Genomic DNA, 72,089 nt, shown 5'->3' with positions numbered 1-72,089 from the left:
ATTGATGTTACTCCTTCAATTTATTGTCTTACTTGGATAACTATCTACATGGGCATCCGCAACATCAATGGGTTCCTCCTGATAGGTTTCAAGAGCTTCAGAGGCTTCAAAGGCCTCATAAGCAGGGGACACATGACCCCATGAAGTAGATGCCTAATTGTAAGACCCCAATTTTGACCCTAAGATCCCTCATGATATCTCATCATTTGCATTGGCTTTGGGATCACACATTGGCATCCTCCTTACCCCTCATTCATTGGGTTTGTATTGGGAGAGATCACCAAGCACATTTGATTATATCATACTTAATTTTCTTTGTTTACTAACCTAAAATTACAAAAATATGTCTATAAATAGCTTTGTTTCTTTTATAGGTAGTGTGTGCATCAACCAATGTCTCGTCAAACTCACAACTAGGGTGTGAGACCCTTAGTGCAAGAGATCAATCAAGGAAATATTAACATTGGTTCTAAACATCACATATGAATCCCCATGTTCTTCATTTATCATTTTGATCAAGAATTCATCAAGAGTTTGAAGCTTATTTGCCTTGTAAGCCCTAATTCATCTGGGTATCTTGTGTGACTTCCTCAGTAAGTTTCTTCAATGATTGGTCAAATATTTCAAGAAATACTTCATTATACATCATATTATGCATATATGATCCTCCATGACTCCTAAAGATCAAGATAACTTCAAGTTTGCAAGTTGGTTCAAAGAGGTTGACTAGAGAAAGTCAACTGGTCAAAACTAGGGTTCCCTAGACCCTATCTCCTTAAATATTTGTCATAGGAAAATTATTCCAAGAGAAACGTTACTCCTTATGACATTCAAAACAACTTTCATGTTGACATCAAGAGCTAGGTTTGCTTGGAAAGTCATTTTTTATGGTGAAACATTATAGGTTATTTTGTTTGTGCCCTAGTTAGGAGTTCAACTTCCAAGGACTATAACTTGCTCAATTTTTATGATATGAAGTCCATTCAAGTTTCATGATCAAATTCAAGATGTCTTATCCAACGTTTATTCTTTTAGAAATGTCAAATTCAACTTGAAAGGGCATGTTCCAAGAGGAAAAATTATAGGTCATTTTGGGCCATTACCATTTAACAAGCAATTTTCCTCAACTTCTAAAATGCATAACTCCCTCATGCCAAATCCAAGTGAGATCCAATTTGTTACCAAATTTAATAGGGATGAAAGACCTACAACTTTGATGAAGAAACCATTTCCATTTGAAGCTCATAAAAAAAGTTATTTAGGGTGGAAGAAGTGGTCATTTGACTTGGTACTTAGAAAAAATTTCAACTATGTTTGATTTCTCCAACTTCCACCCTAAAATTCATTATGATCCAAGTTTCAAATAGAAAAGTGTTTGACATCAAAGTTGTTCCCCTTGGTATCAACTTTCTAAAAAGTCGAAGATCACTTCATTTGGACAAGATTTGAGGGACTTGCGCATGGTTCCTTTCATGGATTTGTTTTGGAAAGATTTGAATTCAAATAACCATTTACTATTTCATGCTTACATGTTAATGTTTCAGTACTCATTGTGCACGAATTGGAGCAAGATCACATCATGAATTGGGCCCAAATCAATGCCCATGCATCCATACACCAAAGTTGCTAAAATTGGTAAAATTTCAAAGTGTGTGAAAAGCAACTTGTTATGATATATATATACATGACCATTGTGATCAGAAGGGGGGTCCCTGCTTGCCCAAGCTTTGAACTGTTGCCTCCCTAGCCTCCGTTAAAGGATAAACTTGAAGATTTCATTGAAATCGAGTTTCAATTCTCCTTTTGTTTTGAGATTGAAACTCCGAGAATTCAAGCCTCTCTTTGATCCATTTCACTTCCTGCAAGCTTTTAGAGTCGAGCCAAGGCAAATTAGAAGCAAGATCAAGCCAGATTCAAGCTACCCGAATGTGATTTTTCAGAAACTTCGAGCATTCGACTCTCTCTTAATTCCTCACCATTCTCTTTGATTTTTTGTTGGCTGAAGTCCTACCAATGTAGGCAACAAGATTGAGTTGCTTTGAGGTCGAAGCAACTCAGATCATGAACCTCAAATTTCAAATCCATGTATCTTTCAATATACTTGGAATTGGATGAAATGGAGGTCAGATTCGAGCTCCTGAGCATTTTTCCTTTAAAACCATGTCCTTACTTTTCATTTTGATGGTGGTTTGTGGTGGACCAGTTCAGTGAGGTCCATTAGAGAAGATGACCGGAGCTAGGGCTCCGGTGGTGCGTTGGCACCTTCCAAACCATCTGATCTCTTTAAAATGTTTTAATATTGGCCCTTGATTCTGATTACCATTGGTGTGGCGCATTGACTCAGGTCTTTGGTGGAACGCGCGCGCTTGGCCATCAGATCTCCCACCTCAATTAATGAGGGAGATCTGATGGCCCTTGTTTTTTCTCATTTATTTTCATTTCTGATTTTATTTTTAAATAGTCTTATTTTGTTTAATTCATAATAAATTCATTTTTAATCTAAAAAGTATGGGACTTTCACCAAAATATTTAAATATTTTTCTCTTCCATATTTTGAATTAAAATTATTTTTTACATTAATTTTGGTATTTTTTATGAATTAAATTTTTTATGCATATTTTTAATTGTTTTAAAATACTTCTGACTTTCAAAAAATCATGAAGTTTTTTGTTTAAAGTCATTTGGCCTTGTTTGACCTAGGATAAATCCCTTGGCCATTTATTTGGTGTTTTGATGGGATTTGAGGTTTTGACCAAATAAAAATGCATTTTAATTCATTTTTAAATTGTTTTTTTATTGAATAATTGCTTTAAAATTATGTTAAGCCATTTTTATGGTCTTGTGATGTTTGACTTTCTATTTGGGCATTGGTCATGATTGATTTGAATTGTATTTGATCAAAACCATTGGATTTAGGGGATTGATGAAATGTACATTTCATCTCCCAAAATGAATGGATGGTATTGATCAAATGGAATTCCTCTCATGATCAATTTTTGTTTCTATTTCCCCTTCCCTCTTCATCTTCATCCCTATTCTCCCTCATTCCCTCATTTGACCAATAAAATCTCTAATGTATAAATGTTAATTGATTCATCAATGACCTTGTGTCAGATGAACCAATACAAGTCTGATTGAGATGGGTCCCTCCCATTTTCTTTTAGTGTGTGGCATGTTTTAGGAGTTTGGTTCTTTGTACCAAATCTCTAACATGCATTAACACCTATTTTTTTATTATCCGGACTCAGATAATTGTGACTTCTACATAAGTCCAATTACGATTGCTTAACATATAGCTAAATTTGACTCTCAAAGCATAACATTCTAGTAAGTGAGATTGTAAGTCTCCCATTCGTCATGGCATTGTGTGGAAACTTGACATTTTTTCCTTTCATGAGAGCTAGTGGAATACTTGTTGAATTATCCAAGTTGGAGCCCTTCTCATGGAAGATGTCTTGGTTTAAAGATTCATACTTGTGAATGAATAGTTGAGTGTTCTCCAAAGAATGACTTAATCAATTAAAACTCAACATTTTTGACTAACCATTGACTGACTCTTATTCATTATGCTTTTACTTTCAAGTCATTTACTTTATGAAATTTAAATTTCAGTCATTTATCATTCATTGCCATTTACATTTCATGCAACTTGTTTATGTTCCAAGTCATTTTCACTTTGCTCACTTGAGTCATATCTTGTGATTGTATATATTTGTTTGTGTATTTTGATTTTGTTTGTGGTCTTAGGACCCTAAAACACCTAATAACAACAACAAAAACCCTAAAAAAACATTTGGTGGACTGTTGGGACTTGATCTGAACTTTTTGACTTAGAACTAGGCAACACTCCATATGCTAAAGGACTTGGCCAATGCCAACATCTGAGACTGAACTATCTTTAATGTGCCTTCATCTGATATAAAACCTTGGATCTCTTTGATTCATCTGTTACTCTGTCTCTGTGCTTAATAGTTATTTTGTTATTATTATGTCTGATGTTTTGTTCCGAGTTGATCAAGGAATATTTCATCTTATACATTGGAAGACACTGAAGACTGCTAGCTATTGGAGTACTTGCTTGGATATGGATATCTTTATTTGATGCCTTGGTTTTCACTTGATGCTTGGATGTTGCTCATTTTTTATTGCTTATTGCTTATTGCTATCAAAGTCCAAAGAAAAATGAGGTTCTATATGACATTTTGTCTGTTGGATTGCATCTCATTGGTCAGATCTTTTCAACTCTTAACTTTTAAATGTTTTGCTTAGGGTAGTCCCTTCATCTCCTCCCCCTTCTTTAATTTCAAAATCTCTCCCTCTTTTTAAAAACTTCTTTTCTTGTGATTTCAAACTTAGACATATTTTAATGATTAGAAACTCTGGCCTTATGTCATTGAATTTTCAAAAAAAAAATCTTAAATCAAACTTGTAAATAAACTTAACCATATTGACTTTAATTTCAAAAAGACAAAAAGAAATAACAACCTCATTCAAATCTTTGGTCTTTTATGCCCTTTTACTTAAACTTTTTTGTTAAAATCAATTCATCAACTTATTTGAAATTTTTACCACGAACTACGGGGTTTTGATCCCTCATTTTATGCTGGTACGTAGGCATAAGACGAAAGGTCTTGTCAAACACAAAAATATAATCAATGAATTCTTTCCTCATCCCCATAATCTATATTTTATCAAACATCTTTTATACCAAAAAACATATGCATACAAAAAGGGCTCCATAGGAGTACCTAGGACACTTTGGGTGATAACACCTTCCCTCTATGTAACCAACCCCCTTACCTATAATCTCTGGCATTTTATTAGTTTTTATTTGAAAACTTCTTATCTTTGGGTTTTGTTCGTACTTTTTCCTTTTCCTTTGGAAACAATAAAAGTGCGGTGGCGACTCTGGTTTTATTGACGTTGAGCTAACCAATAGCTCAGTGGTCATGAATTTACTGTTACACTAAGACAGACGACTTCGGGAAGTAGGAGGTTGTCAACCTCTACCTTGTGAAATACACACTTCCCAATCATTCAATGTAGCATAGACTCGTGGCCTCATGGGTATGGCCCTCTCACATCGTACAGACGTGTGTTGGGCCACATGGTCGAGTCTCAATCTATCCTGGTTGTTTTTCAGCCATTGTACATGTAATAAAAATAGAAAATCACATCAAAATGCAGTCATGGAAAAATACGGAGATGCATCTCTATAACGCAGTTCAGACAAAATATGGTGATTCATCTCCAGATAAACTCCGGAGTTGTAAAAATGGCATAAACCCCTAAACTCCAACTAAATGGAAATGCATGTCTCTACCAACTATCTCTTTCGAATGTAACTATTATCTAATTCATCTTAAACATCTTATTTTACCTAATACATTCATCAGATATCAAAAAAAGAAATGAAATTAAAAACTTAATGAATGAAAGTTATGGATGAAAAGCTTGAATGAAGTGAATGGAATGTCTTGGGAATGAATGTAGTGAAGTAGAAGTAATGTTAAACCGTAAAAAATGAACTTGGAAAAACTTGCTCCCGAGCTCAAATGGGATTTTAGTGAGTTTGCAACAAATGAAGAATTAGGGGGGGGGTGCAAAGGTCTAGCATAAGTTACATGAATTAAAACTCGTCTGGGGATGTACTTCCGTAAAACTCTCTAAGTTTAAAAATAAGAGTTAACATGGAGATGCATCTCTGAATTCATCCTAAATTTATCACATAGATGTTAAAGTTAATAGATGCATCCTTGATGTTTTTCACCATTAATTATTATTGAATTAGGAGAGACTAAGAGATATTTAGGTTAAACTATGTGTTTGAATAGCACTACAGAAGATGTATTATATAGGGGGGAAAAGTACAACTCATACTATTAATTACATAGTTATCATATTCTATTCTAGAATACACTAAGGAATATTCTAGAGAATATTCTCTTTTTATATATACATATATACATATCAACACTCCCCCCCAGCTTGAGCATATAAGTGAAATGCACCAAGCTTGTTACATATATAATTGGCTATGGGGGTTCGCACGGATTTTTTAAACACGTATGCCAGTTGATCATTAGAGTTGACAAAGCTTGTAGCGATGTCACATGACTCGATCTTCTCTCTGACAAAGTGACAGTCTATCTCAATATGTTTGGTCCTCTCATGGAAGACTGGATTTGAAGCAATGTGCGATGCAGCTTGATTATCACAAATAAGTGTCATTGGTCTTGCTTCTTCAATTTGAAGTTCGTTGAGAAATCGTTTTAATAAAATAAGTTCACATGTTGCCATTATCATGGCCCTATACTCTGCATCGGCGCTTGATCTTGCAACTACATTTTGTTTCTTGCTTTTACAGGATATAGGGTTTCCTTCAACAAGTACACAATACCCAGAGGTGGATCGTCTATCAATGGGTGACCCTACCCAATCAGCATCAGAGTATCCAACTATCTGAGTATGTCATTTATCTTCATACACGAGACCTTTTCCTGGTGCATATTTAATGTATCTCAGAATATGTATAACAACATCCATGTGTTTCTGACAATGGGGATTTAAGAACTGGCTTACCACACTAACTGTAAAAGAAATGTTCGGACGAGTGATTGTGAGATAATTCAACTTTCCAACTAATCTCCTATACCTTCCTAAGTCAGATATAGGCTCCCCCTGATTGAGTAGTAGTTTGACACTTGGATCCATAGGAGTATCAACTGGTTTAGCATTTAACAAACTTGTTTCTTCCAAAATATCCATAGCATATTTCGGATGAGAAATCACCAAACCATCTTTAGATTGGGTACTTCAATATCCAAGAAATAGCGGAGTTTACTAAGATCTTTTGTCTAAAATTGTTTCAAGAGATGTTTCAACTGGAGTATTCCTTGTTGATCACTACCAGTTATGACAATGTCATCTACATACACAATAATATAAATACACTCTTGGGAGAGTTTGCATCCATGTGTTCCTGACAAAGGGAATTTAAGAATTGGCTTACCACACTGATTGCAAAAGAAATGTTCGGACGAGTGATTGTGAGATAATTCAACTTTCCAACTAATCTCATATACCTTCCTAAGTCAGATAGAGGCTCCCCTTGATTGAGTAGTAGTTTGACACTTGGATCCATAGGAGTATCAACTGGTTTAGCATTTAACAAACTTGTTTCTTCCAAAATATCCATAGCATATTTCTGATGAGAAATCACCAAACCATCTTTAGATTGGGTACCTTAATATCCAAGAAATAGCAGAGTTTACTAAGATTTTTTGTCCGAAATTGTTTCGAGAGATGTTTCAACTGAAGTATTCCTCGTTGATCACTACCAGTTATGACAATGTCATCTACATACACAATAAGATAAATACACTCTTGGGAAAGTCTGCATATACAATAAGATCACCACCAGGAATCACGATAAAAAACAGAATGGTTAGCTTCACTACGGAACATACCAAAATGCTGTATTGCAGTGTTAAATCTGTCAAACCAAGCTCTCGGACATTGCTTAAGACTATAAAGAGACATGTGTAGCCCACAAACCATATTCGATGACTCCCCCTGAGCAACAAACCCAGGAGGTTGCTCCATATATACTTCCTTTTCAAGATCACCATGTAAAAAGGCATTTTTGATGTCAAGTTGATAAAAAGGTCAATGTCGAAAGGCAACAATGGCTAGAAGAAGTCTAACAGATGCCATCTTGGCTACAGGTGAAAAGGTATCACTATAATCTAACTCAAAATTTTGAGTGAATCCTTTGGATACCAAGCGAGCTTTAAATCGATCAATCTTACCATCTGGACCAACCTTCACTATATAAAGCCAACGACAACCTACTAAAGATTTTCTAGGGGTAGAGGAACTAGTTCCCAGGTACCACTGCTTTGAAGAGCACACATTTCATCAATCATTGCTTTCCTCCACTCAAGGTGAGATAATGCTTCACCTAGAGTTTGAGGAATAGAAATAGAAGACAAAGAAGACAAGCAAGTATACTGCAAAGGGGAAAGACGATGATAACATAAATCAATATAATGTGGAGAAGGATTTCATGTTTGACGTATACCTTTTCGAATGGAAATCCGAAGATCAGACTCAGGTTGTAGGATCGGACCCGATGATGGCGAGAACGTCGAAGGAGAGTTTGTATTATCCTTAGGGACGGGTATGACCTCGGGGACAGGTACGACAGACGTTGGGTGACGATGTTAATATGTTTGAAGTGGGCAAGAAGTGGGGGGTCAACCGTAGGGGTATCTAGTGGGTCAGGTTCCCTAGAATGATGAGGGATATTGACAAATGGGACTTCCAAAAGAGGTGTGGGAATACTTTCCTGAAGAGGTTCCGGAGATACTTGGTTGGACTCGAAATATGGAACAGACTCGAAGATAACATCGGCTGATACGAGGTATCATTTTAGAGTATGAGAATAGCAACTATAACCCTTTTGGGAACGATGGTAATCAAGAAAGACACACTTTAGTGATCGAGCTGCTAGTTTATCAAGACTAGGGGAGAGATTGTATACAAAACACGTAGACCCGAATAATCGATGAGGAATTGGATGGAGAGAAGAGTTTGGAAACATGATTAAATTAGGGCTTTTATTATTAAGGACAGATGAGGGCATGTGATTTATGAGGTAACATGCCGTGAGCACCATATCCCCTCAAAACCGGAGAGGAACATTACCATGGAGAAGTAAGGTCTGAATGGTTTCTACAAGATGCCGATTTTTGAGTCTGACTACCCTATTTTGTCGGGGTGTATGAGAGCAAGATGTTTGGTGCAGAATACCATTGGATGACATAAAAGTTTGAAATTGTTGGGATAAATATTCACGTACATTGTCACTTCTTAAGGTATTAGGCTCTTATTTCTCGATAAAATTGTTCAAAAATAGAAAACAATTCAGACTTGTTCTTCATTAAAAATAGTCACATGCAACGTGAAAAATCATCAATAAAAATTACAAAATATCTAGACTCAAAAGTTAACACGTTACGCGAGGTACCCCAAACATCATAGTGAACTAAAGCAAAAGGGAATGCAACCTGTTTATTGACTCGATTGGGAAAGTAACTACGAGTATGTTTCCTTAACTTACAAGACTCACAATGTAAAATGGATAATTTAGATAGACTAGGCACCAACTTTTGTAGCTTGGGAGGACCTGGATGACCTAACTGCGCATGTATAATGAGTGGAGAATATGTGGTGGAGCATGTGGTAGATGACATAGAGAAGAAGTATAGGCCTTGAGACTCGCACCTGATGCCAATCGTCTATCCCAAACTCTGATTTTGTATAGTAATATTACTATTAGTAAAGCTAATAGAACAATTAAGGGAACGAGTTAAACGACTGAGAGAGAGGATAGAATTTGAACAATACCAATCCCTTGGGATCGGGTTTGAGAACTATTTGCGGCAATTATACTCGGTAAGAAACCAGAGATAGAGAGGGAAGAGAAAAAACCTTTATTATCGGTAACATGATCAAACGCACCAGAATCGAGGACCCAAGGACCAAGAGGAGATGATTGAGAGAAGCAAAGAGATGAATTACCAGTGTGTGCAACCGAAGTCTTGGAACCAGAGGTCTGATTAGCCTGACACCACCTGAGAAAATCCTCGTAGCTTGGCGTAGGGTACTGAAGAGAAGGTGAAGTTTGCATAGTGTATGAGTTGTCAATTTGAGCTGGATTTACCTAGTGTGGAGGTCTGCCATGTAACTTCCAGCAACAGTCGATAGTATGTCCAAGCCGGTTACAACGGTCACACTTGGGACAAAGTTTGAAGTTGGATGACCCTCCTCGAAGGAGATTCTCATTGTTGACAAGAGATGCAAGGCCAGCAATGTCACCTGGTGTCGGAGCAACAATAGATGGAGGGGAAATCAGACCAAATACATGAGGTGTAGCCAAGCATAACAGTTGTTCACTAACTCTGTCATAGTTAGGAATAGTAGTACCTGATAAAATTTGGTTACGAACGGACTCGAGTTCTAGTGGTAGTCCTTTAAGTGACATGACCATGAAAATTTTACTCTGTTGTTCGGAATAAGTTGTTGCATCTTTTGCATAAGGCGTGAGGGTTGCGTAACTCACTTTCAAGGCATCAAGCTTACTCAAATAGGCTTGCATATCCATATTTTGCGGCTTCAGGGTGTCGAGTTTGAGGATGACACTGCATAGAAAATGAACGTCGTTGGAGAAGACTTTTTTAGCCTTTTCCCAAACCTCATTGCAAGTGGAGAAGGCTTGATATTGCGTTTGGAGGTTAAGTGCGATGGAAAACCATAACATAGTACACAAAGAGGCATCAATTTTCTTCCATTTAACGAGTTTGGCGGCAACAACATTAGCCAATTTTATGGTTAGGTGATCTTCATATCCCTGACCATGAACCACATATCGACAGCACGAGCCCATATGTTGTAGTTGGCTGATCCGGTTAGTTTTTCACATGGGATAAGCGGAACTTTAGTAAACGAGACGGAATCAGCATCTCTCATGGCTTAAAGAAACAAAATCGGGGTTGTTTGAATTGGAGCACAAATTTTTGAGAGTCGGACTGAAAAACGGAGAGCGGATCTGTGACCGATGGAGGGAGCCGAGTGGGGTGGCTGGGAAAAACGTTTAGATCGGGCGGCAAGGTGGTTTTACTTGAAAATTTTGAAAAGTGAGAGACAAATCGGAGTGATGACACGGTTTGTAAAAAAAAATCTCACTGAAAGACAGTGGGTCAACCAGGTAAAGCACGGTGAAGAGTTGTCTTTTACCATATTTAATTAGGAGAGACTAAGAGATATTTAGGTTAAACCGTATGTTTGAATAGCACTACGGAAGATGAATTATATAGGAAAAAATACAGATCATACTATTAATTACATAGTTGTCTTATTCAATACACTAAGGAATATTCTTGAAAATACTCTCTCTCTCTCTCTCTCTCTCTCTCTCTCTCTCTCTCTTCTCTCTCTCTCTCTCTCTCTCTCTCTCTCTCTCTCTCTCTCTCCTCTCTCTCTCTCTCTCTCTCTCTCTCTCTCTCTCTCTCTCTCTCTCTCTCTCTCTCTCTCTCTCTCTCTCTTCTCTCTCTCTCTCTCTCTCTCTCTCTCTCTCTCTCTCTCTCTCTCTCTCTCTCTCTCTCTCTCTCTCTCTCTCTCTCTCTCTCTCTCTCTCTCTCTCTCTCTATAATATATATATATATATATATATATAAAAGGTCAGGCTCAATCAAATTTTTTTTAAAATAGAATTATAATAATTAAAAAAAAATATATCAAAAATACAGTATTAATTAAAAATAAATTTAATTATAATTATTTTGAGTTTTGGTCAATCTTAATTTTTGTATGTATTAAGTTTTTATGATAACATTTCTTTTAATTATTGAGTTTTTTTAATAACATTTATTTATTTTTATTAATATTTATAAAAAAATTTAAAATTTAGGGCTTTCTAAAATATGAGGTCCTGTGCTGCAACACATGCTGCACTTGCATAGGGCCGGGTCATATATATATATATATATATATATATATATATTATATATATATATAGATATATATATATATATATATATATATAATATATAGATATATATATATATATATATATATAGAGATATATATATAATATATATATATATTATATATATATATATATATATATATATATTATATATATTATATATATATATATATATATATATATATATATATATATATATATAATATATATATATATATATATATATAATATATATATATATATATATAACAATTATTTTGTAAGTTTGCTTAAACGAAAATTGATCAGTAAAGTAAATCTAAGTTATTTGTTGGGTTTAATTAAGAGGAAGCCACAATGCATATTAGTGGATGATAGCCTTCCTTCGATGTACATTATACAAAATGACCTCGATAGTAATGAAAATTCAAATATAAGATTAATTATTCACATGTAACATTGTTTAACATTTAATAGGTAAATTTCCCGTTACTAATATGTAGAACATAAAATCTCAAAATGACATACTACAGCAAGTCCTATTTTTGCTTTAGATTTTTAAAATGGAAATTTGTTTCAAAAGGCTATATCAAACAGATCTTAAAGGTACGCTTGGTTTGGAGTTTTTAGAGGGGGAGAAAAGAAAAACATTTTAAATTATATATGTTTGATTAAAAAAATTTATGAGAGAAGAAGGACAGGATTGAGAATTTTTGACTCGAATAATCCATATTTTCAAAAATAATTCTAAAATAATTCACTTTTCATATTATTTTCCAAACTATCCAACTTTGAAGAGGTGATGTCAGATAAATTAGTGTTTGCTCTCTAACTTTAAGAGGTGACGCCTATTAGATTGACTTATGTACCTAGTGTTGTCAATCCAATTGGCGCATGTCTGTTAGGTTTTAAAGGAGGAGTCAATTAGTCTGACACCTATGTGTGTTTCGTAATTTTTTTAAAAAACAATGTACACTTTAGATAAAATTCAAAATCGGACCAATTGATATTAATATTAATATGCGCTTACATACGATAACCAAAAAGACTAATGTCGTTGATCGGGATGACCTAATCGACCTCCGGTCCCACATCCTCTAGCTACCCGAATGCGTGGCTCTAACCCATGTTGATGATTCACCCCAGGTGTTTGAGTATTTGAGGGTCCAGGAACATCACCACCACCTGCAGAAGATTGCCTAAGATATTCAGACAAATCCGCGTAATCTTGTGTATGCAATGAAGCGTTACCGCCATAGTGGAGTTTGTGACTCATACCAGAGTAGTTGGGTTGTGTTTGAGTTATTGGATGGCGACCAGGATGATTGAAGGGCGGCATTGGTGTGAATGATGCGTCGAGGAAAGGTTGAAATGATTGTTGTGTTGTTTGGTAGCCATATGGTTATGCATGTTTTGGTTTTTTGATGTTTGGGCTTCTTGGATATAGTATGAAGAGGGACGGTTGGTGTTAAATGATCGCTGAGTGTTTTGGCTAAGGCGGTTATGGTAGGATGATGTGTTTGGTGCATAGCGATGTTGGGTGTCTTTATGATGATTTACTTATTGGTGGTGGTACGGGGTATGCTCTTGGTATTATGGTTGGGTGTTTGGCATGTTAGGGTCGTAGGTTTATGTGTTTGTGGACCGGAAATTTTGATGGATAGGGGGTTGTGAGTAACCGTCTGACAATGTTGTTGGGGGTTAGATTTGAACCTTCTTGTGTGTAAGTTACCTGGCGTGGATCATATAGGTACATATCCTCAGCGAGGAACTCAAATCCAACCGGCTTGTACCAAGCCGTATAATTACGATTTGGTTTTTCTTCGGTTGGCATCATAGCGTCAGTTAAGACATGGTCTTGTCGGTGCTTCCATTTTCGACACTCAGATCTAGCGAAGCTTTGCCAAGGGTTAAAGTTCCATTGGTCATTAACTTTTCGTAGATGTCATTCTCTGAGGTTTTTCGGGGAATCTGAGATGTGTTGAAGCATACCGAACTTCAATTTAACACGATCAATATGGTGCATCTCCACAATGGTGAATCTTATGATCGGTGTTCATGCAATCTAAACGGTTGCGTCTTGTTCGTTGATTTCACAGTCATGATCTAAGTTTAGATATAGACGTCAAATGAATTGAAATGTGAACATATATTAGATTATAAATTTGTTAGAAGAAATTAACAAATTATTATGAATTAATTAGGTTAATGGCAATACATATGTTGGTCGAAGGTGATCCAAGAGATTGCGATATTGGATAATACAGTGTCTAGGACATCTGTTGTAACTCATACCACGTGTCGACCATCTGCACCATAAAAGTAAATATATTATTTAGAGATAATAATCGGTAAAGTAAGTAAATATAGTCCATTGTTAAGAACTTACTTTTGTGCGTACGGGAATGTGAACGGGTTGTGGTTGACGGGCGCTAGGGACGGTAGTCTGGACCAACCCCATGCTTGGAGCAAAAGAGCACATCCAGAAAATGTAGATGTGTCTTTGTGTGCATTTTTACTCAAAGAGCTATAAAGATAAGTCAAACAAGCAGACTCCCAACTATAACTTCTTATTCTACCTACATGTCTTAGTAAAGGTAAATACATAACATGCATACTAGAACCACTACCTTCGGGAAATAAAAATAAACCAATTAAAAGTATAATGGATTTAATTGAAATACAGTGACAGTGTAAAAGTATTTTACACCGTCAGTTAATCCTAGACGTTGGATATTGAATTAATCCCAAGTATAATATAACACCTAATTTTTATTATTTGAGCGTCTTCGGTAGAATTTTCATCTAACTGTAAGTTGTTGTAATATGTCTTAAGGCATGAAAGGAGTATACCTTGACCTCTCGAGTTATCATCTAACAAGTCAACGTCCAAGAGGTCCATGCAAATTGAATTCACATAGTTGATTTTACCATTTACCGTCTTACCCTCGATAGGCAGTCCCAATAATATGTAGACATCTTCTAACATCACAGTACATTCACCGGTTGGAAACCAGAATGTGTGTGTCTCGGGACGCCATCTTTCACATAATACTAGAATAATTTTAGTATCAACCGACCAAGATATGATTTTGCTTACATGTCCAAAACCGGAGAGTTCGTAATAAGGTTGAATCAACGTATCCATGGCAACAAATTCGTGGACACGAGTTCGAAACCTAGAAACATCCTAAAAAATAAACAACAAAATAAGTTATTTTATAAAAAAATGTGTTATAAAAATATGACAATAAGTAAACGCTCACATAAGTTGCTATGTTTGCAACTGTGACTCTATGTAATTCATCCATAGTGAGCAGAGACATCTTGTCGTAGTGTTGCAGATGAAACAATGTTTGTTGTAGATGAAAGAATGTTTGTTGCAGGTGTAGAAGTGATTGTTGTTGATGAACAACAAATATCAAAACAGATGCAAATACTCAACCACAACATTTAAAAAGAACATTTCTAACTGATTACAACAATCAAACGGATGTCATCTGGTCCAAACATCACTTCTCTAGCATCCTTATCATTTTTTACTCTCACCCAACCACATACGTCATTGAGTCTCTCAATACTTCTAATTTTTTCCCCTTCAGGTATGTTTCCATCTAACCAATAAACCAACTCACTCTTTAGTTGCTCGAAACGACAGATGTTCCAAAACATCATCTCCATTGGAGGCTTGTCTCTCAAATAAATCATTTTTCCATAGCGGCGACGAAGACGAAACATGTTTGCAATATAATGAAAAGAGATGTGGAAAAATGAATCACCCCACATCTATTTATACAAAACAAAATTACACAATAAACACGGAGGCGCCAGACCAATTGGCACATCCTCTCACTTTATACACATAGGCGTCAATTGGATTGGCAGCACCATGTGCTGTAGCCAATTCAATTGGCGCCCCCCTCTTTAAAATTAAGGGTAGGCGCCAATTAATCTGACACCTACGCCTTAACGTTTTTTTATTTTTAAAACTGGGGTAGTTTGGAAAATAATTTGGAAAGTGGGTTATTTTGAGAATTTTTTTGAAAACGTGGGATATTTTAGTAAAAAAATTCGAGAATTAGAGGGAAAGGAGTTATATAAAATATATTTTTATTATAAACAAAATTATCCTCACCTTATCAAAATTTCTCTTATATTTTCTAATGGAAATTACATTATTTTTATCATTATGACTCAACTTTTTTCAATGTGTGTTTTATTAATTTTTATTTATTATTTTTTTAATAACTTAATTATTTTATAATTTATTGTGATGTATTACATATCAATAAATAGAATTTTTTATCCAAATACCCCTAATTTTAAAAAAAAAAATCCCAAAATAATCATGTTTTCAAAAAAATTCTCAAACTACCCCACTTTTAAGAGGAGGCGTCAGACCAATTGGCGATAGCTCCTAAAGTTAGAGAGGAGGCGTCAATTGGATTGGCTAGGGCACATGGTGCTGCCAATCCAATTGGCGCCCATGTGTTACTTTTGAGAGGAGACGTCAATTGGTTTGACGCCTCAGTGTAAATTGCAACTTTTTTTTATAAATAGAGGTGTTGTGTGAATCATTTTTTCACATCTCATTTCATCATTTTGCAACACATGTTTGGTGTTCGTCACCGCTATGAAAAGGTAATTTATTCGAGAGACAAACCTCAGATGTTGATGCTCTTCTAGAACATCACTAGTTTCGATCAACTAAAGAGGAAGTTGGTTCGTTGGTTAGATGGAAAAATATCAGAAGGGGGCAAAATTAGAAGTATTGAGAGACTCGATAATATATTTGGTTGGGTATGAATCAAAACTGATAAGAATGTTAGGGAAATGATGTTTGGACGAGATGACATCACTTTGATTGTTGTAATCAGTTAGAAATATTCTGTTTTAAGTTTGCTTATGTTGTAGTGATGTTTGTTGTTAACCTTGTTGTAACAAAAAGTTAATGATATATAAAAATCGAAGGTTACAAAAAGATTATGATGCAGATGTTTCTCCTTGATTGGGACAGTTGTTCTTATTGTGTCCTGGGTGACGACATATACTATATAGTCTTATCATTTTATCAGTTGTATCCATTTCTGTTATAATACGATTGTTGTTTGGCTGTCCTTTTTACTTTCTTCGCATATCGTCGTTGTGCCAAACTATGTCACCTTCATATGGAGGTTATTATTCCTCCATTGGTAGCACTGAGAAGCTTTTGTTATGCACATTCATGACAGTAATGACCTTGTAAACATCAGAGAGATGGTTGTAAGTGTCATGGCGAGTATGTGCGCATCCTGCAATGACATGGGAGTAAGGAATGCGGAAGGCCTGGAACTTTTCACAATCGCACCAACTTCTGCTTAGTTTGACAGCATAGGATAAATTTGGTCTCCCCTCATTGTGGTTCATTGTTTCCTGTACGCTGAAATTTTGCCTATGACAGTCAAAGACTATTACCGCGTGTGTGCTAGCTTTGATGCTCTCCTCTTTCATCACTTTCATACAACACTCACTGAATATTTGTCCAGACATTAACACTGCACTCCATATTTCACCTTTGGTTGCGAAGGTAGAAGCCAACCTATAATAGGTTGATCTGACCAAGGAGGTTATTGGTAGATTTCTAATGCCTTTGAATACGTCGTTCATGCATTCTACAAGGTTTGTTGTCATGTGGCCCCATCGACAGCCTCCGTCAAATTTACTTGTCCACTGCTCTACTGGTATGTTATCCAGCCATCCTCATGCATCTTCATTAGACAGTCTAATTTCATCACGATAATATTGAAATGATGGCTGAGTTAGAGCATACCCAACATTCACCATTCTTTTGCGAAGGTTCTTATCTTTGATTGCACGTATGAAGTTTTGCAATCTAATGCAATAGACATGGGTATAAGGAGGATCATATCATCCGTTGTCATGGTTATTGTAAGCACTCTCAATGGCAGTATGTCTATCAGAAATCAAACAGAGATTGCCTTGTGGAGACACGTGTGTTCTGAGATGTCGAAGAAAGAAACCCCAACCACCAACAGTTTCACCTTCAACCAGAGCAAAGGCAGTGGAAAAGACATTGTTGTTGCCGTCTTGTGCAACCGCCATAAGCAAAGTACCCTTGTATTTTCTGTATAACCATGTGTCGCGGCGCGAAAAATACCCGAGCGTAGGGAACGCTCGAAATATAAATAAAACAGAGTCGCCACCGAACTTTATTTATTCCCAAAGAGGGAAAGGGGAAATATCGATAAAACCCACAAAAATCAAAAAGAAATGGTCATCGCAACCAAATCGGGTTCGGGAGTCGGTTATGCAAGGGGAAGGTATTAGCACCCCTCACATCCATCGTACTCGATGGGACCCATCTAGTTAGTTTCGTGTTAGTGTGTTAGCGTGATATCGTTTGTGATCTTCTACTTATCGGGTGAGGAAAGAAAAATAAAGAAAGGAAAGACTTAGGGTTTTTAATATTAATGTGCCTGACAAGATTTCGCAATCCTGCTCCTACGTATCTCCAGGTGCTATGAAGAACTCAAGGCATACGTAGTTCTACCCAAAGAGAACTACTAAATGGATTACTTTTAAAGAGAGTGATGCTTGGATCACATTTGAGCGATTAAACCTTTACTTGCTGCTCACTCTTGGAGGCTGAAGTCTTTGTTTGTTTCGCATCAAAATAGATGTTACATACTCTTTTCTGAAAACGTTTTCGGGGTCGCACGAGGGCGGAAAATAAGTTTGATGAGTTTGAGTTGATTTTAAGCGGAGACAAGCATCTAAGCAGAGAGCTCTACTGCAGTACTCAGATGCTCGAAAAGGAAGAGGCCTAAGCCCAATCACTCTCTTTTCATCCAAAATTTTGTTTATGAAAATGTGTGGCAAATTAGGTCAAAGTTTATTAACGGAAGACGATTAATCAGACAGAGAGCTCTACAGCAGTGTCCAAATAATCGAGAAAGAGAAGGTCGATACCCAATCAATCTTTTTCTTCTATAAGAGAAATGACCTAATTCTAGTAATTACTGTATGTTAATATGGAAGACGAATGTTTGGACATTGAGCTCTACAGCAGTATCCTAACATTCGAAACAGAGAAAGTCTAAACTTAATCAGTTTCTTTCATTTTTATTATGAAAAGCTTTTAAAAACTGGGGGACGACTTGACGTTGGATCAAGTGTTAGAAGTTGACTTATGAAAATAATTTGGATGTGGCGGGGGTGTTGCTCGACTTTGTATCCAATTTGGATTTGATTAGGGAACAGACACTTGATGTTGGATCGGGGTTTTTATTCTTTGTGTTTGAATTGAAACAAGATGGGGTGATTTAAAGGTTTTGAAAATGATAGATATGTGGGTGTAGAAATGGTTCTAATTTTTGTGTGAAAATTGCTCGACGTTGGATCGAGTATTTGTTTTTATTCTTTTCTAGAATGGGTTGATTTTAATCTTGGAATTGACAATCAACTAATACAATAAAGTAAACGAAAGCGGTAAATTATTACACATTTTCGGGAATGGGGGTACAATTTATCGAATGGGGATACAACACAATAACTAAATCATACAAGTTTTGAAAGACACTTGTAAGAATAAAAGAATCTCGTTGTAAGAAAGCCCAAGAGAAAGCCAAAAGACTCAACACTAAAACATTTAAAACACACGCGCGCACACACACATACACACACACACACACACACACACACACACACACACACACATATATATATATATATATATATATATATATATATATATATATATATATATATATATATATATATATATATATCTTGAACTGACACTGTATATATACACTTAAAACATGGAGTCATAAACCATATATATAACTTGAAATTTGACACTATAACCTACTCATATATGTATATGAATTTAAAGCCGAACGTGATATATGTCTGAAACCGGAAACCAAACAAAGCACATTTATATATGAACCAAAACAAAAAGTATACATTTATAAAAGTAAAAACAAAGTAATATATAAATACCCTTATAGTACAAACAGCAAATAAGTAGTTAAATGGATGCCAAAGTTTCTTAACTTTGTATTAAAACTTTAATTTCTAATGTTTAAATTATCATTTATAAAATAAAACATTTATTTTGAAAATAAAATAAAAAATAAAATAAAAAGTAATAATATAAATATGACAAAGATTTTTATCATGTTCATTAAAAGTTTGTTTTAAAATAAATTTCTAATGCCATTGATAAAAGCCATTATTGAAAAATAAGGAACACAAAAATTAAAAAAGGATTGCATGCATTTATAAGAAAAAGAATTGAATGGAATTACCAGCTACTAGAACACATAACTATTAGTTTCCATCCGTAGGAATATTTCACAACAGAAAACCAAATCATCTCCTAAATAATCCAAATTTTTAATGCATATTTACACTCACATAGAAACAAAAATATATAAACAACACAAACTCTTATTGTTATAGTACACACATAAACCATAAACTCATAACTCAAACACACACCTCAGATCTAAACATATATTGAAATGAAATCATGCATATTTTCTTCCTCTCTCCAAGACAAATAAAAAACAACAAGCATCTTCAAGATCAATCTAAAACAAACATCAATAACATAAATTAAACTCAAGAGAATGAAAAGAAATAAACTACCACGAAATAGCTACACCAACGGAAGCAGCAACAAGTCGGAGCGTGAACAGAGAGAAGCTACACGACGGAGGTCACGGTGGTTAGAGCTATGTGTGGTGGACAAAGCATTTGCGTTTGCAAAGGTGATGGTAGTTGTTTAGAATTCTTTTTCTTGTTTTGGTCTTTTTATTTCTTGTGATATTGAGGTAAGAGAGCAAGGAATGGAGGAAAAGAAGATGTGATAATTTGTTTCTTTTTAATAATGAGAGAGAGATACTTTTTCTTATGAGAGTGAGACAGCTATCAAGAAGTAGCAGAGGGAGGGCGGTTTGATAGGAAGTTGAGAGAGTTGACATTTGCGTGAGACTTGCAATAGACTACCAATTTTAGTAATCATATTTGAATCCTAGCAATGCTACTTGGATTTGAGTTATAGTTAGTTTTGTTGACACTGTCACTTGTAGAACACAAGCATATCTAATGAAAGTAGTATGTATATAAACTCAAATTAAAGTAATATAGGCATATCTAAAAAAACAAACCAAAGTAAATCTTAAATTAAAGGAAAAAGTAAAAAAAAAATGCTTAATAATTAGAATAAAACCAAAATACATAAAATAAAGTCACATTAAAAATATAGTTAGTTCTAAATAATTCTAAGAATTAATTTGGCTAAAAAAAAAACAAAAATAATCAGATAAAAAAAGAATGAAATTTGGATGCGAAAGTGCTCGAAAAATTAAACTAAACGTATTAAAATAATCGGCATGAAATGTACTTCTCGGAAATGTACAGGTTTTGATTTAATGTTGAAATAAAACTTGACCGGTTAAAAGGCTCAGGCGGGAAAAAACACGACTGAAAAAGTAGTCGAAAAATTAAAATGAGCACATCGGATTATACTACGTTGAACGTAGATTAATAAAACTGATGTCAGAAAGCTCAATTTTTTTGCAATTTTTCGCCCGCTAATTCGAAGTACAGTTGAGAAACAATTCGACCGGTCTGTTTGTAGATTCGAAAAAATTAATTCAAGTATATTTCAAGCACTATGTGAAACAAAATGCATGTTATTACAAGTAAAAAAATACAAGCGTCATGTAAATGAACTGAATTACTGACTGAATAATCGTGAACAGACAATCAGATGTAAATGAATCGCTCTTGTACAATTTGTTGTTGATTCTCAAGCACAAACAAAACCTACAAAGATTCAGACGATGACAATTACTCTTGATTATCACATTCCGAACCTCTAAAATACGATGCAATAAAAATAAGTGATGCAACGAGATTGAGAAATCAAGTCCTTTGACTTCTTAATCAACAGACGACTGAATGAGTATTATCAAAGTCAGATAAAATGTCAGAATTCCTGATTTTTTACCTGAACCCTGATGAATGCTTTAAACTGATGAAATACACGACAAAAATGGATTGATTTATGCTGGTGATGCGAGTGAAAACTCAGGGTAAAATTTAGGGTATGACAGCTGCCCCTATTTAAATATCTTTAACAGGAGGATATGAAGAACTCTTGTCTTCAAATTATCATGGTGAAAGATAGTTTAAATACCAAGACAGACCCAAATTTTGCCCTTCTATGCGAAATAAAGATATGTTTATGGTTATGACCGAATGCACTTGGACTTAAGAAGTACTCTTGATTTCATAATTAGCAGATGGTAATGCAAATGAAAGCAAGGATATTTAGAAAATACTCTTGATTTCCTAATCATATGGTGATATGGTTGCAATGAAGGTTTAAGAAGTACTCTTGACTCCTTAAATATGAATGCAAATGAATTAAGAAATTCTCTTGATCTCTTAATCATCATATGGCTGAATGAAAATGCAGATGAATTGAGAAATGCTCTTGATCTCTTAATCATCGGATGATAAATGATATGAGAAATGCTCATGATTTCTTAAATTCTATGAAGATGAGTTAAGAAATACTCTTGATTCCTTAATCATGAATGAAAATGAATTGAGAAATGCTCTTGATTTCTCATATGACATGCAGATGAGTTAAGAAATACTCTTGTTTTCTTAATCATGAATGTAAATGAATTGAGAAATACTCTTGATTTCTCATATGATATGCAGTTGAGTTAAGAAATACTCTTGATTTCTTAATCATGAATGTAAGTGAATTGAGAAATACTCTTGATTTCTTAATCATTAGATGATAAATGACATGATAAATGCAAATGAATTAAGAAATACTCTTGATTCCTTAATCATGAATGTAAATGAATTGAGAAATGCTCTTGATTTCTTAGATGACATGCAGATGAGTTAAGAAATACTCTTAATTCCTTAATCACGAATATAAATGAATTGAGAAATGCTCTTGACTTCTAGGATGACATACAAATGAATTAAGAAATACTCTTGATTCCTTAATCATGAATGTAAATGAATTTAGAAATGATCTTGACTTCTGCAATGATATGCAGATAAATTAAGAAATACTCTTGATTCCTTAATCATGACTATAAATGAACTGAGAAGTGCTCTTGATTTCTCAAATGATATGAATGTGAGTTAAGAAATACTCTTGATTTCTTAATCATGAATGTAAATGAAATATGAATAAGTTAAGAAATACTCTTGATTTCTTAATCATGAATGTAAATGAACTGGGAAATACTCTTGATTTCTCATATGACATGCAAATGTCTGGGGATGAGAGCATCATGTTCAGTTGCTCTTGGCTAAATATGTCATATTCAGCAACTCTTGGCTGAAACTGATGCATTTAACGACTCTTGGTTGAAGCAAAAATTATAAAATAAAATAGTGTCCAACTGCTTTTGGCTGAAACTACTACATAAAAATAAAAGGGTGTCCAACTGCTCTTGGCTGAAACTAACACATTCAATTGCTCTTGGTTGAAGTAAACTGCTGGAAAATAAAATAGTATTCAGCTGCTCTTGGATGATGCAAAATGCTGGGAAATAAACAAAATGCTTCCTTTGGGGAATAACTGCATGTTCAGCTGCTCTTGGCTGACAGAAGACTTTTTGGGGAATGAGAAGATCCCAGAGACTTGCTGGGGAGTTCATGAAATTTTGTTGGAGAAAATACAATGTTGGAGAAACTCTGTGTGGAGATGTCTACTGGGGAAACCAAGCAGAAATTCTGTTTACACCAAAGTTCCAACGGAAGAAAATCAATCACCTTGTTGGGGAAGAAACTCGTCTTAAGAATCATTACCAACAATGACTGTATTCTGAAAATACTATAGTACTGGAGAAGATAACTACTCTACTCTTGAGAATACCTCTTGCATCTTGGTCTGCTGAGGATTACACTGAACTTTCTTGAGAGGTTGTTGAATTCGGCTGAGGTTTATGCATGATCTGTTTTTGTACATGATATGCAAAATGAATGTGAATGTATGAATATATTAGTTTATGCATTTTGTGGGTATCAAGCTCGGATTCCCCAACACCTTGTCTTGAATAGCACTGACACCATGAAATAATAATTTTTTTGTTGCGAAAAAACCCTGATTTCTGCTTTTCCGCCAAGCGGGCTTCAATGAGGACTTCTTGCTTCTGGAAGAAAATCCATTTCAAACTTGCCTTAGATTACAACGATCCAAGAAATGTCCCACGTCTTGTGAACCAGATGCATTATTGTAAACCAACAAAAATTCCTTTTATACTTTCAAAATCAAAACAAATTAAGGTTTTCAAAAGCTTTGTCGTTTCCATTTATTTTAATGTTTTTATCTTATCAAAAATAAAAAGCGACATTAAGCAGAAAAACAGAAACAATTGGTAAAGCAATGTTCAACTGAACAATTTTATTTGATGAGAAGAATAACTCATACATGGTGTTCATGAAGATGTAAACCCCTCTAAGAGGAGATTACAGAGAAAGAAAGCAAGTAAATGGCAACAAAAATATTAACTGATTTTCCAACGAAATACAACTTGGCTACTTTCCCCTATGTCCTCTAGTCCTCATTACTTTGCTTCTGGAGATGGTAATTGGACTGTTTTCTTTCATCTGAGCTTTGTTGTAGTGTTGACTTGTGTCGCTGCAATATTATGCCTTTGGATATTCCCTAACTTTTGCGTGAACTGCTCCTTAAGAGTTTCAGTTCACCGGGAGATTTTACCCTTTTTTTCTTAAGTCGCCCTTTCGGGTTTTCGACTTACCGGGCTTAACTTTTTTTGTTTATCCCTAATTTTTGCCTGAGCCGCCCTTTCGGGTTTTCAACTCACTGGGATGCTCATTTTTTGCCTAAGTCGCCCTTTCGGGTTTTCAACTTAGCGAGCTTTTATTATCCATCTCTTTTTCTTAGGCATAATACTTTCTGACTGCATCAGAATTGACGGGGTGTGTCAACTCTTCTCCGTCCATGTTCGTGAGAACTAAAGCTCCACCAGAGAAAGCTTTCTTCACCACAAATGGCCCTTCATAGTTTGGAATCCACTTGCCACGTGAATCCTTCTGGAGGGAGATTATCTTTTTCAAAACTAGTTCACCTACATTAAACTCTCGAGGTCGGACCTTCTTGTCAAACGCCCGCTTGAGTCTCCTCTGATATAACTGACCATGACACAACACTGCCATCCTCTTTTCTTCGATTAGATTGAGCTGGTCAAATCTGGTTTGAATCCATTCTGCTTCTTCTAATTCTGCCTCCATCAAGACTCTCAATGAGGGGATCTCAACTTCTATCGGTAGCACAGCCTCCATGCCATAGACTAGTGAGAAAGGGGTTGCCCCTGTTGAAGTGCGGACAGCTGTTCGATATCCGTGCAAAGCAAAGGGTAGCATCTCGTGCCAATCTTTATAAGTTTTCACCATCTTCTGAATGATCTTCTTGATATTCTTGTTAGCTGCCTCTACAGCTCCGTTCATCTTTGGCCTATAAGGTGACGAGTTATGATGTTCAATCTTGAAATTCTCGCACAACTCCTTCATCATCTTATTATTCAGATTTGATCCATTATCAGTGATAATCTTGCTAGGAGTTCCGTAGCGACAAATGATCTCTTTCTTGATAAACCGAGTGGCGACTTGCTTTGTCACATTGGCATAAGAAGCTGCTTCTACCCACTTAGTGAAGTAGTCAATGGCAACCAGAATGAATCGATGTCCATTTGCAGCTTTAGGCTCAATCATACCAATCATGTCTATTCCCCACATTGAGAATGGCCATGGAACTGATAAAACATTCAGAGGAGTAGGTGGCACGTGCACCTTGTCAGCATAAATTTGGCACTTGTGGCATTTCCTGGCATAGTGGTAACAATCTGTTTCCATTGTCAACCAATAATAACCAGCTCTAAGGATTTTCTTCGCCATTGCATGTCCGTTTGCATGAATGCCGAAAGAACCTTCATGGATTTCTTTGATGAGTAGGTCGGCTTCGTGTCTATCCACGCATCTGAGCAGAACTAAATCAAAGTTTCTTTTGTATAAAACACCACCACTTAGGAAGAAATTGGCTGATAACTTTCTTAAAGTCTTTTTGTCTGTGATGGATACATCATTTGGATACTCGTGCTTCTCAAGATATCGTTTGATGTCATAAAACCAAGGCTTTCCATCTATTTCTGCTTCAACTGCCAAGCAATGTGCTGGCTCGTCTAGACGTTGAATTGTAATAGCAGGTGATTCGTTAGCCCACTTGACCTTGAACATAGATGACAAAGTAGCCAAGGCATCGGCTAGCTGATTCTCCTCCCTAGGAATATGATGGAAATTAATCTCATCAAAGTAGGGGATTAGCTTCATGACATGCTCTCGGTATGGGATCAAATTGGGATGGCGGGTCTCCCAATCTCCTTTGATTTGATAGATGACAAGTGCTGAGTCTCCATACACCTCAAGAATCTTGATTCGTAGGTCAATAGCTGCTTCAATTCCCAAGATACATGCTTCATACTCCGCCATGTTATTGGTGCATTGGAAACATAACCTTGCCGTGAAGGGAAGATGAAAATCCTTTGGAGAAGTTATAACAGCCCCAATCCCGTTACCCAATGCATTTGAGGCACCATCGAACACGAGCGTCCACCGCGATCCTGGTTCGGGTCCTTCTTCCGGGCCTGGAATCTCATAGTCTCTTATGTACATGACGTCTTCATCTGGGAAGTCAAGTCTCATCGATTGATAGTCCTCCACTGGCTGGTGCGCAAGGTACTCTGATAACACACTACCCTTAATGGCCTTCTGAGTTACATACTGAATGTCATATTCTGATAACAACATTTGCCAGCGAGCGATTCTGCCAGTTAATCCAGGTTTCTCGAAGATGTACTTGATGGGATCCATCTTGGATATTAACATTGTTGTATGACAAGTCATATACTGTCTCAGACGACGAGCAGCCCATGCTAATGCACAACAAGTCTTTTCTAGCATGGAGTACCTGATTTCACATTCTGTAAACTTCTTGCTCAGGTAGTAGATAGCATGCTCTTTCCTACCTGTCTCATCGTGTTGCCCCAGTACACATCCCATGGATTCATCGAGTACTGTCAAATACATAATGAGAGGTCTTCCTGGAACTGGTGGCACTAAGATTGGCGGTTCTTGTAGATACTGTTTGATTTTATCGAATGCACTCTGGCAATCATCGTTCCACCTAACGGCTTGATCTTTTCTTAACAACTTGAATATTGGCTCGCAAGTGGATGTCAGATGCGAGATGAATCTGGAAATATAGTTCAATCTGCCCAAGAAACCACGGACTTGCTTCTCTGTCCGAGGTGCTGGCATCTCTTGAATAGCTTTGACTTTGTCAGGATCAACTTCTATGCCTCTCTGGCTCACAATGAATCCTAGAAGCTTTCCAGATCTGACTCCAAAAGTGCATTTAGCAGGGTTTAAGCACAGTCTGTATTTCCTCAATCTTACAAACAACTTCTTCAGATGAATAACATGCTCCTCTTCTGTCTGAGACTTGGCAATCATGTCATCCACATAGACTTCAATCTCCTTATGTATCATATCATGGAAAAGAGTCACCATGGCCCTTTGATAGGTTGCCCCAGCATTTTTCAGGCCGAAAGGCATTACCTTATAACAGAAAGTGCCCCATGGTGTAATGAAAGTTGTTTTCTCCATATCTTCGGGAGACATTTTAATCTGATTATATCCTGAGAATCCGTCCATGAAGGAGAATACAGAGAACTGAGCTGTGTTATCTACCAATACATCAATGTGAGGTAAAGGAAAATCATCTTTGGGACTAGCTCTATTCAGGTCTCTGTAGTCTACACACATTCGAACTTTTCCATCTTTCTTCGGAACTGGCACAATATTAGCAATCCACTGCGGATAAGTTGCAACAGCTAGAAAACCTGCATCAAATTGCTTCTTGACCTCTTCTCTGATCTTGACAGCCATGTCTGGTCGAGTTCTTCTCAACTTCTGCTTGATGGGCGGGCACTCCGGCTTCAACGGCAGCTTGTGCACAACTATGTCTGTGTCGAGTCTTGGCATATCCTGATATGACCAAGCAAACACATCCACATATTCATGTAGTAGCTTGACTAGTTCCTCCTTCACATTTTTTTTCAAAGCAGTTCCGACCTTGACTTCCTTTCTATCCTCCTCAGTCCCCAGATTGATCACATCCACTGGTTCCTGATGAGGCTGAATCATCTTTTCCTCTTGTTTCAAAAGTCTGGTCAACTCTTCTGGGAGTTCGTAGTCTTCCTTACCATCCTCTTCAGCTTGGTTAATCGGGAGGTCGAAGTCATAGGGAATTATAGCATTGTCGTGTCCAATGGATCCAGTTATGAATGAACTGCATGGAAATGATTTTTCTTTTTAGAGGAAGATTTTGAAAAATGAAAGTGATGTGAAATAAAAATTGCCATTTTTTTGTTGTTTATTTGTTTGTAAAAAGAATAAATAAATTAAAAAGATGAAAGACAGGGATCTCAAAAAATGTGCTTTGTATTGATGATAAGGCTTAACTATTAACACAAAATGGGCCCTACAAAGCTATCCATATGCCTTGGGCATGGCATTGGATGTTTTTAGAAAACAGTAAATTACTTTGAAAAAGAAACTATATCTGGAACATTTGTTGCCTTCCAGTTAGTGAGAGCGGCATCCGGAGGTCCACAAAACACCATCTTGGACAAATCTAGATCTTCATCTTCAAGAGCATTCACTTGATCATCACTTCGGAAACCAGCTTTGGAGAATATTTCCTGGATGCTAGGAACCTTCCCCTGATGTATCTTCTGATCTTTGAAAAGTTCAATAGACGGTTGATATCCTAATCCACACTTGTCTTTCTTCTCTGGTAGTTCAATCACTGTGCCCCAACTTCCAGGGAAACCAGCTTCAATTGCAGCTTTCACACTCTTCCACGAGGTCATGACCCCCTTCGGTTCTTCAATGAGTTTCGGCTTAGTCTGGACCATATTTACCACTTCAAGGGCTTGGAGAGGAGTTTCAACAATGTCTTCACCTACTTCAATGTATCTGAAAGAAGTCAAATGGCTGACGAAAATATCTTCCTCTCCGGATACTGATATCAGCTTACCAGAAGTAACAAACTTCAGCTTCTGGTGAAGTGTCGAGGTGACAGCTCCAGCAGCATGAATCCAAGGTCTACCTAACAGACAACTGTAGGCAGGCCTAATATCCATTACCTGGAAGGTAATACGGAAAGTTTGAGGGCCAATAAGGATTGGGAGGTCAATCTCCCCAATAACTGTTCGCTTAGACCCATCAAAAGCTTTCACTATCAAAGCACTGGGCCTCATCTGCACCCCTTCAATATTCAATTGTGCCAGGGTAGTCTTAGGTAACACGTTCAAGGATGAACCTGTATCTACCAGTACTCGAGCCAAGGTAACATCTGTACACTGAATGGAGATATGAAGCGCCATATTATGTTCTCGTCCATTAGGGGGTAAATCATCATCAGTGAACATCAAACAACTACTAGCATTGAGATTAGCAACCACATTATCAAACTGAATAACACTGATGTCTTCTGCCACATAAGCTTCATTCAAGAACTTCAATAGAGCAGTCCTATGAGCCTCAGAACTCATAAGTAGAGAAAGAATGGATATTTTTGAAGGAGTTTGGTTGAGCTGATCTACGACCTTGTAATCACTCTTCTTGATGATCTTCAAGAATTCTCTATCCTCTTCAGCAGTCACTGCTTTCTTAGATGAGCCTTCTCCTACTTCTGGAGGATCCACCTCTTTCCCCTTTATTGGTTCAACTGTTGGTGCACTTTCTTTGTTTGGGATCACTTCAGGAGAGAAAACCCTTCCACTTCGAGTCACACCACTAGCTCCAGCAATGTTAGTCACGTCTGGCTCTTTCAAGATTACTGGTTTGTTACCCACATAAACTACAGGCTCATAGTTCCAAGGCACTGCTTTGGTACTGTCAAATGAGAATGGAGCGGGAACATGGATAACCATGGGCTCAATCTTCTTCACTGGCTCTAGGTCAACATTTCTCTGATAAGGGACCACAAAAGGATTGGGAAGCCTCTCTTGATCAAATATAGGCACAATCACAGCAACATCCTCATCAATCTTTGCTCTAGTGAACTGAATAACCCGCTGATCCATCAAACGTTGAAGACAAACTTTGAATTCACCACACTGATCAGGGTTGGATGAACACACCACACAATTATCATGTACTCCATTCATCAATTCTGCTTCCATCAATCTAGCATGGACCAATGTTAAAAGAGTCTTCAACTTGAACACATCCTTTATCAATCCATCATCAGTTGAACTTTCTATAGCATTGACACCTGAACCATCATGTTTAGGTAAAGGATTGCTCCCCACATTTGGAACATCGGCAAAAGACAATATTTTCTGATCTATCAACTCTTGGACCCGGAGCTTGAACACTTTGCAATTCTCTGTTGTATGACCCTCTGAATTAGCATGAAAGGCACATCTAGCATTCTCAACATACCAAGGCTTATGCGGCTTCGACATTGGAGGTAATGCCCTTGGCACGACAGTCCCATTCTGAACCAGATATGGTAGCAATTGAGTGTAAGTCATTGGGATAGGAGTGGTATTCACATTATTGTACTGTTGATATGGCCTCTGTTGATTTGGTCGTTGCTGCTGAACTGGACGTGGTTGATTATTCTGTTGAATTCTCTGTTGATGTTGAGGTGGCGGAGCCTGGAATTGAGGTTGTGGAGCTTGATATTGAGGAACTGGAACTTGATAGTGAGGTACCGGAGCTGGAATAGGAACATGAGCAATTGGACGGTAAGGCATGGTTGGATATTGAGCAGCCGCTACGTAAGGGTACTGATAATAAGGCACAGAAGCGGGAGCTTTGTATGGTGGTCTCCCCCTCTGAGAAGAAATGGCACTAGTCTCACCCTCCTTCCTCTTGAATCCGTTGAAAGGCTTCTTCAAGATTGGTTGACTGCAGGAACCTCCCTGGATTTTACCACTCTTCAGTCCTTCTTCTACTCTTTCTCCCACGATCACCATGTCAGAAAATCCTGTGGACACACTACTGATCAATCTTTCATAATATTGGCCCTGCAAGGTTCCCATGAAAATGTCAATCAATTCACGATCAACCAGCGGCGGGTGCACCCTTGCAGCCAATTCTCTCCAGCGTTGTGCGTATTCTTTAAAAGATTCATTGTCTTTTTGGGCCATACTCTGAAGCTGAGTACGGTTTGGTGCCATGTCAGTATTATATTTGTATTGCTTTGCGAATGCTTCAGCCAACTCATCCCAAGTGTGGATGTTGCTACATTCCAACTGCATGTACCAGTCCAAAGATGCCCCAGTTAGACTGTCCTGAAAGCAATGGATCATGAGCTTATCATCTCTGGCATAGGCAGCCATTTTTCTGCAATACATTTTCAAATGTATGTTAGGACATGTGAGGCCTTTGTATTTTTCAAATTCTGGCGCTTTGAATTTTGGAGGAATCACCACGTCTGGGACTAGACACATCTCCAAGGCACTTAAACGGGTTGAGTTATGTCCTTCCAAGATTCTTAGCTTTTCGGCCAGAGCACGACACATCAAGATAGCCTCAGAATCTTGGGCAGCAGTAGGGATGACCACCGGAGTAGCTCCAATGTAATTCTGCATTTCAAACTCGTCCTGGAGCTCCTCATCAGTGCGGGGAATGGCCACTTGATTGACTACCGGAGGTCCTTGCGCAGCGACTCCATCAGCTACTCCAGAAGTATGCGCAGGTGGAGGCACATGAGTTCTTTCAGGCGGTGGAACAAAACCTGGAGGAAGACCGTAGATAACGGGATTTGGAATAGGAACTGAAGGTCCTGACTGAAGAGCAACCCCTTGAACTAGAGCATCGTTCCTTGCAGCAGCGGCAACACGAGCCTCTTCTTCCCTTCTAGCCAGAGCTTGTATAGCCTCAAAGATCTGCTCGATCTTGCTTTTGACAGAGTCCATCTCCTCTCTGAAGGCAACTTGTTCTTCTCTAACTACATCCATGATTCTTCTTGTGTTGGAGCGAGTAGCGTATGCACGTTGAGGAATCAGCTTGAACTACTGGACACAAGGAAAAATGGAATGAGTTTTTGTTTTGAGAAATGAAATGCATGATGCATATGTTAATGCACGTGGATTTAAAAATGTCTTTTATGCTTATGTTCAATTTTATTTTCAGGGAACCGTGTTAGATTCCTTGTAACTTAGCAAGCATTCAAAGAGATCATGGGGAATAAAACAAGAATAGAACCAAACTTTTTGTACAAAAGAAACTCAAAAATCCTTCATTCATTCAATTCAAAACAGAGTACAAGGATTGAGTACAAAATATTCTTTCAAACATAAAGGAAAGTACAACATAAAAAGAAAAGGTCAAACTGCAGGCTTCTGTTTGTTGAGATCTTCCAACTCTCCTTTGAACCTTTTTATCATGTCTTCACAAAGATAAATAAATTCAGTCACTGAACGAGGGATGTTGTCATTGTCTATGTCTTCCAAATCACATCTTAGCATCAAAGGCACATTCGTAGCCATGCCATTACAGAAGTCTATCAAACTGGCAAACTTGTCTCGGTACTCATTTCTTTGTTCATGTAAAAACTGGATGGTTTCCTCGCAGGCTGCCAAACTAGCATTCACATTTTCCCTTGCGTTCATCCAATCTTCACCTTCTTGTAGCAAAGAGTCATGTCGGCCTCTCTAGTATCGTTCCCACTCATTAGCATTTTCAACCTCCTGGCACTTTCCATTCCACATTTCAGGTGTAACCTGAGTAGCAGCCATAGCACTCTCTTTACTGCGGCGTTCTCGTTCTTCCCTTTCTTTTGATTCAAAGAGTGAAACACTGAGGTTGGCTATCTCAGCCTCAAGCGTCTCTCTTATCTTCTTTTTTTGTTTTGTGGCGAGCTTCCACCATTTCTCTTTCTCACGACAATCCCTCTCAGCCTCTTTCAGTTGGCTTTTGACGGTATTCAAGCAGCTCTCAGCCTGATCTAACCTCTGTTTGACTCTTTTTCTCTTATATTCCTCCTTATCAGTCCTTTCCACATTTGCTTGAAGTTGTGTTTTCTTCCGCCCAAGCTCCCACTTATGATTATCCCTTTCTTCAGTAATCCGGAGAAGGTTCAACCGTAGCTCTTCATTCTCTTTTTCCAAACTTTGGATGACAACTTTGAGCTCTTTAGCTTCCTCCATAGTGACGTGAGTAGGTTCTGGAGGATTTGTATGCATTGGAGGCTCATAAGGGTATGGTAGTTTGTCTTGAGAAGCTCTGGCTTGGACCCAACTTGTATATGGCCCTCTAGCTATACAATTCTTCTTTCCACGCTCCCTTTTTCCTTCTCTACGAACTTTAGTCCAGGCACGACCTATCCTCTTCACCAGATCAAAGTCCTTCGCTCCTTCTCCCAGCAAGAAACCTTCTAACAACTTGTCTTCTGGTTTGTCATTCATAGGAAACCCAAGTTGCCGCATAGCAAGCTCTGGATTGTAATTGATGCAACCTCGAGTTCCTATGAGTGGCACATTATGGAAGTTGCCACATTTGACGATTATGTCTACATCATCATAAACACGAGAGTACCAGGTGATGTCATTGGCAGTGAGAGACATGATTTTTTGAGACCACTTGAGGTTATCCTTGTTCTGAACAAAAGGCCCTTCGCTTGGTAAGTGAGATAAGAACCATTTATACAGTAAAGGAGCGCAACACTGGATCATCCCCCCCTTCTTCTCATTTCTCCAATGGATAGAGTGATAAACATCTGCAAGCAAGGTGGGAATGGGATTCTTTAGCAAGAAAATGCGTATAGCAGTCATGTCCACGAAGTCATCAATGTTTGGGAACAAGACAATCCCATAGAGTATCAAGGCTAACACAGCATTGAAAGCAACCCAATCTTCTTTACTTTTGAAATCTGAAGCTTTTCCCACTAAGAACTTCAAAGTGAAACCTGAAGTGCCTCCTTTTGGTCCAAGATTAGCTTTCACTTCCGCTTTATCTAGACGTATAGCTGAACCTATTTGTTGATGTGTAGGAAGTTCCCCTAGACCGGTGTAAGGGATTTCATCCTTGATACTAATGTTTGCTATATGTGAGAACTCTTCCAATGTTGGCGCCAACTGGAAGTCCTGGAATGTGAAACACCGCAAGGGAGGATCATAGAATTGTGCCAAAGTGAAAATGGCCCAAGCATCCACCTCGGTGTTCATGATAGTCAACAGGTCACCATACTCAACACAAAAGTTGTTCCTTCTGATTTTTTTCACATCTGAGATCAACCCCTTAATCAATCCTAGCTTTGGATTCCTGAACTTGAATGAATAAGTACTTTTTTGATTGCTACCCATGTCTTCTGAATGCCTACAATCAAACGAGTCTTTAGGTCCCTTGAAAATATGCACATGTCATATGTGTTATGATTATGAAATGTTTTATGTTTATGTATGTATAGTTGGGTAGATGATCATTGGAACATTCTGATTAATCACTTCATGGAGGAAAGGTTCCAGGAATAGGAAAACCAAACAGGTAGGCTCTAGGGTTTAAAAGGTTCCTAGAGTCATGGACCCAATTCAAGAATATTATCGTCAGAACGACTAATCGTAAGACAATAATATCTTTAAAAGGATCTATTCTAGGTGAGGTCTTTGTATTAACCCAACGAGTCCTAAGTCTCGTAGGTCAATACTACACAACCATCGACTCCACGGTTCTAGACACGGTTCCCAGAGTCATGGATCACACCAGACAATATTATCGTCAGAACGACTACTCGTAAGACAACAATATCCTCAAAAATGATATATTCTGAGCGAGGTCTTCGTATTAACCCAACGAGTCCTAAGTCTCATAGGTTAACACTACACAACCATCGGTCCTAAAAGCCATAGGTTCGGGGTTCTACAAAAGGTCCTCAGAATCATAGATCGAGGTTGAAAGTATCACCGCCAAAACGACTAATCGTAAGACAGTAATACTTTCAAGGGATCTCATCTGAGTGGGGTTCTCGCATCAACCTAACGAGTCCGATGTCTCGCAGGTCAATACTACACAACCACCATCCTAACTTAAGTTTTTTCTCATAGCTCGGGTATAAAGCTTTTCCTCACACAAATGCCAATAGTCCAGAAAGTTCCAATGATACCATATATCAATAATACAGCAATTGGAAATACAGATAATAAAGGCATATATAGATAGAACAAATAAGAAGTAAATAAACAGATAAAAGAAACACTCAAGCACAAAATAAACTAAATTAGGGTTGACTCGCTTAGGCAACTTGTACGTTCCCAGCAGAGTCGCCAGCTGTCGCGGCGCGAAAAATACCCGAGCGTAGGGAACGCTCGAAATATAAATAAAACAGAGTCGCCACCGAACTTTATTTATTCCCAAAGAGGGAAAGGGGAAATATCGATAAAACCCACAAAAATCAAAAAGAAATGGTCATCGCAACCAAATCGGGTTCGGGAGTCGGTTATGCAAGGGGAAGGTATTAGCACCCCTCACATCCATCGTACTCGATGGGACCCATCTAGTTAGTTTCGTGTTAGAGTGTTAGCGTGATATCGTTTGTGATCTTCTACTTATCGGGTGAGGAAAGAAAAATAAAGAAAGGAAAGACTTAGGGTTTTTAATATTAATGTGCCTGACAAGATTTCGCAATCCTGCTCCTACGTATCTCCAGGTGCTATGAAGAACTCAAGGCATACGTAGTTCTACCCAAAGAGAACTACTAAATGGATTACTTTTAAAGAGAGTGATGCTTGGATCACATTTGAGCGATTAAACCTTTACTTGCTGCTCACTCTTGGAGGCTGAAGTCTTTGTTTGTTTCGCATCAAAATAGATGTTACATACTCTTTTCTGAAAACGTTTTCGGGGTCGCACGAGGGCGGAAAATAAGTTTGATGAGTTTGAGTTGATTTTAAGCGGAGACAAGCATCTAAGCAGGGAGCTCTACTGCAGTACTCAGATGCTCGAAAAGGAAGAGGCCTAAGCCCAATCACTCTCTTTTCATCCAAAATTTTGTTTATGAAAATGTGTGGCAAATTAGGTCAAAGTTTATTAACGGAAGACGATTAATCAGACAGAGAGCTCTACAGCAGTGTCCAAATAATCGAGAAAGAGAAGGTCGATACCCAATCAATCTTTTTCTTCTATAAGAGAAATGACCTAATTCTAGTAATTACTGTATGTTAATATGGAAGACGAATGTTTGGACATTGAGCTCTACAGCAGTATCCTAACATTCGAAACAGAGAAAGTCTAAACTTAATCAGTTTCTTCCATTTTTATTATGAAAAGCTTTTAAAAACTGGGGGACGACTTGACGTTGGATCAAGTGTTAGAAGTTGACTTATGAAAATAATTTGGATGTGGCGGGGGTGTTGCTCGACTTTGTATCCAATTTGGATTTGATTAGGGAACAGACACTTGATGTTGGATCGGGGTTTTTATTCTTTGTGTTTGAATTGAAACAAGATGGGGTGATTTAAAGGTTTTGAAAATGATAGATATGTGGGTGTAGAAATGGTTCTAATTTTTGTGTGAAAATTGCTCGACGTTGGATCGAGTATTTGTTTTTATTCTTTTCTAGAATGGGTTGATTTTAATCTTGAAATTGACAATCAACTAATACAATAAAGTAAACGAAAGCGGTAAATTATTACACATTTTCGGGAATGGGGGTACAATTTATCGAATGGGGATACAACACAATAACTAAATCATACAAGTTTTGAAAGACACTTGTAAGAATAAAAGAATCTCGTTGTAAGAAAGCCCAAGAGAAAGCCAAAAGACTCAACACTAAAACATTTAAAACACACGCGCGCACACACACATACACACACACACACACACACACACACACATATATATATATATATATATATATATATATATATATATATATATATATATATATATATATATATATATATATATCTTGAACTGACACTGTATATATACACTTAAAACATGGAGTCATAAACCATATATATAACTTGAAATTTGACACTATAACCTACTCATATATGTATATGAATTTAAAGCCGAACGTGATATATGTCTGAAACCGGAAACCAAACAAAGCACATTTATATATGAACCAAAACAAAAAGTATACATTTATAAAAGTAAAAACAAAGTAATATATAAATACCCTTATAGAACAAACAGCAAATAAGTAGTTAAATGGATGCCAAAGTTTCTTAACTTTGTATTAAAACTTTAATTTCTAATGTTTAAATTATCATTTATAAAATAAAACATTTATTTTGAAAATAAAATAAATAAAAAAATAAAAAGTAATAATATAAATATGACAAAGATTTTTATCATGTTCATTAAAAGTTTGTTTTAAAATAAATTTCTAATGCCATTGATAAAAGCCATTATTGAAAAATAGGGAACACAAAAATTAAAAAAAGATTGCATGCATTTATAAGAAAAAGAATTGAATGGAATTACCAGCTACTAGAACACATAACTATTAGTTTCCATCCGTAGGAATATTTCACAACAGAAAACCAAATCATCTCCTAAATAATCCAAATTTTTAATGCATATTTACACTCACATAGAAACAAAAATATATAAACAACACAAACTCTTATTGTTATAGTACACACATAAACCATAAACTCATAACTCAAACACACACCTCAGATCTAAACATATATTGAAATGAAATCATGCATATTTTCTTCCTCTCTCCAAGACAAATAAAAAACAACAAGCATCTTCAAGATCAATCTAAAACAAACATCAATAACATAAATTAAACTCAAGAGAATGAAAAGAAATAAACTACCACGAAATAGCTACACCAACGGAAGCAGCAACAAGTCGGAGCGTGAACAGAGAGAAGCTACACGACGGAGGTCACGGTGGTTAGAGCTATGTGTGGTGGACAAAGCATTTGCGTTTGCAAAGGTGATGGTAGTTGTTTAGAATTCTTTTTCTTGTTTTGGTCTTTTTATTTCTTGTGATATTGAGGTAAGAGAGCAAGGAATGGAGGAAAAGAAGATGTGATAATTTGTTTCTTTTTAATAATGAGAGAGAGATACTTTTTCTTATGAGAGTGAGACAGCTATCAAGAAGTAGCAGAGGGAGGGCGGTTTGATAGGAAGTTGAGAGAGTTGACATTTGCGTGAGACTTGCAATAGACTACCAATTTTAGTAATCATATTGGAATCCTAGCAATGCTACTTGGATTTGAGTTATAGTTAGTTTTGTTGACACTGTCACTTGTAGAACACAAGCATATCTAATGAAAGTAGTATGTATATAAACTCAAATTAAAGTAATATAGGCATATCTAAAAAAACAAACCAAAGTAAATCTTAAATTAAAGGAAAAAGTAAAAAAAATGCTTAATAATTAGAATAAAACCAAAATACATAAAATAAAGTCACATTAAAAATATAGTTAGTTCTAAATAATTCTAAGAATTAATTTGGCTAAAAAAAAACAAAAATAATCAGATAAAAAAAGAATGAAATTTGGATGCGAAAGTGCTCGAAAAATTAAACTGAACGTATTAAAATAATCGGCATGAAATGTACTTCTCGGAAATGTACAGGTTTTGATTTAATGTTGAAATAAAACTTGACCGGTTAAAAGGCTCAGGCGGGAAAAAACACGACTGAAAAAGTAGTCGAAAAATTAAAATGAGCACATCGGATTATACTACGTTGAACGTAGATTAATAAAACTGATGTCAGAAAGCTCAATTTTTTTGCAATTTTTCGCCCGCTAATTCGAAGTACAGTTGAGAAACAATTCGACCGGTCTGTCTGTAGATTCGAAAAAATTAATTCAAGTATATTTCAAGCACTATGTGAAACAAAATGCATGTTATTACAAGTAAAAAAATACAAGCGTCATGTAAATGAACTGAATTACTGACTGAATAATCGTGAACAGACAATCAGATGCAAATGAATCGCTCTTGTACAATTTGTTGTTGATTCTCAAGCACAAACAAAACCTACAAAGATTCAGACGATGATAATTACTCTTGATTATCACATTCCGAACCTCTAAAATACGATGCAATAAAAATAAGTGATGCAACGAGATTGAGAAATCAAGTCCTTTGACTTCTTAATCAACAGACGACTGAATGAGTATTATCAAAGTCAGATAAAATGTCAGAATTCCTGATTTTTTACCTGAACCCTGATGAATGCTTTAAACTGATGAAATACACGACAAAAATGGATTGATTTATGCTGGTGATGCGAGTGAAAACTCAGGGTAAAATTTAGGGTATGACACCATGTTCCATCAATTTGAATAATAGGTTTGCATAATGCAAAACCTTTGATGCACGGGTTAAACACCCAAAAGATACAGTGAAAGATTCTATTTCCAGCAACACAGGTTCCGTCTGGCGTAAATACTGACAATGTCTCCATAGTTGCAACAGTTCCTGGTACGTATGTTTTTAGTGCCCATAAAAACCGTGACAATTCTTTGTATGAATCCTCCCAGTTGCCGAATACCTGTTCAACAGTCTTTGTCTTTGCAATCCATGCTTTCTTGTAAGATGGAGGATAATTATATCTTGTTCTGATATAAGATATTATTATACTCACCTTCACTGATGGGTCTTTGTTAACAAGCGGCAAAATGTCTTGACATACCAATGCAGCATGTAATTTACGGTGATCACAATTTTCCAAGCTTCCACACTTTTGCATGTCAGACCTTATAAATAGGAAATAGACTCTCACATTTCTCTCACACCAACACTCATTATTTCCTCAACAACATCAAATCTTTCATCTGCAACAACCTCTTCATTCTCCGACAAGATGTATATCCTCACAATGGGTGAATCGTATAGAGGAACAGTTGCAAACATAGCAACTTATGTAAGCGTTTAATTCTTTTGTTATTTGTCTAGAATACCTTTTAATAACATATCAACTTAGTAACGTGTTTTGTTGTTTCTTTTATAGGATGTTTCAAGGTTCCGTACTCGGATCCACGAGTATGTACACATGGACCCGATGATTCAACCGTATGTCGAACTCGCCGATTTCGAATATATAAGCAAAATAATATCTTGGTCAGTGGATAATAAATTCATTTTTGCGTTATGTGGGAGATGGCGTCCCGAGACACACACATTCTGGTTTCCAACCGGTGAGTGTATCTAACGTTGGAAGACGTCTACATGATATTGGGACTGCCTATCGAAGGTAAAGTTGTAAATGGTAAAACCAACTATGCGAATTCAATTTGCATGGATCTCTTGGATGTTGATTTGTTAGATGATAACTCAAGAGGCCAAGGTATACTCCTTTCACGCCTTAAGGCATACTATAACAACTTACATTTAGATGAGCATTCTACCGAAGAGGCTCGAATAATAAAAACTAGGTGTTACATTATACTTTTAATTGGTTCCTTTTTATTTCCCGAGGATAGTGGTTCTAGTATGCATGTTATGTATTTACCTTTACTAAGACATATAGATAGAATAAGAAGTTACAGTTGGGGATTCGCTTGCTTGGCCTATCATTATAGCTCTTTGTGTAAAAATTCACACAAAGATACATCTACCTTTTCTGGATGTGATGTTTTGCTCCAAGCATGGAGTTGGTCAAGACTAATGTCCCTAGCACCCATCAACAACAACCATTTCACATTTCCGTATGCACAAAAGTAAATTATTTTAAATGGTATATATTTACTTATTTTACCGATTATTATCTCTAACTAATATTTTTACCTTTATGGTGCAGATGGTCGGCACGTGGTATGAGTTATAACAGATATCCTAGACATTGTATTACCCAGTATCGCAATCTCTTGGATCACCTTCGACCGACAGATGTATGGATAATAACTTAATCATTTCGTAATAATTTGATAATTTCTTCTACCAAATTTATAATCTAACATACGTTCACATTTCAGTTTATTTGGCGTCCATACCTAAATTTGGATCATGATCATGAAATCAACGAAGAAGACGCAGTCGTATGGACTGCATGCACACGGATCATAAGATTCATCACTGTGGAGATGCACAACAGTGATCGTGTGAAATTGTAGTTCGGTATGCTTTAACACATCCCAGATCCCCTAGTAAATCTAGGAGAATGGCATTTATGCAAAGTTAACGACCAATGGAACTTCAACCCATGGCAAAGTTTCGCTAAATCTGAGTGTCGCAAATAGAAGCACCGCCATGACCATGTCTTAACTGACCACGAAAAATCAAGTCGTACTTATATGGCTTAGTACAAATCGGTTGGTTTTGAGTTCATCGTCGAGGATATGTACCTATACGACCCACGCCACGAAACTTACACATCAGACGCCTCAACATCTAACCCCTAACAACATTGTCAGACCGGCTACACACAACCCCCTATCCGTCAAACTTTTTGTTCCATAAACACACAAACGTACAACCCTAACATGTCATACACTCAACCACAATACAAAGAGGATACCCTGTACCACCACCAACAACTAGATCATCAACCAGAGGCCCAACATCGCTTCGCACCCAACATATCACCCTACCAAAGCCGATTTAGCCAAAACACTCAACGATCATTTGACAACAACCGTTCATCCTCCTACCATAGCCAAGAAGCCCAAACATCTTAAAATCGAAACCTTTAACAACCATATCTCTACCAAACACCACAACAATCTTTCCAATATTTCCTCGACGCATCATTCACACCAATGTCTCCCTTCAATCGTCCAGGTCGCCCACCAACAAGTCAAACACAACCCAACTACTCTGACATGGATCATGAACTCAGCTATGGGGGTACACCTTCGATGCATACACAAGACTACACTGATTTGCCTGTCTATCTCAACAGGCAATCTCCTGCCGTTGATAGTGATGTTTTTTGACCCTCAGATGCTCAAACACCTGGGGTGAATCATAAACGTGGGTTAGGGTTACAGGTTCGAGTAGCTAGGGGATTTGGGACCAAAGTCGATTAGGTGATCCCGATAATCAACATTAGTCTTTTTTGTGTAAACGGAAATTAATATTAATATGAGTTGGTCCGATTTCGACTTTATGTATCATGTAGACTATTTTTAGAAAAAAATCATAAAATACAAAGAGGTGTCAATCCAATTGGCGCCTCCCTTTAACCTTTACACATAGGCGTCAATTGGCGCCTCCTCTCTAAGTTTAAGAGGAGATGCCAATTGAATTGGCGTCTCCTCTTAAAAGTGGGGTAGATTGAAAAAAAAATTGAAATCAAGGTTATTTTAATAAAAAATTCTAATAAATAATTGTAGTATGAATTATATTTTATTTAGAATTTAATTTTATAAATATTTTATAGAATAAAATGGATCATTAAGATCGATAAAATGGATCATATTATCAATCATATAATGTGATTTTATGACAATTTTCAATATTTTTTATTTTAGTATATTTTAAATTATTTAGATATTAAATATTTTATATTTGGTTATCTATGTTGTTTATTAATTGATAAATTTCTTTTTTTTGTGAATATTATTTTTAAAAAAATTTATTAATGTTATAATATTTTACGGGTAAAAAAATAAATTAGATCTAAAATCCATTCCCACCCCCTTCTCCCTCCCCCTCTTTTGAACCAAACATTTGCTTAATTAAATTACCTCCCCTCCCCTCCCCTCCCTTTTATTAAAATCCCTTTCCTTCCCTCCCCTGCCCTGGTTCACAGACCCTAATGCAACACAAAGTGTCACCGAATACAAATTATGTATGTAGGTTTCCAAATTATGAAGAATTGTTACCTTCATTTTCAATGCCATTTTGCTCTCAAACAACGAAATCCCAGGAGATTCAACATAGGATGTCAAAACAGTTACTATACAAAAAATCAATGGGATAAGCTGTTAGAACTATTAGTTAGGCATTATTTCCGCTGAATATGCACATCACCCCATGAATGAACGCCATGGACTATGTCGCGTTCTCCAGAGTCCTGTTGCAAAATGACCCTACCGCTAACCAGCTAACCAAGTATTTTCTTGACAAACATCTTCAAGCTTTGATTGACAATTCCTTGCTTCATATTCACAGATAATCTTCCAACTTCCAATTGAACCGGTGTGATCCTGTGTTCGGGCTTTCCCTGTTTTCATGAGAAAAATGCAGAGATCCAAAATGCCACAGCCAAACCTGCTTGGTGTTCCTTTACCTTGGCATTAGGCTCGATATAGTTGATTACTTAATTGTGATCCTTCTTACTTTTTTTCAGCAACATCGACATGTGATCGATATATTCACAGCCAGCTTGCTTGCCCATTAACCATTGCAGTGCTTCAGCTGCAGCATCTTTTTCTGCACTCTTTTTATTGCTACAAGGTTGACCCATTATCTCCACTCCATTTAAGTCAACTGAAGATCGAAACTGGTTGTTCTTCAACTGTTTAGTCTTGTAGACAGGTGCAGCATATCCTGCTCTTGTAAGCAAAGTTTGGAGCTGACTCTTAGAATTATCACCCCCAGGTCCACTCTCTGTCCTTGAAACCAATGATGCTGGCTGTGAGGGGATCACGGATTTCATTGATGGTTTAAGGACCTGGCGACCAAATACAAATCTGCCTTCACATGAGTCGTTGGAAATCAGACACCGTACCGCGGATAGGAGGTTATGATGCGAGTGTATGCTCATTGTTGGAGAAAGTAGCTGTTAGGCACAACACAGCAATGTAAATTAAAATTATTGTTCATACCATCACTATAAATTTCTCAATAGAAAAGGCACTAACTATTCAAATTTCAAATATCAAGGAAAAGCTGGTCTGAGCATGAGCACCTACTTTGCTTTGAATGAAGTCATCAAGTTCTCTCCTTATACTCTGATGCATATCAGCAACAGTAGGTTCCATGAAAAACTCCAGATATCCTCCTAACATTTTTATGTGATTATCCTGATAGAAAAATTGGATTCAGTAAACCATAATACAATTAAAACTTTGGCTTCAATTTGAATATATAACATTTTATAGAAGATAGATTACACATTAGAACCAATAAAAAATCACAGGGTACTTACAGCATCTCCTTTTGATAAGCTTCCACCAAACAAAAGCACTACTGAATCAGACACGGCTGTTGAGTCACGGAGAAAAACTGAGTTCACTTTTATCTTCTCATTAAAAACTAACCACGGATATGGAATTTTAGTTTCCCGGGCATTAACCGAGTTCTAGGCAAATCGAAAGGACATGCATTTAAAAAGGAAGACAAAAAAAGAATCAAAAGACAGCATCAAAAACTCGAGTTTGAATATGTCAAGAGTTTCATAACCAGCAGCAATCATATTTATTAAACTAACCGAATATAAGAGCACTTGACCATCCTCCATTGTTTTCAAAGTGAATGACTTCTCATTATGCTGCAAATGAAATTACATCTTACTTATTTCAGTCTCAAAACATAAGAATAAGCTAATTACACTATATACTAAATTAACACATTGCACAACTCCAAACAGTACAATATTTCTCGGAAAACAGTGACAAATAACAGTTTAATGAGTGTGATGATCAACAGTAGGTTTAAATCATGATGACTTTCATAATTATTTTGAATCTAAAAAGTTATCATGTATCAGAGCTTATAGTAAAACACTAATTATTTTTAATTTAGTTAATTCTCTTCATATAATCAAGTAGGAAAATTTGGAAATACAAAATGTTGAAAATTTTCTACATAGAATTTGGGTTGGGTCTATGTTAACCCTACAGAACCTGCTTGTAAGGTGATGATCGCTTCCAATTATAAATTTATGTCCAGGTTTTAATACGATCTTAAAATTTGGGTTGAATCTAACTCAACCATTCAAAACCGGATTGTGAGATGAAGACTGCACTCGATTATAAACTTATGTTCAAACCGAATTCCATCCAATGTGGGACTCTTAACATCTACAGCCAAACATGTGATGCCAGAACTTCCAAGAGTATGTGAAAAAAAGATAAAAAGATCTTGTTAAAATTAATTTACATTTTTTTATCAATCAGGGCTTGAAAGGCCGTGGGTTTACCCAGTGGTGGATGTCACCGGTTCAAGTCCACGTATAATAATTATCCTACAAAAATTATTACAATAAAACTAGAAAAAAGAAGCCTCATAAAGTCATTAGATAATTAGTTGCCCTTCAAATCAAAGACTTGCAGAGCTTTAGTTATGAGGAAAACAAAATCCGGCTTTAACAAATATATTTAGACCATAAAGGAAGGAGGCAATGCGGAAAAGATGTTGTGCTTGTGCATATGTTAAAATGGATGCCATGGTGAAAAAAGGAGAAGGTTTGAAGGGGCATTTGTTCCTTTTGGGTCTAATCTACATTCAGTACTGATTAAGGGAATGGCGTTTATATTAGTAGACGTGTCATATAAAAAGGCATAAAAAGGCATACCAGCACAGAACAAATTCCAGGATATAGACCATAGCAAATAACTGCCCGGATAAGATTCACATCATAGCTCCATGTGTTACAGCTTGTTGTGTTGCTATCAACTAATCCAATATCTGTAAGCATGCCTTTGAACTCCCTCCGAAGAGCATCAATAGATTTCATGGATTGGAATGAAAGAAAGTTTTTCCAACAATATTCATATCCACCCAGGTCTATCTCAGCAACTTTCCAACCCTCATAAGCGCGCACAAGTGCTAGGTGGTCACTGTATGCACCAGAGAATTGAGATTTTGCCGCCTCGGCAAGCTGCGATGAAGATCTTTGAACTCAAATAATGAAACCAAGTTCACAATGAGGATAAGAGGGAACAGGGGAATAGGGGGAAGAAATAAGGAACTGAGACATATATATTTGCTTCAGTCATTAGTCAATCATCGAAAACAGGAGCAGCTTACATCTTTTTTATCCAGTGGTGTTAGAAAAGGATCTCTCACACTAAGACCAGCAACAACAGTTAATATGGGATCCAGGCAATTGAGGATAGCACCTAATAGAAGCATCTTGCCAAGTTTGGGTTCCATAGGAAGCTTTGTCAAATAGTGTCCTGTCAATTGGAAAACCAAGCACAAGTTTTCATCATTTTGAGGGCAAACTAATAAGCCAAACTTTCCATTACTAAGTAAGGTACCTACCTAGAATTGTCAGATTCTCATTCACGTCCAAAGCCCCAATTATTTTTAGATATTCAACTGCATTTTGTACCTATGAATAAATATTAAAATAAAAATGAGGTGCAATTTATATAAAAACAATCAACAAAATATATGAATAAACAACTTATCTAATTAAAAATAAAGGAATGCATGATTTGATGGAGTTTTACAGAATAAATCAACTGCATAATTACCGCGAGTATCTCAGGAGACTGCAAAGCCCTAGACAAGAAGTCAGATATACTTCCAAGTCTTAGACTTTTGATTTGTAAACAGAGAGACTGCAAAGGTGTTCTCAAAATTTCTGGCAATTGATACTCTGCAAAACCATCATATACACATCTAGGATAGAGATGGTAACACTCTCCAGGTTGAACACGGCCAGCTCTTCCTCTTCTCTAGAAAAAAGGATTTGGGGGAAAAAAGGATAACATTAGTAATGTTTAACGTCCAACAGTTTCATGATTCATACTCACACACAAATGCCCCCTAAACCCAAAGCCTAGAGAGCAAAATGTTAATTTCTATTTGAATACCTTCACTCACACAACGCACTAAACCTGGGCATGTAATCAATGTCAACCCCCTCCCTCAAACTAAAAAAGCATTCAAACTGTTCTTAGCCTCTTCAATTTGTAAATAATGGTATAATATGACATTGTATTTGTACCAATAAAGTCAAGTGAATAGCATGGAACCTCTAAATGAACTTATATGATTGTGGTTTATTTGACTCATATGCAATGGAGGACTTGGATATTAGTTATTAGTACTAATTATAAGTCTTCTAGGGAAGGCCAAAAAACTTCATCTGAGTCCTACGAGATAATCTAAGATACGCTAAGATTGAAAACTGATCCTTAGAGATAAACCAAGATATTCTAAGTTCTAACATTAGCAAGATATTATTTTATATTCTGACAACTGCTTTATCATGCAAATTATGCATTGTTAAATTCAAACCGACGAAACTGTAAAAATGGTTCCAATAGTCAAGAGTCCATAGTATTCTGCCAAACTAAACTGATATGAACTAGGAAAAATAATTGCAAAAAGGAAACTAATATACATACTTACGTATACATGATTGGCAGCATAGAAAACGATGCTCGGCAACATTGTAAATTGAACATATTATAAAAGTGAATGCCAGATACACAACAAAAGTATAACATTACTTGATGAGCAGAAGCCTTAGAGATCCATGTAGGATGCAAACAAGGCGCATTATTCAGTGCATCATATGATGTTTCTTTTGCTTTTCCACAGTCCAGAACAAAAACAACATCATCTATTGTGATACTCGTTTCAGCAATATTTGTTGCTAGCACTATTTTTCTCACTCCATCTTCAGGCTCTTCAAATATTTCTTTCTGCATATCCAATAATGTACAATTTATATAAATATTGGGTGTAAGTAGGACGTTCAATCACATACTTCACTCTACATGTAACATATTGTTAAAGGTAGTTTCCAGAAAACACTTTGGTATAGGATATGATCATGCTTTTTATTTCAAACATAAGATTTTGCAAACTTTGTTGCTAAACAAGTGTCTAGGTTAGGTAACAGCGCAAACACTAACATTCAGTAGTCAACAGGCAGAAGATTACTTGCTCTGAACTAGCCATTGAGCCATGACACGTAAGCAACAAAACACGGTTTGGATCTCCCAAGACAGTATGTGCTTGGAGCTTCTCTTTCAGAGAGCTGATATCATCCCACCCAGTCATGAAAACCAAAACAGCGCCAGGCCTTTCATCCTCACAAATATTGCACAGGATATATTCTATGAGACTAAAACCAATACAGTCTGGATTCCAACATGACAAAGACTCCTGTGTCTGAAGGCTGTAATCTTTGAAATCAGCAGATCTAATTGCATCCTGGTCACATTTTTCAAAAAATGAACGTAATTTAAGAAAAATACTAAACATGCACTGAAGCAACTGCAGTTCATAATTTCTTGCATACCTCCACGGCAGAAGCAATTTGACTTTTCCTCTTTCTTGGGGCCTGTTTGTTCATTTTCCACAACCTCTCTTGGCCATAATCATCAATTTGATTAGAAGGAGTCAATCGATAGCCCGTCGTTTCAAGAATGCTCTCCAAAAAGAGAGTTCTAACAGGGTGTGTAAAGCCCTATATCAATGAGCACATCAGCCGAAACAAGAAAAAGGAAAGCTTATATTTCTTGGCACCAAAGTATTAGCCTTTCATCACCAAATATTAAAATATCTATCCCAAGGTAATAATTAAAAAAACTGAAATAGAAACTGCTTGGAAACATGAATCCTTGAGCAAATTTCATTTCCTTCTATGATGACATTATACCTAGGTTGAACCCTCTTATGATTTGGATAGACCTAACTCAACTCACAAAACCAGCTTGTAAGGTAAGAAATATCTTCTACTTATAAATACATTTTGATGTCATATCACATCAATGTGGAACTCTCAACAAACCCATTTACCCAGTTCCTCCATATCATCCCATTTTATTATATTGTTTAAACAGTGTTTTTAAAGCCAAACCCCAAAAATACAGTAGTTTCATTCTTGTTATTTTGTTTCAATCAATTAAAAAACCCAAAATATCTTGTTACCACATCCAATTAGCAACGATTTTGTAGTAGTTGATTGTTGAAACACAATCACTGTGGAGATCGGTGTACTTGCCATAAAAAGTAGTGTACTGAAATACATTATCAATGATTCCTGAAATTGAAAATTCTCAATCACATTGAACCCTTTTAGAGACAATTTCAAGACTCAATTGAATGACTCAAAAAGGACTAACATGGTAGGATTTTCCATTCAAGGATTACTTTGGAATTGGGACCAAACTGCTTAACCTCTACAATTTGTGGGACTAAATTAACGATTCACTCAATTTCCAACTTAAAACATTGGATTGGTTCACAGGCTAGTCGGCCACTCATACAGTTCACCAATCATAATGGCCAATTCAATATTTCTAAGAGCAATTTTTCGATCAATAGTATGTTTGGCATGACAAAACCAGTTATGAACTAGTTCACTACAGAATCTATCAGACTAACCAATCCTGCAACAACCCACATTACCACATAAACAAGGACTATCATTTAGTTTTTGAAACACACCGATATATTCACTACTGGAGCCCCATTAAAATATGAAGAGAAGAGCTCTGCATCTAGGGTAGCACTCATCAAAATCAGTTTGAGTTCGGGCCGACGGGGAAGGAGTTCTTTAAGGACAATAAGCAAAAAATCTGTTATAAAAAATGCAAGATCAGTAATATTCAGAAGAAATCTTCTGAAAGTTAAGATTCGATCAAATTCAGAGTTCAACCTTCATTCATCCCACGTTCATGAATTTCATCGACAATAACATGAGTTACACCTTTAAGGTTTCTATCAGCCAGTAATCTTCTTAATAAGATGCCTGTGGTGCAAAAGAGAAGATGGGTATCTCTCCCTTTCATTCCCTCCAGTCGAACTTTATATCCAACCTTTCAAAAGAAAAGAGTGTCTGTGAGCCACCAATAGTGAAATACTTGAACTCTCATATAACAGTAATTAGAGGGGATAGTATATTGAAAGTAATTGTTATTGGCAGACAAACTCACAGATTCACCCAATTTCTCCCCTCTCTCAAAAGCAACCCTTTCTGAAACAGACATGGCTGAAATGCGTCTTGGCTGTGTGCATATAATATTACAAGCAGCTCCATGAATTGATTCTATCTCAGACTCTAAAATAAATTGAGGAATTTGTGTTGTCTTGCCACAACCTGTTTCGCCTGAAATGATGACTACCTGCAAAATATGTCTTTTAGCAATTGACAATTGAATTAAAAATGTCAATTAACAAAAAATGAAAATTGAAATTAAGACTAAGAACTACTTTTAAATATATATTTGGCCGCAACCAGCCAACATATACAAATCAAGTATAGGATAACACAGTAATGAAACAAGATGCATACTACATTTTTATTTATTTATTATTAATAAACGCATTTATTGTCTCAATAAAACATCAGTAGCTCAGCAAAAGAATGTCATATCAGTGGTCAAATAAAAGCTGAAAATATTATGTATGATTCCAAGGGTCTTAAGGATCCCGTGATTTCTGCCAAGGACAACTGTTTCATTCCAAGAGACTAAATAGGTTTTTAGTCCCTTTAAATACAGTGACTTTTGTTTTAGCCCCAGAGTATTTATTACCATTTCCATCCCTCATTGTTTTAGAATATGGACTTTTTGTCCTTGACTCGCTGACATATTTCCTTGTCTTGTTTGTTACGTACAGATGAGAATGTCATGTCAGCGTTGCCACAAGCCCAAATTCATCTTGAAAAGATTAAAATGTGGCAAAAAAATTACTAAAAGTGTAATGTCATGTCATCATCTTCCTCTCTACTTCCAAACCTTAACTACCCAGTTTCCTCCTTCAACACTTATAATGGCGCCGACCACCACACTTCACGCCCTTCTTTCCACTCAGCCAGCCACAGTCCTCAGAGTCATTTCCCTCAAAAAATAAAAAACCAACATTTCCAACCATTCTGTTTCCATAAATCAATCTAATTCCTTACCCGGAAACCTACAACCTGTAATAATCAATTGTAGAATGATAGCTCATTAAAAAGAAAAAGAAGGAACCGAGTTTAAGATACTAGAAACCATCAGCCCCTCTGTCAACAGCAATGATGAAATTGATAACTCGACCAGCAGCAACATGATGGGCAACAATTGCTTCACAACAGGACAAAGGAACAATGGCTTATATGACATAGTTACATGACTCGCATTACCACATGTGTCTGATAAAGAATAACTAGAGCAGTGCACTCGCATTACCACTTATGTGTCTGATAAACAATAACTAGAGCAGTGCACTCGCATTACCTCTTATGTGTCTGATAAACAATAACTAGATCAGTGCACTAGAGCAATTGATCTAATAGATTTTTTTATCTTCTGGACAGAATAATAAATTCAAATCGTATTCCTGATATTTATAATCATGTAACGTTGATGCAATTCTCTTAATAGCCAACCTCAACCTACAAAAACAACCCCCTTTTTAATGACCACTGCAGCAGCAGCAGCAACAAACAACCATACCACCAACATACTTAAACCATTCATTCTCCAATAAAAGGATAGAGTCTATATTTACCTAATATTGTTTGTTTAAACATTTCGACCACCAAAACTCCAATTTCTTTTTTTCAGGTCTTGTAAATTTCACAATACAATTTTCAGTTTGCATAAAAGCATTGAATTTATCCTCTGAAACACCTCACAACTGATCTTCCGTGTGTAAGCCAGTCAAAATTGGTCAACATTTCAACACCGCTATCATAAGACTAGCATGAACATGTTATAGAAATAGTTTTGATGATACACAACTCCACATATAATGCAGTTAATAAATCACAGAGGCTGAATCCATAAAATTAATAGCCCTAATGAAACATCTTATACAATTATTCAACAAACCTGATTCTTTGATATGACCGATAATATTGCTTCTTTCTCATTATAAGCGGGGAGATTGCTTCGAAATTCTAGCATTCTTTTTCCTTCAGATGACTCCTGAAATGAAAAGGTAAGATGTCAAGAACATTCACGCTATTTTGTTGTCTAAAGGGTTTCTGAAGTGTTAACTTGGCCAAGAAAAATGAAATTTTAAGGGTCGCGTGAGATCTTGTGAGTTGAACAGCCCAGTGGTAGTAAGGTCATAAAATCGTCTGACCCACTATCTAACTTGCGATCTTAACAGCAAATAACAATGACTAATGACCATGAAAAAGAACCACAACAGCAACAACCAAGCCTTATCCCACTAAGCGGAGTCGGCTACATGGATCAACTTCCGCCATAATGTTCGGCCATGAAAATGAACCATCCAAACTTTTTCTTTTAACCTATTAATTAATAGATAAGTTCGGCATGAACACAATAGCCATCTTCCATATCGCAACCCTCAAAACGAAAGTTCAAAGAAAACAGAAGATTATTCATAAAATGTAAAGACCTTAACTTTTCTTTTTCCCTCAATAAAACGCTGCAACACCTCGTGTAACATCTTACATGGAATATAAATTACTATATTGCAATGAAGTTAATATCGACATCTTTTGACTCCGAAATGTAAAAAAAATTAAAAGTGCACATGAACTATATCACAATACTGAACAACGAAGACATGACAGAATTTTATATCCAAGTTAAAGTAACCTGCCAAGCTTGTTGCACATCTCGCATTTGTAAGCTTCTCTGCCAGAGAATTTTCTCCACAACAGCCTTACTGGATGATGGCGGCTCAGGCTGTTCAAAAAGCCCTTCATCTGTACCAAGACTGCCATCACTGCTTGACAAATCTGAAAAGCTTTTGTTTATCCTGGGCTTTTGACTAAGGTATTCCTCAAAATGTGCACCAACCCGCCTGAACACAGTGATAGGCATGCTCACCTATCAATTACTGAAAGCTTTACTAAGGTGTGTTGTGTGAGTGGTAAATTTATTATATCAATGAGATTTGTTATGAAATTACATCAAAAATTCATCATGCTTCACATGCATTCAAACAGAAGAATAATATAAAGGGGGAAGTAAAAAGGAAGAGCATTTAAGGGTGGTGTGTTTGGATTGATGGAATGTAACGGAACGGAATGGTAAATAATGAGATTCCATTGTTTGTATTTGTAAATAATGGATAGAATAGAATGTTCATTCGATTCCTTTCCATCCAAACCCTCATTTTTTGTTTCATCCAATTTGAGATGCATGCAATGGAATGTGATATTTTTTTTAAAATAGCCAAACAATAGAATAGAGTGGGATCTATATTCCATTCTGGTATGTTCCATTCTGCTCTGTTTCGTTATGTTCCATCAATCTAAACATAGCCTAAATTTTGTATAATGTCTAAAATAATAGAAAACGAGAAAGTAGAGAACAAACCACATAGTAAGATATATACCTCCCTCTGAGGCTTCCTTTCGTCCAAATCATATCTATAGTTAGGAAGTGGCACCTTACTGAAGACAGCAACCTTTGAATACATATGGCTGCCATAAACAAGTGCAATTGAATTGAGCAATAAAGACCATACCAAACAATACTTGTGATTCAAATTCAAACACATTAGTATTATTCAAACCAGAGAATAGAAAACAAACCTATACAAGCCCATTCTACTAGCCAAAACTGATATTTCATCAAAATCACGCCTATCTTTTTTCTCCCTTGAAATCAACTCTTGCTTACTCTCATCATTCAAGAGCATTGTAAATTTTGGTTTCCACTCCTGCATGATATCATTGGGGAAACCACTCTGCACACCAAATTTCGAACCAGGCAAAATCAACAGAGAAAATTAAACATCCAACTCAAATACCACTACTAATATAAAAGGAAACAGTTTAAGTAAACTCACCGGTAGTGAAGGAACTTCAACTTCGGAAACGACGTCGTCGTAAGCAGAAACAAACCGCGAATTCGTCTTGTTATCTGATAAGGTGGTTTGAATAGTAGTAGGTATGGTTGTGAGATTTTCGCGGAGCTTGGCGGAAACTGGAGTGGGGGAGTTAGCGGAGGTGATGACGGAGCGGAGACGGTGGTGCGGAGGAACGTAGATAGCGCCATGGGAGGACAGCGAGGGGCGGTCCTTCATGGCGAGAAATGGAAGATGAAATGAAGGTTTTAGGGTTTTGGGAATGGAAGGAGCGGGAAGCATAGAAGGTTAAACGGCGTCGTATTTTTGATTTTGTGATGGTTCTATCACTTCTCTGTGCGTGTGTGTGTGTCAGTAAAAAGGAGATGATGAACGATGGTGGTGAGATCTCTCTTTCACGCTCATGATGGAGCGTGCATTTACTACTAACGTTGACGCCACGTCACTCCGGACACTACCACGTCTGTATATGGTTTTTCGAGGAGAAGATGAATATGGAAAAGAAAATCAATTCTTATGAATAAGTCTTCATTCTTTTTATTACTTCTCTCACCATAAATACACTATTAAAAAACCAAAAATGCTTTAAAAAATTTAAAAATACATTTTTGGACGTAAACTAATCCATATTTAGGTTATTTGTAAGTGAGTTAGACTTTTATTTTTGATAAAAAAAATTAATACGAAAATTCATATCCTTATTATTTACGAAAGTGCACGGTTGAACGAGTTTTTAATCAAAAAAATATGAGATCCTACTCCTTCCCCATTTTTAGCATATTGTCTCAAACTTTGAAACTATCTCAAAATCTCTCAATTCACTTCTAAGTTTATGCTTTCAACCTCGAATCGATTGAAGTGTTCAACATCAAACTCACATTTAGTAAGTTTTTGAATCCAAATTCTTCATATTTGATTTTCTATACATTTGTAGAAATTGAGCATTAGGTTGTGTAATATACATCAACATATAGGTAGTATAATTGAGCAATGTGTTTGATAGGTAGTTTAGATGAGCGGTGTGTTTTGAGCATTTTAGTTTCCATGCATTTCTGCCATTTGCGTTTTTTCTGAGTTGCGGATAAATACATAAATGCACTTCTGTATTTGTTCAAAATTTGATTTTTTATAAATATTAAAGTGCATTTCTGTATTTTGTTTGTTTGTATTATTTGGTTTGATTTTCAATGTGTTTCATATGGGTTTAATTACTTCTATTTTGTCTAGCTAGTCTGATTTAATTATAGGTAACATATCTGACAACCAATATCGATTGAGGTTTGGCATAGTATCCCAACATGCATCGGTTCGCACGGAAAAAGTCTTACCCTCGCGATCATTGGTCGATGCGAGTTCATTTGATGTGGATGCATTAACTTCTAGGGCTCGCGCATCTTCGACTTTGTTTTCTCGGAAGAGGCAAGCGTCACCTCCTAGTGCCTCGGAAGCCCCGCTAGTCCAGGTTGATGCATCAACTGTCGATACAGACGTTCTTGAGGAGTTTGGAGGAGGCTTGTACGACTTATCGTTGCTACCTCTATATGCAAACCATGTTGTCAGACATGTGAGGGACAAAGAGGTAAAATTTAGTTGTATTTATTCTTTGAAACACATGTGTTATAATATTTGAATATTCTGACAATGGTTTATTTTTCTTCAATATCATGATGCTTTAAAATGCATCAACCATGGTCAGAAGATTGTGAGGTTGCATCAGTCTAAGGAGCAATGGTTTCACAATGTCATGAAGTTATTTGGGCTGGGAGATTTATGCATGATCGGTTATACTACTATTAATCATGTTATGCTTATAGCGTTCGTTGAGAGATAGCACTCTGAGACATTGTCTTTTCATTTTTTGCATGGTGAGATGTTCATCACACTGGGTGAATTGTCATGCCTAATGCATCTTTTGATCAGGGGGAAGATTATTATATCACTCTAAGATTAATATAGTTGATGCATAAGAGATGATGGTGATGTATTTGGGAGTTGGGACGACGGGTGCCCTAAAGGAGGTTGAAGACGTCATAGGGGCTCATGCAAGATTTGGATTCTTGGAAAGCAGGTATGCACACCACCTGGTTGCAATATTGCAGGTTAGGGGTGATGATGAATAACTTATGTATCATAGAGCATGTGCATTAAGGTCGTACCTCGTGTACTTAGTTTGCACGTCCATATTTGTGGATAATAGTACCCATTATGTGGATGTGGTTTACCTCAGATGTTTCACTAACTTTGAGCAAATTCATGATTATAACTAGGGAGTTGCTTGTTTGGTTTACCTGTATTCCAAGTTAGCTGAAGATTGTCTTTTGAAGATTAAATAGGTGGCAGTTAGTTGCACGTTGTTGACGGTAATATATTTGCATCATTTACTATTTATGTATCATTATCATAACACTTGTGTTACGCCATTACTTATAATTCATGTATACCATTTCAGACATGGATCCTCTACCACTTCCCACGCATATCTAGTTGGTCATATGTTGATGACTACACTGAGGATATGCCACATGTTTGTGCATTCGTTCCGCTCATAGGGAATCCATTAATTGATCTCTTACAAGTGTATCTTGATTGCATAACAGTAGATAATATATGTTTTCGGTCGTACGACCTTCACCGTCATATGTGTTCCTTACATGACATAGCCTTCTGCTCTGGATGATTGACTTATGGGTCACATCTGATGTATCCACATCTGTTTGAACGAGTCATGCACTAGTTCGGGTATATGTAGGTTGTTCCAAGAAACCCCTTTGTATCTACTCCTTCTATGGCCTGCAAATATGTAGATGTCATGTATGATGATTTCCTTAACCATATGGTATCGACTGAAGCATGAGGTGTCGTAGCTCCTAGAAAATGGAACAGTGCATCTGGTTGTGTTTAGTGGTATTCCAGAGTTATATGACACCATATACTAAGGCAGATTTACCTATGTCATCTTATTAGGAGATATTAAAGAAGAAGTAAATTAGGGAAAAATATGTTGTTGATGTGTTACTTGTATGTCGGCGTACTATGGATCTTGTACGATAAGGTATAGATAGAAGAGACTTTTCATAAGGCACTTATGAAAGGGTCATTATAGATGTCATTCTTATTGAGGTATTGACTACATTGCAGTACAGGAAGTAGCGGAGGAACATTGGGGTCCGACATACACAATAGTATAATATTTGTATTAGGGATTTGTCATACCCTAAATTTTACCCTAGGTCTTTACCCGCATCCACATAGCATAATCAATCCATTTTGTCGTGCATTTCATCAGATAAAAGCATTTATCAGGGTTTAGATGAAAAGTCATAAGTTCTGACATTTTATCTGATCTTGATAACGTTCATTCAGTCGTATGTTGATTAAGAAGTCGAAAGACTTAATTTCTCAATCTTAATGCATCTTTTATTTCCATTTCATCATGTTTTCAGAGGTTCAGAGGGTGACAATCAAGAGCATTGTCGACATCTGAATCTTTGTAAGGTTAATTGTGATTGAGAATCATAAACAAATGGTTAAAAAGTGATTCATTTGTATCTCATTATCCATTCACGTATATTCAGTTAGCAATTCAGTGCACTCCTGAGATGTTTGCATTATATATTTGTCACAACATGCATTTTTGTTTTGTAAAACACTTAAAATGTCAATCGGAGTAATTTTTAGGATCTACAGACATACCGGTCGAATCGTTTCTCAACTGTATGTCAAATTAGCGGGCGAAAAATTTTAAAATTGAGCTTTCAGACGTAAGTTTTATTGATCTATGGTTCACGTAGTTCAACCTGACGTGTTTGTATTAATTTTTTGACTACTTTTTCGGTCGTATTTTAATCAGTTTAAGTCTTTTAACCGGTCGGTTTTTATTTCAAAATTTGATCGAAAACAAGTATGTTTCCGAGAAGTTTATTTAGTGCTGATAATTGTGGTGCTTTCAGTTTATTTTTTCAAGCATTTTTACGTCCGATTTTTGTTCATAGTTTATCCGATTATTTTTATTTTTCCAGACGATTTAATAGTAGGATTAATTAGAATTAATCGTACTTTTAAGCATATTTTCATTTTGTTCTTTTTTTTATTGTAATTATTAATGTTGGTTTTTTATTTGGCTTTTTAAAAATTGTTAGAGAATTAAGTATTTAATTAAGAAAAAATCAAACTAATATCTTCTTCTCCCTTCACAAACTTGCTGACACATGGCCATCTTTTCCCCCACAAAATATTGTCCACGCGAACATTCTCCCTCCATATACATCATATTCCTCTCTCTCAAATAAAAATAAAAAAGGAGAAAATCTCAGAAACAAAGAAAAAGAGGATCTTCTTCCTCAACTTCAACCTCCATCTCCTATCAGAAACTCCCTCTGAATGTAGACGATCGACGTGAAGAAAAGAGAGAAATTCTTTATTCACTCAGCTTCTACTGTGATTGTTTTTTCCCTTCCCCCTCACACTGCATCTTCTTCTCATACACATAAATCCACCCCACAAATCAACCCCTCATTCCACCCTTCGTTCTCCACCGGCGACAAAATATGTTTCACCACATCCACTCATCAAAACCGTTTGTCATTCACTCTTTAAGTAAACCAACACCTACCCCGTTCTCTCCATATTACTACAACATAGTCACTGTCGAAAAAATTATTAAACAAATATCTTCAACATTCTTTCAATTTACAACTTTAAGTCATCACCATCATAACAAAATGAAATTCTCAACCACAAACTTCTTTATTCCTTCGAACCTCTTTCCATATCCAAACCAACATAAAACCTATAACCATGAATAAGCAAACACAACAGCCTCATTTTCACTGACCAATTTCCAAATCATCTACACACAAAAACGTGTAAAGAAAAATGCAGCAGAAAAAGAAGAAAATGCAAAGTAACTTTTTCTTTATTTCATTTTTTCTTACAAATATACTAAGAAGAGAAAGGAAACTGATTTTCACTTCTTAACTTGTATGCAACAATCATCCAACTTTTATTGAACCTTTAACTCACACAAGAACAACATTTGAATTCACAGAAACAACAAAGAGAAAGAAGGAGACATCACTCGTCGGACACAGAAGCAGTCCTCGCAGGAAAGTTGCACACACGCACCCTCCACGATCGGACCTCCCTTTGTTCAAAACAAAATTCTGGCGCGACTCCGCCACCACCTCTCTTCGTTCCTTCATCTCTCATTCCCACGAAGCCATCGCAAATCACTCTCCATATCCACCGACCTTCGTATGTTGGCATTTTCGTCACCATAAATCTGGTACCCCCTTTTGTTTCTCTTGCTTTGATGTTTGATTTTTTTATGTGTGAATATTGTTGGTGTGTTAGAGATGTAGGATTGATTTTGATATCTCCTTGATATTCATGAATGTGAGTGTTGATATTGTGAGTATTTGAGTTTAAAAAAGGAAGAGGAAGGAGTGAGCAAAGGAAGAACAACGTAAAGAAGAGAAAGAGAGTTTTATTCTTCCCATTTTTGTTTTGTTTTATTATTTTATTTTATCTTTTATTACATGTTAACAAAGCATGCCACGTGTGGCTTTCTTATTGGTGAGTTTTTTAATTCAAAAATTGCTAAAATTGTTCCTTGCAAGTCATAAAGGGGCACCACCTCATGTCCACTTTCACCTTCTTTTTTCACATTTTTTGTCATTTTATTTTTATGTGTATTATTAGTATATAAATTAGGGTTAGTTTTTTTTCTTTTGGACCTTATACCCATTTTTACTAACTATACATTTGTCTTGCCTTGGCCCAATTATTTAAACTAAATATACACCCTCTTTATTTTTCTTTTCATTTTTATTTTATCATGGTGTTATAATTATATTTTTTTGTATTAGTTTTAATCATTCCAATTTAATTTTATTTCTTGTAAATAATGAGGATTAAATTAATTAGGTTAGTTTTCAAGTTAATTGTTTGATTAATTTATTTGTCTAATTAATTTAGTAGTCAGTTAACTTGAGCTTAGATTAATTAATCAACTAGTTAATCGAGGATAAAGCTTCGCATATAATCCTCATTCAACAAATTGTACCCCAATTCCTGTAAAAATATAATAAATTTATCACTTTCAGTTATTATATTATATTAATTAATTGTTAACTCGAGATTAAAATCAACACTTTCAAAAAAATTAAAAAATAAATAAATACTTAATCCAACGTCGAACATTTTTCACAAATCAGAACCATTTCCACTATCCACTTCTCCATCATTTTCAAAACTTTCAAATCATTCCATTTGATTTTCAGTTCAAACGCAAATATTAAAACCTTGATCCAACGTCGAGTGCCTTTTTCCTAATCAAATCTAAAATACTTAGTAATATTTAGACGCCATTTTGAAAAGGGTGACAAGAGAGAGATGGTCTTCAGCCTTTGATTCCTCTTCTTAATTACTTGGATACGAGTAACCTTACTCGTCCATTCAAGTAATTGTCATCCATTAAAAAACTTCTAAGCCTCTACCACATCCAAACGCTTTCATAATCAAACTTTAAGTCAAAATCATTTTTGTGATAATCTTGGACGAAAAAAGACGTGGTCTTGAGCCTTTTATTCTCTTTCACAAGTACTTGAATACAAGTAGTCTTACTCAGTCATTCGAGTATTTGTCATCCGTCCAAAATACATTAAGCTTATTTAAATCCTTTTGCAATTAAGGATGAAAAGGGAGATGATATGTAGCCTTATATTCCTCTTCTTGAGTACTTGAATACAAGTAGCGTTACTCGGTCATTCGAGTAATCGTCATCCAACAAAATACTCAACCAATCAAACTTATTTTCCTCCCTTGTGCGACCCCGAAAACATTTTAAAAAAAGAGTATGCAACATCCATTTTAATGTGAAACAAATAAAGACTTCAGCCTCCAAGAGCGAGTAGTGAGTAAAAGTTTAATCGCTCAAATATGATCCAAATATCACTCTCTTTAAAAGGAATTCATTCAGTAGTTATCTTTAAGCAGAACTACGTATGCTTTTAGTTCTTCATAGCACCTGGAGATACGTAAGAGCAGGATTGCGAAATCTTGTCAGGCACATTAATATTAAAAAACCCTAAGTCTTTATTTTCTTCCTTTTTTTCTCTCACTAATTAAGTAGAAAATGATAATTAACATTAGCTAACACTCTATCGCAAATCTAACTAAGTGGTTCCCGTTGAGTACAACGGACATGAGCGGTGCTAATAACTTCCTCTTGCGTAACCAACTCTCAAAACCGAATTTGGTTGCGACGACCATTTTCTTTTTCTTTCAATAGTTTTATCGATATTTTCCCTTTCCTCTTTTGGAATAAATAAAGTTTGGTGGCGACTTTGTTCAAATATCTTTTACGCGAGCATGTGAGCGTCTCACGAAGGATCACGTTTTTGAGATGTGATCGGTTATGGATAGTATTATCATTTGTTACTTTATTATTTTGACTGTTACTTTGACTATATATGGAATATTCATCTTATTATATTAATGTACGGTTTAATTGATAAAAAAAAATAGTATACTAGTATAGTTATAATATATGGTATATTACATCGATGTATTTCAAATGAAATGTCAAAATTTACCACTAAAGGGTTATTACGAAAGTGCATATCTATATTTTTCACGGATATGTATTTATGGATTAAACTATGGTAAAACGAATGAGGATGTTGCTCAGTTACGAATGAATGTGTATATAGGTTTATTCTAGAGATGCATCTTCAGACCAAGTTATCGCAAAACATAAAAGGTGTTGCCTAGTTACTTATTGATTTGATGTAAATGGGTGCGTTCGGAGATGCACTTCTGGATTCGTAAGGGGGTTTTAGAATTTACATAGGGTGTTTATCTACCACTTAAGGTGGGAGAAGTAATCCCTTTTTTGAAAAAAAGAATGAATGATATGGTATGCAAAAAGATTTTGATTATTATAAAATTTTCCAAGGAATCCTCGAGTCTTTATTTATCGTAAGTAATCATAAAAGCATAGGAAATAAAGGCATAAGATAACACTGATAATGAAAAGAACCCTTTTTATATTCATATCAATGAAACGAAGAGTGCAATTATTACAGCTTTGCCCCAAAGGGTTACAAGTTTGCTCAAATATAACAATGAAAAACCCCAAAAAGTAACTAAGCAACCATTGTATCTTGGTCAACCTCCATTACGCATCCTTGAAGGTATAGCCTGAATCAGTTTACTCAAAAGGTCTTGCAGCAACAACTCCTTCTGATCCAAGAGAACTTGCAGATGACGATTATTCCTTTCCCAACGTGTAGCCTTTTGCTGAAATTGATCAATATATTCTCTATTTTGATGCACTTGACCTTTCAACCCTCGAATCTCCTCAAACAATTTGTTAAGTTCTGTTTGGTACTGAGATAAAGAAACCCCTAACTTCTTAGTACATATTCTTTCCTATTTCAGCTCATTCTTGCAACTCTCTAACTATCATTGAAGCTTCTTAAGCTGGTATTGGCAATTGATCTCCATCTTGCATGCTTAATATTACGCGTCTACGAGCTATTTCTTCTTGGCGGACAAGCTATCAATAGTCCCTTTTAAGGCGTCACCTACTTTCCTCATATTGACTTTCTCTTCTTGGGCTTCCTCCAGCGCTTAAAATGTCATTGCTCTCGTATGGTTGAGGTTAAGCCCCAAGTCTTCTTTCTCCCTCGTGCGCCTACCAAGCTCTGACAATCTTCTTTAGCAACTCTGGATTGTCAACTTCTTCATACAAAACAAACCCCTCCACTTGTTAAGGATTTGGCTTGCATATCAACGGGTGACCCAACTGACGTAATGCCAACCTTGGATTGTAGTTAACTCTACCCTTTGTACCTATGATGGGCACATTAGGGAAACTACCACAATTAAGGATAACCTTGATATCATTATAAGCTCGGTAGTACCACAAAATATCTTCAGAAGTCAGAGACATGAGCCTCCGAGACCGCTTGATATTGTCTTTGTTCTCGATGAAAGGACACTTGTTGGGTAAGTGAGAAATAAACCACCTATATAGCAGAGAAGCACAACACATGATAATACCCTTCTTCTTTTGAGTCCTTACATAAATGGAGTAGTAAGTGTCAGCAAGAAGCGTAGGAACCGAATTCTTGGGCAGGAAGATGTGAATATATGCAAGGTCTACAAAGTCCTCCATACTAGGAAATAACACAACCACATAGATGAGCAAAGCAAAAACAACATGGAAAGCATTCCAACTTCCAACATCAGCAAAGGCAGTGGTCTTCTCTACTAGAAACTTCAGAGTAAAACCATGGGTTTCACCCTTAGGCTTAAGGTTAAGTTCCACTTCCTTCTTATCCAAATACAAAGCTTCAACTAAAAGATGATACTCAGGTAGTTGCTTGGTGCTAACAAAAGGAACCTAATTCTTAATTCCAACCCCCGAGATATGCGAGTATTCCTTCAACCTCAGAGCCAACTAATAGTCCTGAAAAGTGAAACACCTCATGGGAGGGTCATAGAACTGCACCAAAGTATGAATTGTTGTAGTGTTCATTTTAGTGTTGATAATACCTAGGAGATTCCCATAGGACTTCTTGAAATCTTCTATGTGATCCATAACCAGACGAGTTCCCAATCCCTTCAAAGCTTTCAACTAGGGTTCCACAAACTTGTAATTGAACACACATCTCCTGCCAGGATTCATGCTATCTCTGAGTACTTGACAACAGACTAAGCTCTCGGATTCCCTATAAATGCATATGCATAAAGGGTTATACGATGTAATGATGATTTATGATATGGAAATGATATGCAACAACATGCCACATTCTAGATAATCTGAACATTCTGCTTGATGTAGGTTCAAAGGTTTGATGTCACATGAGAAACATGGTAGGTAGGAGCTTGGTTTCTTGCAAAAACCCAATATCCTACTCACATGTATGTACTGGTCTTCAAAGGTGATCCCTAAAAGGCTTCCCAGAGCCATGGAATCAAGTGAAAATACTTTTACATAGTGAATTCTCACAGGATAAAAGTACCTCCAAGTGAAACTATTATGGGTGTGGGTCTTGTGCCAACCCAATGCGCGAAACGTAGGTTAACATGATTATCCACGAGTCTATCCTGTGTGTATACTCAAGCTCGGATGTAGAGTGTAACACCTCAAACTGCTTTCAGGATTATCGACTGACCCCACAAACCAACACGGGTCTTTTTAGCATGTTTTATCCTCACTCACACGCTTTCCGGGAAACTTCCTAGAAGATCACCCATCCCAAGATTGCTCCAAGTCAAACACACTCAACTGTGGAGTTCTTATGGAACGAGCTACCGAAAAAGAAGATACATCTTATTGATATAGATGGTACCAATTAATCCTTACAAGCTTTCCTTCAACCATGCAGTCCCATACCTGAACAACCTCTGGATCCCTCTCATTCTGATGTGAATTCGGGTTTTTCCCTAGAAACTGCTAGGAATGTCTCATTGTCATGCCTCGTGCATCGGCAACCACTCCCTCGCCCTTGGGTGTAACATGTAACCACTCTTTGGCCTCTCTGGCGTTACATGCCCACCAGCTTCCGCTTGGTTCATCCTCGAACCACATCGTATTGGGAGAGGTCCGACTCTGATACCATTTGTAACACCCATGGCTGCTTTCAGGATTATCGACTGACCCCACAAACCAACACGGGTCTTTTCAGCATGTTTTATCCTTACTCACATGCTTTCCGAAAAACTTCCTAGAAGGTCACCCATCCCAAGATTGCTCCAAGTCAAGCATGCTTAACCGTGGAGTTCTTATGGAACGGGCTACCAAAAATAAGATGCATCTTCTTTTCGGTAGCCTAACATATAAGAACTTCATAGTTAAGCGTGTTTGACTTGGAGTAGTATTTGGATGGGTGACCTTCTAAGAAGTTTCTTGGAAAGTGTGTGAGTGAGGATAAATCATGTTGAAAAGACCCGCGTTGATTTGTGGGGTCAGTCGATAATCCTGAAAGCAGTTTGGGGCGTTACATTGAGTTTTGCTTAAGTAACATTAGCCTAACCCAACAACAGTAAAATATAGATATTTAGAATATGTTAGAAAACGAATATCTAAAGCAATAAAATAAATGCAATAAACAAACATAAAAGCAAACAAGCATGAAAATAAACACCCAACAAACAAGAAAGTAAAAAAAACTAGGCTCGACTCCTTTTAGCAACTGGGTTGCACTCCCTAGCAGAGTCGCCAACTGAAGTCGGACGAAATATACTTGAACACGTCGTACGATCGAACATATAACAAAGTCGTCACCAAACTTTATTTATCTCAAAAGAGGGAAGAGAAAATATCGATAAAACCCAAAGGGAACAGAGAAATGGGTAAGGAAGTCGATTATGTAAAGGGAAGGTATTAAAACCCCTCACATCCATAGTACCTCATGGAAACTATTTTGATTTCTCTTACTTGGATGGGTGTTGCTATCTTCATGTACCTGAAAAATAGAAAATAGGTTAGAAAAAGAGTGCTCGAGGAGGATTGGGGTCGTTATGCCTACACATTCTCATATTGCAATGAGAAAGTCAGAGCTTCGTAATTCGTAGAACTAGAGAAAGAAAGGGGGGAAGAAAGAAAAGTGATTGCCAAGGATTCATATCCTCGTGCCTACGTATCCTTATAGTGCAATAAAAAAGTTAGAGCTTCGTAGTTCGAAGGACAATGACTGAAACAAAGAGAGATTATGGGTGGTGTTTAAACCGGAAAAGAAGCAAAAATGGTGTTTAAACCAAGAGAAGAATGGGGTTAACCATAAAGGTGTATCCCAAAAGAGGTATGTAACCATGAAGCTGTCAACCTGAATTGTGGTGTCAAAACACATAAAAGAAGGGGGTTAACTATAAAGGTGCATTCCAAAAGAGATATGTAACCATGAAGGTGTAAACCTGAATTTTGGTGTCAAAACCAAGAAAAGTAAGGGGTTAACCATAGTGGTGTGTCCCAAAAGAGGTATGTAACCATGAAGGTGTCAACCTGAATTGTGGTGTCAAAAACAAGAAAAGCATGGTGTTAACCATAGAGGCGTGTCCCAAAAGAGGTATATAACCATGAAGGTGTCAACCTGAATTATGGTGTTAAAACTAAGAGAAGAAGGGGGTTAACCATAGTGGTGTGTCGCAAAAGATAAAATGAAAGGGGGTTAACCATAGAGTTGTGTCCCAAAAGAGAGGTATATAACCATGAAGGTGTCAACCTGAATTGTAGTGACAAAACCAAGAAAAAAATGGGGTTAACTATAAATGTGTGTCCTAAAAGAGGTATGTAACCATGAAGGCGTCAAACTAAATTTTGGTGTCAAAACCGAGAAAAGAAGGGGGTTAACCATAGAGGTGTGTATCGTACCTCGAAAAAACGAGAACACGACCTAGAGAAGCGCAATCACATGCTCGCAATGATGGACTAAACAGAGTCGCCACCGGACTTTATTTATTCCTAAAAGGAAAGGGGAAATATCGATAAAATCCAAGAAAGAACGGCGATGATTATGGTTGTCGCGACCAAATCAGGGTTCGGGAGTCAATTACGTAAGGGGAAGGTATGAGCACCCCTCATGTTTGTTGTATTCAATAGGAACCATTAGGTTAGTTAAGCGCATTAGTGTTAGTTTAAAATGTTAGGCTTCTCAAGTTATTAGGCGGGAAAGAAAGATAGAAGAGAGAAGAATGTTTTTTTATTTTTGCAACGAACGAGACTAAACCTAAGTTTTTTATTTATGGGTCTGACAAGACTTAAAAATCCCGCTCCTACGTATCACCAGGTACGATAGAGAACTCAAGGCTTACGTAGATTTGGGTAGAAGATATTTCTTTGTTGGTCGATTTTAGAGAAAGCTACTTTGTGTCAATCGACGAAAACATTGTTGGACTATCCAAAACAAATGGAGAAGGAGACGTTTGCATCACAACCGAATGGATTTACAAATCAACATTCATGGGCAACGTCACAAGCTTACTCACATGTTCAAGTGGATGAAACATTGCTTTGCATCATCTTGAAACAAAATACCTTTCGTTTGAGAAAAGGGTTTAAGGGATCAATCGCATGACGGCGAGGAAAGAGTTTGATCGATTTGAATGTGTTTTTAGTAATGGCGAGAACTTGGATGGACGAGATATCCATCTCGAATCCTAGTCTCAATAGTGCATGGTATCCACCATGTTCCATTTCCATCTTATTTGCAAAAGTATTTAATAAGAATTAAGTGTTTTTGAATTTGATTGAGAAAGGGTTTGAAGAAACCACTTTGATAGTTTTGGGTGATGGCGAGAGCTAAGATGAGCAAGATATCCATCTCGAATCTTAGTCTCAGGAGCTCGTGGTATCCACCACGTTCCATTTCCATCTTTATTGAAAAGTATTTGATAAGCATTAAGTATTTTTAAGCTTTATTTGAAAATGGCTTGATGTTGGATCAAGCGTTTGATGGACGATTGAGAAAGATTTGAATGACATGGTTTGAAAGAAATGGTTTAAAAGAAGTGGAATGGATAAAAATGGATTGATTTGTTCATTGGGGAAATACTTGACGTTGGATCGAGTTTTTATTTTTGATCTTTTTGAAAAGAATTTTATTTTATTCTTGTGTTGGTACTAACTAAAGATAATTAAACAATGAAACAAATGGGGATTACATTTTGGGAGTGGGGGTACATTTTGTCAAATGGGGATTCAAGATAATGAAACAATTAAATCGGGCACAATCAACGAACAAACAATGCATGAGTGTAGGTGCAAGAGGATGATCTCATTGTAAGAAGGCCCAAGAGTAAGCCATGTGAAGAAAATAAACAACACAACAAGTTATATTTACAAGACATTCAAAAATTAAATTGAAAAAAGTAAAATCGGGACGTGCACGGATTAAAATCGGGATGCAAGGATGTGAATTAAAGTCACATAACGCAAGAACTTACAAGGCAAATGGAAATTGAAAAGCAAACAAAAACCCTAGATAATGTGCTCAAAGTCAGTTTACGCATATTGATAACAATCAAAATATCATATGCGATTCATCAAAACACGGCGAAATACTATCAATATCTCGATAAAATAATCATGGAATAACAACATGGGAATTGTTGAATCCATAGATTAAAGCTCGATTTTAGATAAAATGAAGTGAATCAACCAACAATCCAATGTTATTATTAAAAAAACCGTATGGACATGAAAAGCGAAATCAATCAGCTAAACAAAACACAAACAACTAAACATGTAATCAACAATACAATTAGTAATAATAAAAAACAAATAATCAATTAAGATTTAATCAACTAATAAATTAAATACATAATCATATAATTAATTATTGATTTTAAGTACTAAAAAAATCATATAAATTACTGAATTAAACTACTCAAATAAATAATAATAAAAATTAATAAAATAAGAAAAAGAATAAAATGCTAGAGGTGCAAACAGCCATGGGCCTAGAAGCCCAACCTACAAAATTTCTAAACTCAATTAAATCTAACTAACAAATATATAATAAAACTTCATAACAAAACAAATAATTAATGATAATAGGAGGAACAATTAAAAAAAGAAAAAAGAAAAGAAAAGAATAAAAGAAAGATAATAACTAAATTAAAAAAAATGGAAATGAATGTAACGAAGAAACACGTAATAATAGAATTCTTAATATTTAAAACAAGTTAAGAGACTAACTAATGGCTTATCAAACTTCAAAAATAAAATATTTCTTCCTTAAACAGAGTAAACGAAACTAACACTTTCTCACTATCAAGTTTCAAATTTGCTTCTTTTTTTATAGAAAAATCTAACTTTCAAACTCATCTAAATATATCAAAAAAAGGGGTGCTTGAGAAAAGTATAAGAGAAAATACCGTCGATGACGAAAAATGGAAGGAGGTGCGGGAATGCAACGGAACTTTGCGGATCTACTACGACAATTGTTGCACTTGTTTTTGGTGATGGTTCCCAACGAGTCAATGGTGGCTTCAATGGAGGTTGTATGCTTGATTATGAGGTGAAGGTGAAGCTTATGTCATGTGTGGATAAATGGTTGTTATGGTTGTAGTAAGAAGGTGGCGAAGAGTGAATGAATTGAAGAAGGTGGTTGGTTGTAAGTTATTGTTGAAATGGTGTTATGAAGCATGAAGAAAAATGAGTGTTTATATTGAAAGTGGAGAAGTTTATAGAGGTGGAGTTTTGTGAAGAAGCAGGTTATGATTTATATGTGAAATAGAATGTGATGGAGGAGTATATTGTGTAGAAGTTTAGTGGTTGGAAGTGTTTTAAGGTGTTTATCAGTTTGTAAGGAGTATATAAAAATGTGTTGGTTGTTTAAACTGTGTTCATGTGGTGGAGAATGAAAGCTTTTTATTTGTGAGTTTAGGGGAAAATAAAGTTTGTTTAAAATGGTGGAGTTATGGTGGTTTAAATGGTGGTTGCAGTTTTTTAACAGTGAGGGAATTTGAGAGTGGTGAGGTGTTAACGGCGGGGATGTTTAGTTGGAGAAAATTCTGTGTTTTTTTTTCTGTTCCAGAATTCTCCTCCCCCCTAACACTTTTTCTTTTCATTTTGTAAATAGAAGAAACATGTGTGGTCCCCCTCCCTTTGGTGCATGAGAAATTTGTGAGTGGGGAAATCATTTTTTCCGTACATCTTCCTGGCCACAACTGTCATGTCTTTCGATAAGAGTGCTAGCTGACCTTATTGAAAGTAGTACTTTAGAGTGTGCTAGCTGGCCAAGATTTATGTTTGAATTTGAGAGAGAGGTTCCAACAAGAATGCCAAGTGGCAAAAAATGAAGATTTGATTTTTTTTATTAATTATTTTGAATTATAAAAGATAACTTTGAAAAATTAAAATTAAAATTAAAATACACAATAAAAATTCAAACCGAATGATCGATTAATTCTAAATAATTATGCCGATCATTTTGACTAAAAAGTAGAAATAAACTTATCAAAAATGAATAAAAATTGGGGCAAAAATGCCCCAAAAAATTAAAATGACTGCACCACAATGATCAGCGCGAAATAAACGACTCGAAAACATACAGGTTTTTGTCAAATTTTGAAATGGAAAACGCCCAGTTAAAACGCTCAGACGGATCAAAAAGTGACCGAAAAATTAGCCGAAAAAATAAATCGAGCATACCAGATTAAACTACGTGAAACATAGATTAATAAAATTGATGTCTGTAAGCTCGATTTGGAAAATTTTCGTCCACTGATTTGACGCACGTTTGTCAATTAATTCAACCGGTCTGCCTGTTGATCCGAAAAATTATTTCGATTGATATTTTAGGCACTATACGGTATGGAATGCATGTTATGCTATGTAGAGATGCAACAAGTATATTGAATGTATCGAATCAGGGTCAAAATTGGGGTGTGACAGTGTGTCCCCAAAGAGGTATGTAACCATGAAGGTGTCAACCTGAATTGTGGTGTCAAAACCAAGAAAAGAAGGGGGTTAACCATATAGGTATGTCCCAAAAGAGCTATATAACCATGAAGGTGTCAACCTGAATTGTGGTGTCAAAACCAAGAGAAAAAGGGGGTTAACCATAGAGGTATGTCCCAAAAGAGAAAAGGAAAGGGGGTTAACCATAAAGGTGTGTCCCAAAAGAGAGGTATATGACCATGAAGGTGTCAATCTAAATTGTGGTGTCAAAACCAAGAGAAGAAGGTGGTTAACCATAGAGGTGTGTCCAAAAAGAGGTATTTAACCATGAAGGTGTCAACCTAAATTATAGTGTCAAAACCAAGAAAGGAGGGGGGTTAACCATGAAAGTGTGTCCCAAAAGAGAAATTGCAATGGTGTTTAAACAAAAAAAGTTGAAAAGAGGAGCCACAAGGCTAGTTGCAGACTTAACAATGAATTGTATGGAATTACACTAAAGTCTATGAATAGAGATGAATACTATGAGCAACTGGGTAATTCGTCCCATACCCAAAATATTTAAAATAAGGATAGGGATGCTTTCTCCCACCCCTTCTTTATTGCTTAAGGCTCGTGGCATGCAAACCTTATTAATGTTTGACAAGTTGTTGAAGCAGGTTCACAAGGATGATTTGTGGGGATGAGGTAGATGACTGATGCCTTGACTGGTGCTTGAGCTCTTGTACTTGTTGAGAGGCTGAAGCTCCAAAGTAATAGAGACAAGTCTGATCAAGTGATCAAGAGACTTATCGTCACTTGATAAAGACAAAGGGAATATGTGCAGAGTTATAGGATCTAGTTGATCAAATGGAATTTGATTAAGCTAAATTAGAGGGAATGAGATGGGTAGAAAAAAACAGTGCATGATTAGACAAAGACTGACCTAAGGTCTCATTGTTAGGTAGCCCAAGAGAAAACCATGTGTGTGCAAGAGTGTATTGAGCCTAGTCTCATTTCCAGGTACCCCAAGAGAAAACCACGTGTGTGCTAATATGTTCTAACCTAAACAGATTGATGTGGTAAGTAGAGGCATAAGACAAATGAATCATAAACAAGATGGCAAAGCCATAAGTTCAACAATTCAACAGTAGGACCAAGTCAAAAGGGTCAAGGCCACTGAATCCCACATTACTTCAGATCATGCAAAGGTCCAAGGTCCTAAGTCTAAAGTCCAAAGTCCAACGTGTGGGCATTATCACTTCAGGTCAAGCTTAGGTATTAAGGGTCAAGTCAGTTTATTTTATCATGTCTTGATTCGTTAAGATGGTGTCAAGCAGATCAAACACAATATAAGAGTAATAAAATGAATAATATGAGATAATCAATACAAAATGAATAATGTCTGAAGTAAGATGATGAATGAGACATAAAAGTAAATTGCATAAAGTAAAGGCATAAAAGTAAATGACTTGAGTTAAATGACAAGAAAGTAAAGTCAATGATTAATGGTGAGAGTTAGTGGTTAATTGATTATATCGGGACAATTTAGCATTATGTTAAGCAATCGTAATTAGGCTTATGTAGAAGTCATACCTATTTAAGGTCGGCCAATAATAATTTATGTGTCAGACATGTTAGAGAATTAACATAAGTTAATCTCCTAAAACATGTAACACAATGGTCAAATTAAAAGAATAAGGTAGATGAACAATGTAAAAATGAGATATAACTCAAGTGTTTGACTTAGGATCCACTATCATACAAATCAATGGATCCAAACATGTTTCTCAATAAGGGATAACCTATCATTGATCCAAAGTATCAAAAATGATCAAGTGATCATTTATCGACATATTTGAATCAAAGAAGATTGAATCAACCTCAAGTCCATTTATGGATGACTTGAAATGTATAAGCATTAATCAACCAAGTCAACAACTTAAGTCAAGAACATCAAGTGTATCAAAAATCAAACAAAATGTCATAAAAAATGCTTAAAATGGAAATTAAAGAGAAAATACCAAAGAGGCGTCAAAATATCAAATAAAATGCCAAGAAAATTTGAGAAAGTCAACAAAAATACAAGTATTTAGATCTCAAAATGTTTAAAAATGCTTGAAAATAAAATTGGAAATGAAAATGATAAAGAAAATAAGAGAAAATAACAAATAAATGTTAAAAATGATTTAAAAATAAAATTAAATGGAAAATATTTTTAGAGATTTTCTGTAAAAAAAAATGGAATTAAAAAGAGTTAAGGAGTTACTTTTAATATTTTTTGAAAGAAAAAAGGAATTAAAAATAAATTGAAACAAAATTAAAATAAGCGAAAAAGCCTGAGCCATCAGATGTGATTACTAAAGTCTAGTCAGAAGATCATGTGGTCAAGATTTAAAGTCAAAACACGCTCACCAATGGATCATAGCACCAGATCACAACAGACAAATGAAATTTGAAAAAAACACGTGTGG

At 36.3% G+C, this 72,089-nt stretch overlaps 2 protein-coding genes across 4 annotated transcripts; both read right to left on the bottom strand.

Annotated features, from left to right (window-relative positions):
• Positions 1-32,331: 32,331 nt before the first annotated feature.
• LOC127096345 (uncharacterized) lies at positions 32,332-39,509 on the bottom strand. Its single transcript, XM_051034929.1, has 3 exons — positions 39,390-39,509; positions 32,790-33,762; positions 32,332-32,684 (listed from the first exon to the last, which is right to left on the bottom strand). The coding sequence occupies exons 1-3, from the start codon at positions 39,507-39,509 to the stop codon at positions 32,332-32,334; spliced, it is 1,446 nt and encodes a 481-aa protein (XP_050890886.1).
• Positions 39,510-42,404: 2,895 nt separating this feature from the next.
• LOC127095155 (DExH-box ATP-dependent RNA helicase DExH5, mitochondrial) lies at positions 42,405-53,750 on the bottom strand. 3 transcript variants are annotated; one of them, XM_051033885.1, is made up of 19 exons: positions 53,208-53,750; positions 52,951-53,105; positions 52,752-52,839; positions 52,007-52,240; positions 51,266-51,361; positions 49,385-49,573; positions 49,108-49,267; positions 48,897-49,027; positions 47,746-47,913; positions 47,385-47,657; positions 46,848-47,143; positions 45,965-46,163; positions 45,750-45,819; positions 45,513-45,661; positions 45,058-45,363; positions 43,972-44,031; positions 43,690-43,842; positions 43,454-43,564; positions 42,405-43,320 (listed from the first exon to the last, which is right to left on the bottom strand). In XM_051033885.1, exons 1-19 carry the CDS (start codon positions 53,505-53,507, stop codon positions 42,859-42,861), a joined length of 3,600 nt encoding a protein of 1,199 aa, XP_050889842.1. In that variant the 5' UTR covers positions 53,508-53,750; the 3' UTR covers positions 42,405-42,858. The 3 variants fall into 3 exon arrangements, with proteins under 3 accessions (XP_050889842.1, XP_050889843.1, XP_050889844.1); XM_051033886.1 differs by having other exon boundaries at positions 45,965-46,168; positions 46,949-47,143; XM_051033887.1 differs by lacking the exon at positions 53,208-53,750 and having other exon boundaries at positions 52,007-52,214.
• Between the last annotated feature and the right edge of the window lie 18,339 nt (positions 53,751-72,089).

This window comes from Lathyrus oleraceus, chromosome 6 (genome assembly GCF_024323335.1).
Source record: "Lathyrus oleraceus cultivar Zhongwan6 chromosome 6, CAAS_Psat_ZW6_1.0, whole genome shotgun sequence".
Lineage (NCBI taxonomy): Eukaryota > Viridiplantae > Streptophyta > Magnoliopsida > Fabales > Fabaceae > Lathyrus > Lathyrus oleraceus.
Note: the sequence above shows the minus strand (reverse complement) of the source record. Positions and strands in the feature narration are given on the sequence as shown.

Coding starts and splice junctions, on each gene's coding strand:
- LOC127096345 (XM_051034929.1), bottom strand. CDS start 39,509: ATGTTTGCAACTGTTCCTCTATACGATTCACCCATTGTGAGGATATAC. Junction 33,763..39,389: donor AGGAAATAATGAGTGTTGGT/GTGAGAGAAATG, acceptor TTCACATTCCAG/GACTTCCAGTTGGCGCCAAC. Junction 32,685..32,789: donor GCTCAAAGTTGTCATCCAAA/GTTTGGAAAAAG, acceptor CACAACTTCAAG/CAAATGTGGAAAGGACTGAT.
- LOC127095155 (XM_051033885.1), bottom strand. CDS start 53,507: ATGCTTCCCGCTCCTTCCATTCCCAAAACCCTAAAACCTTCATTTCAT. Junction 49,574..51,265: donor CGGTCATATCAAAGAATCAG/GTTTGTTGAATA, acceptor CATATTTTGCAG/GTAGTCATCATTTCAGGCGA. Junction 45,364..45,512: donor CACCACTGGATAAAAAAGAT/GTAAGCTGCTCC, acceptor TCTTCATCGCAG/CTTGCCGAGGCGGCAAAATC.